Genomic DNA, 72089 nt, shown 5'->3' on the forward strand with positions numbered 1-72089 from the left:
ACATAGAGACTGAGGAGATGGAGAGGGAGAAAGCGAGAGCCATGGCAACCTTAATAAGTGACCAAACTCCGCCAAGTGTGCGCACAACTCGATCAAAAAATCCTCCTTAGGTGCACGGCCAAAGATTAATAAATGAAGAAAGAAAAGCCAGCACTCATAATGCCCTTTTGTCTTTTAATTAAATGGGCAGCTATAGAGCACAAACGACGGACGCGTTTCAGCAGTAAGCCATCATCAACAACGCTGATGATAACTAAGTGACAAAAGCATTTCAGAGCATATTAACGCCTTCGTATGATGATGAGCTAATCTATTTGCATGCGAAAGCGTCGGAGCCGCTGCAGCACAGGGTCACTATCTCTGTTCAGCCAGTCACCATTTCCACATTGCAGGCATTCCACACATCTCTCCTTCTCCATCAAGCCGCTTCCTCTCCTCTTTCAAGCCTCTGTTGTGAGCCGGACTTCTCCGCTCTGTATCAGAACAGTATCAGTCTTCATTAGGGCTTTGCTAAAGACACTAGACTTCATTGATCGCTCCAGTGATTTGTTATCTAAGGCATCGGGGCCGGCCGCGGCGGTGGTCATTCTGAGGTGGCATTGATGGGGTCCAGGGAGCCATGGCGCCCTCCGCCCCCCAACCCTCCTCCCCTTTTCAGCAGCTGAATGATCTCTTAATGACTTTGTTTAGGAAATTACCTACCTAAACGCCCATAATTAAATTGATCTGGGGCCGTGGAAATGGACAAATTAACAAGTGTGTGTAAATCCTCCTAGAGTGGAAGGTGCATGGCAGTGAATGCAGAAGTGTTTTTTTAATGGCAAACTAAAGATAGTTGGAGTGGATGGGGTGTTACAGTGAATACTGCATAATCTATTCAGGGATTGAAGTTTTACTTGCCCACTATCTCATAGCTGGCATTTTTCTGCAATTGTCATCACTTGTCATTGGTATAAAGTTGGCACCCGAACAGCGCTGTTGGGATCGTGCCCAAAATCAAGTTCCATCCCTGAATGCGTTTGTCACAAGACTGGAAACAATAAGCCCCCAGTGGAAGCACTGATATATTAATTTGCTTCTGACAGTCTGGTTCATTATTTTTTTAAATCCATGGAGTCCATACTGTATGCCAACTTCAATACGACTTCAATGATGTCCACAGACATTTCAAACACAAAGTACTATAGCACCCAGGGGTTGGATATTTTGGATTAAAATGTCCTCCAAATGACAAAAGGTACATGTGACTTACAATATGCCTTGTTCAACAATAATACTACTGTGCAGCTTGTGCCATACAGCAAGGCTTGTTCTCTGAATGGACTCGACCGCAGCCATTTGTCATAATTATAGAGATACTTTGGCTTGGAACCACTCATTCACGCACCCATACTCCCACACACACACACACACACACACACACACATTCTGCCCCTATACTTGTGTATCTACTTATTCTGCTGTCCCATGAAATCCTATAGCCCTGGGTGTCTAATTATGCTAATAGAATGCGTACGGCCTGACATTTATTCATACATTATTAATAGCAGAAACAATAGAATCTCTGATTGGATATACTGACTTCCTGACTTCTCATCTTCTCTCTCTTTCTACTCCCCCCTCCCTCTCTCTCACTTATTTTCTCTCATCTCTCGTTCCATCTCCTCTCTCCTCCATGACCTCCTTTCTTCTCTCGGTGACTCTTTCCCCTTCACCTCCCGTAATTGTACTTGTGGGCAAGCAATTGTCGAGCAATTAGCGTGCCGCCCACTTTTATTCTGACGTCAGTGAAGGGAATTCGAGAAATGTCCCATAAAGATCATGTTTCTTGATAAGGTTGTGTCGAGGGCTCCATTAAAGAGATGGGCTTCACAATGGCTGTTTGTATCCTTCAGAGAGAGAGAGAGAGGGAGGGGGGGGGAGAGAGAGAGAGAGAGAGAGAGAGAGAGAGAGAGAGAGAGAGAGAGAGAGAGAGAGAGAGAGAGAGAGAATAAAGACAAAGGAAGTTGTTAGTATATTATATAATACTGCATACTCTTTAACTCTTTAACATACTCATTAACTGATATCTTTTATTGCATTTTTTAAATGCATTGCATTCTATTTTATATTTACATTAAATTATTCTCTGTTGTTTTACTTCTATATTGTTATTATTGCCATTATTATAATTGTTTTCATTATAATTGTTAATATCATCATCACCTTGGCAATATACTGTATACTGAATTGCTGTTTAATGCCAGAAAAGCTAATTGAATTGAATTGAATTGAATTGAATTGAGAGAGATAGAGAAAGAGTCTAAGAAAGAGAGATGAAGAGAGCGAGAGAGAGATGACAAAGAAGTGCATAGTGGATACCGTAAATGTAGCAAAGTGTCTGTATTTGCATTGTGTCATGCAGTGCATCTGTAACCACAGTGAAATGGTAAGGGGGTTTTGCATAAAGAAATCCAACCTTGAGAACTATTCAAATATGAGAAGTTACAATTGCACATGGCTGAACGAACTGCCAAAGCGATTTATTTGTGTTTGCAGTGGTGAGAGATTGAAGACTTCTCCACTTGATTTTCAAAGCAAATTACTTAGTAGCGCATTCAGCGTTAACCCAGCAACGAAACGACAAAAGGAAGTTATGGTGTTTTGTAAAATTATGTTTATGAAATATCTCGAAAAATACAATTCCATGCCTGGTTAGTATGGAGAGGGAAGAATGGCTAGATAATCACAGACGAGACAGAGATCCAGATAATAACAACCTGGATGAAAGTGCTTGTTGGCTGCACATGGAAATCCACCTGACACACACAGTAGCAAACTCACAGTCGCAGTCCCAGCATCTAGAGGTCTGCCATGCCTTCTGAGGGTTTGTGACTAAACTCAACGGCAATTCTCAACGCTTTCCTATCTGTCAAAGTAGAGTGCTGCTGTTATTTCCTAGATGGATTGAGTGGGGTAACTTCATTTGGGTATCATTTGTATTTCCGCACGCATCACATCCAAGTGCTGCATGTGCCGCAATACAGCCGGGTGAAAAATACCTACAGTTTAGCCCCGCTGTCAGAGAGGTGATTTGCGTTGACGGCAAGCATTTAATTTAAGTGAACCGCCACTCTTCTCTCTCTCTCTCTCTCTCTCTCTCTCTCTCTCTCTCTCTCTCTCTGTGCTGGGTGTCTGGAGTGTTATTGAACCTCTTTCTGTCTCCCTCTCTCCCCCGCCTGCTGTATGTTCACCACATTTCTATTCATCTATAGGCCGTATCTTACCCCCTATCTCTTGCCACGCCCCTCATGCCTCGCCGCTTCATACTGTCCTTATTGTTCCTCCTGCCCTCCTTCCCTCCAGGTTCAGATGTGTCATAGGTGGTGTGATGTCTGATGTGGGTTGTACTCACAGTGATGCGGCTGCCTGCGAAGCTGACTGGACACTTCTCCTTCAGCGGATGACTTAATCCCTCTCTCGCTCTCTGTAGCTATTTATCTCCCCTCTCATCGGGGCGAAGGGAGAGAGATGTTGTGGGAATTACAAAGAGAGCGCTTCAGCCTAGAAAGACAGCCGGCCAGTCAGCCAGTCAGACAGTCAGTCAGTGATTGAGTGAGTGAGTGCTTCTCTGTCTGTGTTTGTGTGTGTGTGTGTGTGTGTCTGCATTGCTTAATCTCGCAACCACTCACTCCCCTTTCTCCTTGTGTCTCTCTCTTTTTTTATTATTTCCACAGAGTCTGCGTTTTGTTGCTATGGCGACCGTGGCCCCTCCCTCCTTCTTCCTGCTGTGTTGGCTGCTTCGAACGGCCAGCTCGGCGTTCCCAGAGGAACCAGGGCCTCTCAACTTTATCCCCACTGAAGGTACTGGCTTTCTCCCCTCCTACGCACCTCTGTCCCAGGATGTGATGTGTGAGGTGTGGGGTGTGGGGTCAGGCCCTGACACTGAGGGTGTTGAATTGGGGGAGCGGGGGGGGGGGGGGGGGGGGGGGGGGGGTTAGGGTCACAGTGTGGCCTGTGGGGTCAGACAGGCTCTCACACGAAGGGTGTTGACTGGTGTCCAGGTCAGGAGGTGTGGGGTCACAGTCAGGAATGAAGCCTGGGTGTAGGTCAGGACTCTCACACTCACTATTTTCCCACACACAGACACACACACACACACACACGGACACACACACACCCTCAAGAGACACAGCCCTTTACACACTCAGACTTTGAGTCTCCACATCGGCTTGGCAGTCTCCACCGTAGACCAGACCTTGATTGATTACAGCTCAATAATATTGATTGATGGTTTCCCAGCCGAGTCCAGACCCTTCTCGGCGTATCAATACCAAACAGTAGAGTGTAGCGGATGACAGGCTACTGAGAACAGCAGAGTAAAGGCTGCATTAGACTCCGCAGGGCTGCATGGGGTTTACGGCAGGTATAGGTTGCCATACGACGCGCAGGCTCATCTGGACGGACAGATAGGAGGAAGAGAAGAAGCAGGTGGGCAGAGAGGATGAGAGAAGGATGGAAGATAAGGATGGAGGGCAAGAAGAGGGAGGAGAAGGAATCACAGGGGGAGCGCTGGGTCCCAGGACGCAGGGTAGGAAGGGGACCAGAAATAGACAAAATGTAGAAATGAATGAGATGAGAAAAGCAGAGATGAATAGAGTGGAGGGAGGCGCTTTATATAGAGAAGTAGTGATGACAGAGCAGAGAGGGGATGACAGGATATAAGATGAAAATAGTTCTCTCTATCATTTACCTCAGTCAAGGTCAAAGACAGATAGCCATCCTGGTATCCCATAGTAACCCAGCTGAAATATACAATGTGTACCTTTTCTCTCTGCAGCCCTCTTTTCTCTGTCTCTCTCTCCCTCTCTCTCTCTCTCTCTCCCTCTCGCTGTGTGTCTGTCCCTCTGGATGACTGCTGGGCTGCATGACAAAAACTTGATGAAACTGCCTCTCCCCCTTTTTCTTTTTGATTTCTCTCCATTTGCCTTCCTCACTGTACAAAATTCCTTGTTCTCTTGAACATTTTGTTTTCCTCTTTAGAGGCTTTTCATATTTCACCTGACAAAATCTCTGTCTGTCTGTCTCTCAAATTCAAATTAGCGTTATTGGCATGAAAGACTTTAGTATCAGTTGCCAAAGCAAGTATTGCCAACAGAAAGTACCATATAAAAGAACAACTGTCAATCAGTCAACAAACATCAATTGAGAAACAACAACATCATGTAGGATAGTTCAGGCATATTTTATTTTCAGAAGCTCATTTGTTCGTGTATGCTACATAGTAGCAGCTAGTGTTGCACGCTCACTTTTTTCCAGGTATGTTTTTTTGTATTTACACGGACTGTAGTTTAAAATTAGGTAGCAGGTTTCAAACTTACACATAGGAATTTGGGGGAACAACTTCCTCTGTTATTGTTGTTATTTGTGCATTTTGGAAAGAAGTGTAACTGTCTCCATTTCTCCTTGGGAGCAGAGTGAGCATGGCCGGTCCTCCATGGCAGACAGGTCGACCCGTGATTGCCTGTTTCTACTGCCAAGCTGTGTTCACCAAATCAATATTTTGTCAAGGATCTCCTCAGTTTTGGACCAGCCACTGTGTATGTCTGTCTCTCTCTCACTCTCACTCTCTCTCTCTCTCTCTCTCTCTCTCTCACTGACAGTGGTGAGACGGTACCCGGTGTTTCTGGGCCGACCCCATCGAACATGGCTGAGACAAGAGCCTCTACACATCCAGAGGATCCTCCAAGTCAATCGGACACTCTACATTGGAGCCAGGTACAACACACACAGACACACACACACATACACACATTGCCCATTTACCCAGGTGCAAGCTCTTGAACGCACATCCAGCAAGATAAAAGATGTTGACATCTCTCTATGGTAAAACTCACACATGTACACACACACACGCACAGTGACACACACATAACCACACACCTGAACCATTTCCGGCCTCAATATCTGTTTGGATTTGTCTGTTATCTATTTTCGGTTTTGTCTGCTATCACTATATTTGTTGCCAGGCAACATTAGCCACCTGCCTCGGACATTATTTTAGGAGGCAGAGTGTCTGAGCCTCCAGTGAATTCATTGATGCAACATATTCATCACACAGTATGGCTGCAGGTAGAGATATTCGGCTATGCAAGAGTTCAGCAAACATTATTGTGCAAAATGGTTGTGAAACAGAGACCCCAGTTCCATTTATAATTCCTGGCATCACAAAATGAATTTGACTTAGGTATTTTTCAAAACAAAATGTGAGGTTTCTTTTCATTCTGTATCTGTAACTGAGGCTGTGTAGAGCATACCGGACCCACACAGGCATGGCCTAGTGCTCGTCTGTCTGCTGGTGAATGTGCTGATGCTAGACAGACAGTAGTGGGGTGGTCAGCAGGGCCAGACGAGCAGGGCTTGCTCAGCTTCACCAGGTTTATGCTGTTAAGCTCCATTTGTCGTCCCCAGGAGCCATTCGGGAGCCAACCTCAAACACACAGAGCTAACACGAAACATTCATCTCAAGATTTACTGTCCGTGCTGTCCAGAAATCAACTTAGCATGAAACATGCTAAAAAAGAGACACAGCCAGACTCCACATATGGCGCTGGTTATTTGCCGCAGTGGCAGTCTCATTGATGATTGAAGTGGTTTTCCAATAAGAGGAAATAGTGCTCCAGGAAATGACCCGGTCCCTGGCCCCTGGCTGGTCTAACCTCACCACTGAGACCTGGTAGTAAATATATCAAACCATGTTGCATGGTTCCAGCCATTCTGTCTGCACTGAGTGGGTCTAAACACACACGCAAGCACACACACACACACACACACACACAAAAGCCTGATAATAAAACTGCCCATAGACGACTACAGCTACTGCAGTCTGTAGGTCTGTGGTAAAATATAACCAGAACCATGAAACAGTTTGACAGAGGTGCATTTCAATTTACAGCCACACAGAGTTTTACTGAATAGGAAAGGTAAACTGATAGGAATGTCTCAGCCAACCGGACAATAATGAAAAGCTAAACTGACAGCCAGAGTGGCAAGAGAGGAGGAGGGGGGGGTGATGGTAGTATGAGTGAGTGAGTGAGAGAGAGAGAGAGAGAGAGAGAGAGAGAGAGACGGGGGAGAGACAGCTCCCAGAGTGTATTTATATATTCGTATGTAAGTGGCTAATAGTGGTGTTTGTGGCTTCCTGACAGAAAATGATCTGAGTGGAGGGAAACAGATCCACCTGCACATGCATATGAGAGTGAGAGAGAGACAGACAGGCAGAAAGACAGTGTCACAAAAATGTATAAAGTCTGTAAGAACCTGTGTGGCGGCAGGTAAGACTGCCAAAAGCTCCTACAGAGTGCCTGGCCTGATAAGACACCTCACTCATCCCCAAATCCTGTCACCATTAGCATAGCTGCTCCTCAGACTGCAAGCGCTGCTAAATCCCCGCCCCGAGCACCTGCTGAGAACAGCTCCCTCTCTCTGTCCTCTTTCCGTCCTCGCTAAAGGAAAGTAAACTATGTATTTGGCTGGCGGCAGGTGGAGTAAGCGCCTTGCTGCGTTAAGCCCCGTTCCAGCGCTGTCAAGATGAGCAGCTGTGGATATGGTGGTCTTCGTCCCTCAGTCAGATCCAAAGGGCTAATCCACGCAAATATAAACCAATTGGAGAGTGTTTACCTATAGACGAGACGGCCCAAGGAACGCGGCCAGCTCTTGATTAATTGTTCCAATTGTGATAAAGCATAAGAGGATTTTGCCATCTGTGTGTGTGTGCGCGTTTGTGTGTGTTGGTGTTGATGTGTTCCATTAGCTGGAAAGGGAAAGTGCGCTGACTAGCTGCCAGGTTGGCTGTTGCTCGGCTCATCCAGCCACAGACGCCGACCTCAGAGGCCACCGGGGGTCATGCAGGGGTCACAGCGGGGTCAAATGCCTCATGGCAGACGGACAGACAGACGCTCAGTCGTGGCAAACAATTACAGGGAGGTCTGGGGACATTACAGCTGCCTGGCTGTTCAGCTGCAGAGGGGCTGGGAGCGAGAGTTTAGCATGCAGACAGTAGATATAAGTGGATAGGGAGACGCACGGACACACACATAGAGGAATACACTCAAACTCGTGCACAAACTTAGAGACACCCTAACGTGACCTCATAAAATTTTGCGAAATGAGCGCAAAGTCTGAAACGCAGATTACGTGATGTGGACACAGATTATGTGAAGATTACGTTCCTCCGCCACAAATTGGATTCTGTGACAACAAAATGAATTGGACTGTATTTTCACCTAAATGTTGGCTAACAGTTAAGTTTAGGCAACTAAAACAACTTGGTTAAGGTTAGGGAATGGCTTTGGTCATGGTTAAATAAGAAAAACTTTTGCTTGACTCATTATAGAAATCGTCTTTGTACAAGCTGGGGATTGAACCCCGGTCGCTGACATTGAAGGCAAATGCCACCCATCCACCACCCTTACTTTCCACCGCACTACTTCAATGTGTTTCAATGTGTACTTCAATGTGAGACTACTTCCATTTTCACACTTCGTGCTTATTTCGCGAAATGCCAGGAGATCAGGATGGACACACACACAGTCACACATGCTCCCCCTCAGTCAGCAGAAGTGTCAGGGTCACTATAGGTGGTCAGCTCAAATCTTTCCATTTCAGTTTCATCCATTGGAGCAGCCTCCCCTGCGCAGTCTGCAGGCTCAGAGAGGCTCAGCGTCGCTCAGTAGCCACAATGAGGCGGCTCCCAAGAAGAGTAGGAAAACTCAACAGCTAACTGAAGAGAAATATAGTAAAACTCGGAGGCTTTAGAGGTCTTGACCTTGAGTTTGCTGTTGTTTGGGAGGCCAAAAGGAGAAAGTTCATGAGCTGGTCAAGTGAGAAGTGTAGGAAATGTTTCTCTTGAGTCTGTGTTGGGTTTGTGTTAGCCAGGTCAAAGGGGTCTTAGGTGTTTACGAAATAACAGTTTCAAAACACACACACACACACGCAGAGAGACAGAGAGAGAGAGAGAGCGGGAGAGGGGAGGACTCATGTTAGCTGAATTTGTTTGCTCTTTGCTCGGACAGGGCTTTGTAAGTTCAGACGGGAGTTATGAGCCAGTGAGTCAGGGCGATTCATGGTGCAGCATGCTGTGTGCACATCCTGCAACATAAACAATAATAAAATCTTTATAGCAGAGCACACTCAGTTCATATGTCAGTCCTCACTCTGTTTCCTACTGCCACAATGTGAGGAAATCTCACCTTACACTCGACACACACCCTGAATCCTATCCCATCTACCACATTCAGTACACATACACACACAATCCATAAACGCACACACTCACACACATATATTAACACACAGGCCACAGGCTTTGCATCATTCAAACAACCTGGAGCAGGCAAGAGAATAGATAGAGAGAGGAAGAGAGGCAGCAGTGTAAATAATTCCCCCTCCTCAGCAGCAGCAGAGGCAATAGCGCTGGCTGCCAGCCACTCTGACTAGGAGGCCTGTTGCTATATTCATTCTGTTAATGCTGAGACAAGGCTGAAGCCTGGATGAGATTACACCTCAATCTCTGGCCCACTCCACTGTTTGGAGAATGCTTGAACTCTGACCTGTTAAGTAGAGACACAGTGAGCAAGTGTATGGTGATTTCACACTTCTTTGCCACTTAGCCACTGTCCTGTTTTGTGAGGTTAACTAAGAGGGGGAATCTTTTAACACAGCGAAGGGAAGTGGGAGTGAATTTTTCATGATAGGAGTGAGCTAGTAATCTGCTGGTGTTTGGCCTACGTGTGCTCTCATCAAACGCACACACACACACACTCTCACACACCCACACACACGTTCAAGTGCATGGATGCACGCATGTGAGCAAGCACATGCACATGCATGCGTACACAGAATAATCCTTCCGTCTGTGAGCGAAAGAGGCAAAGGCAAAATGTGAGAGAGAACATGCAGCGCAGATGGGAAGCAAAGCTGGATCTGGGAGATGGGATCGATAGTGCTGCAATAACACAGCTATGGCAGATTTACAGATTAGACCATTCAGAGCCTGCCGTGTGAATAGCGTCCTTTGCTTAGCTGGAGCCCATGCTGCAGATCCACCCTAGCAGATACCAAGGCCTTGATCAATATGCGAACGTCAGCTGTTAGCTGCCTCCTTAAGGCTGCCTAGCCCAACTCTCATTTAGTAGGCAGTTTCACAGCCACTCCAAGGTTACAGCAGAATTACTAACAGATTAACAGTGGGAGAGAGTAGCAGTGTATGCTGTTTGGAATATCATGAATACATGCATGGTGTTACTGCCATGTGTAGGCAGTATGTGGGGGATTGCAAACGCCAGTGTAACAACTTGATTAAATCAGCCATTAATTCAATTTCAGCCTTTTAAATAAGACTGATAAGAGGAATTCAGGCCTTGCAGCAAATTCAATGCAGCAAGTCAAGTCTAATGAGAGGAGGCAAAAGGCAAGGGGAAATATGAGACATCATTATGCAGTCCGCTTCTATTTCTCATCCACATTGGGAGGAATGCAAGACATTATAGAGCTGCTCCCTAATCTCTTTGGCTCTGATCAACTCAAAGGAACAAATAGCTATACATTACATAGCCGGGTGTAGCAAGATTATGCACAAGGGTACAGAATTATTTAGCAGTAAAACCACACAGATTCAATATATAGTGGAAATATTCATACTCAGGGATTGTATTAAGTGTGTGGCCAGGGATTCATCCAAAGGAAATCTGCATTGACTCATATAGTCCTGAACTAGCAGTAATATGTATGCTGTACTTTTTGCTATAGAAGAGTGCAGAGTCTTGCCTTACCTTTTGCCTTAGATAGTGCTGTGTTGGCTGACTGCCACTGTCTCTCTCTCTCTCTCTCTCTCTCTCTCTCTCTGCCTCTCTCTCTCTCTCTCTCTGCCTCTCTCTCTCTCTCTCTCTCTCTCTGTGCCAGGGATGACCTGTTCCGTGTGGAGTTGGACAACGTGGCAGGAGACGAGATGTTCTACAGTAAGGTGAGGACCTTCTGGACAGACAGGCATACTGTTTACACCTTCTGGGTGAACATACTTGCCATTAGACAATGGAAAATGCCATTCCCTACCAGAGTACAATGAACTATCTAGCTAACCAGCTGTTCCTGTGTGTGTGTGTGTGTGTGTGTGTGTGTGTCTTTGATGTATAGAAAAGAACATGGGAGTCTAACAAGAACGACATAAGGATCTGCAGGATGAAGGGCAAGCATGAGGTGAGACAACACTGTCTGTCTGCCTGTCTGTCTGTTTCTCCCTCTTTTTGTCCCCCATGATGAAATCACGGGAGGGACTATGGATCGCCTCCAGTCCATCTGTCCATCATGTATAGATTGGATGCATACTGATACGATTTTGACAAAACTTTGGGGAATGATGTGTGTCATTTCCCTGTTCCAACATTGTCAAAATGACAGTGATTGGCCCAAGGGAGGGCGCTACAACACTTGTTTACTTGTTGGATTTTGCCGAAACATGAGGGAATGATGCATCTCGCCACTGTGTTCTGACATTTTCCAAATTACACGGATCAGCCCAAAGTGTGGAGGGGCTGGGGGGTGGGGGTGGGGGTGGAGGGGCTGGGGGGGTGGGGGGTGGGGGGGTCATTACGTCACTTGTTGGCTCATCCATGTGTCATACTCAAAATCATGCACCACTGATCCGTTTTTTAGCAAAATTTGGGGAGATGATGCATCTTACGGCTGCATTCCAGCATGCAAAATTGCACTGATTGGCCCAAGGCAGAACGACAATTACAGCTCAAAACAAGGTGACACATTTGTTACTGATTGGCCCAGGCGGGGACTTCATTCGCATGGGGCAACATGTTTACTGTTGCCTTGTTTTCTCTTTCTTTTTTCACACATAGTAAAATTCTCTTTCTGTGTGTCTCACTCTCTCTCTCTCTCTCACACACACACACACACACACACACAAACAAACACACTCACATACATACACACACACACACACACACACACACACACACACACACACCGTGTTTCTCTAAATCATGGCACATGCTCCACCTTGCTACCTGGAGCATTGTGCCAGCTGTTTGACTGGCATGCCCAGTGGCACAGCCTTAAGGAGGGGGCTACGACTGGGTATCATCTCACTATTCCTGCTCATTCAACCCATCACACACACACACAAACACACCAAAACACACAAACACACACGCATTGATCAGAAGAATAGAGCAGTCCCTCCCACCTGTACACAACATGCTCCACTATCAGGGCTTTATGATGCAGTGTGTGCCCTCACAAAATGGAGGTGGGCATTGGGAAACCAAGGTGAACCAAAGTGAGGCTGAGATGGGGTGAAACGTCCCTGTGGCCACCGGCCCACGCCTGAATACCTCTTATATCTCCCACACACACACCACACACACACACACACACACACACACATTCCTAGCTCCTTTTTGCCACACATAAACAGCCTGTATTTGGTGTCTGTGTGCCCGTCTGTCTGTGTGTGTGTGTGTGTGTGTGTGTGTGTGGCGGTGGTGGTTGGGGGGTGGGGGTGTTGGAGAGTGGGGGGGTGTGGTGGGGGATAGGTGGGGGGTGTAACATGAGCTGTGTCCCCTCCAGGCAGAGAAAAAAAATGACTTATTTAACACACTGAGAGAACACCTGACATTAAATCTGTGTGAGACGCTGCCAGACAAAAACACAATGGAGAATAGAGAGGGACAGAGACAACGAGCCTGGCTGAGAGAGGGGGAGGAGAGAGAGAGAGAAGGAGAGATGAGAGGAGGGGGGAGAGAAAGAGAGTAGGAACGGAGAGCTGGAGTTGCAAGAGATAGACGAGAAATGGAAAGGGAAGAGCAAGAGAGAGAGAGAGATAGGAGAATGAGGGTGAGAGGAAGTAAATGCAAAGGAGAGTAGGAGAGGAGGAGAGGAGGAGAGGAGGAGAGGAGAGGAGAAGGGGTGTGTGTGGGTCCCACTTGGCTGGCCCTGAGGAGAGCTGTGGGGCTGACTGAGATATGAAAGGTCTTCCTGCCCCTAATGACTGTGCTGCCTGGTAATGCTGTGAGTCACACGGCAATGTGAGGGAGATAAGAGCGCTGCCAGGTCCTCTCAGTCAGCTCTCCGGGCTCAGACGCATGTGAATGGATGTGTTCGTGTGCACACGCATGTGCACGCACACACACACACACACATACACACATGCTAGGGTTCGACCGATATGGGTTTTTGAAAGCCAATACGTATATTTTCAAGTCGCAGATAGATGACATTTTGTGCTGATATACAATATCTTTAAATGTGACTATTTTCATCCCGAGGTGGAAAAGCCTCTGAAACAGCATTTAGACCACCATGTGCCACTAAAACCCATAAAAATTTAGATTCTTTTAGTTGGGTTAGCAGTCCAACCCCACCTATTCAATAGCAGGGGAAACTCTGGGATACATTACTGATTTTAAATGAAGAATTATAATGATATTAGAATTGAACTATTAAATGGATGAATAAAATAAAATGTCATTTCAGGTTTGGACTGTTTTTTCATGTAGCTTTGACATCATTATATTGGAGGTAGGCAACACTGGCTGGACGATATCCGATATTTAACGAAAGGCAAACAGATATAGCATTCTAACACTAACACACACACACACACACACACACACACACACACACATACACATACAACATGAGCGGGTTCTTTAATTGCAGTACATGTAGGCGGGATCACAGACCCTCATGTACATACATACACATGCATATTACTCTCTCTCTCCCCTCTCTATGTCGCTCTCTCTCTCTCTCTCTCTCTCTCTCTCTCTCACACATACATGCACGCAATTGAAACGTCTCTCCTTTATGCATCTGCCAGGCATGCTGTCATTTTCTGCGTCCCTCTCTCACCCACGCTCCCTCCCCCAGTGACGACCTCTCCTCCTCTCCTCCACTTCACCTCCTGAAAATGTCCTGTTCTGCTTGGGGGATGGTTGTGTCAGATGTGATACATTCGCCACCTAGTAATTGGTTTTGTAATTAAATGTTTCTGCTCGGTTGATCAGAAAGGGCATAGTATTCTCCCTAATTAGGCTAGAAATTCAATATCCTAATTCTTTAGCCTTTTTTCCCCCCCTCCTCCTGTGTTGACCAAACGAATGCTGATGAATGCGCGGCACCCTCGGCCTCGCCGTCACGCATGCTGCATATACTTGCCATCTCCTGTCTCTTTCTCTCTCTCCCCCCTCTTTGTTTGTCATCTTTGTCCTTCGCTTTTCCCTTCTCTTTATTTCGCCTGTATCCCCCCTTTTCATCCCCCCCCCACCCCCCCTCTTTCTCTCTCTCCTCCCAATGAGAGAGAGAGAGCTCAGGCTGATGCGTCGGCTCGGTGCCAACACATCAGGGCGTGTATATATGCAAAACAGAGGAAATTCCATATAGAGTGTTTTTAAAGAGCAGTAGTGCATCGTTGTAAGCAGCACTTAGCCAGATTGTTTGATCAATATTGTGTTGATCCCGCTCTCGGAGGACGTCTGGGTTTTCGGCCGTCCAGCCCAGATAAGGCCAGACCCGTCAACAGATTTGGTTTCACAGCCTTTTGACTCCTGAATGTTAATCAATCTGCAAATACCACACTTGGAGTCGCTCTCATTCCCTACAGCGGTGGCCCCTTTTTTATCTTAGTCTGGCTATTGTGCTTAACTGTATTTAGTTTCACTGCCCTTTGATGGTAGACATTGTGTGTAATGTTTATCTATAAATCTGTACTATTTTCACATGGTGCTGCACCTTGTGGTCTTGCTGGGTGTTTTTCTCAGTTTCTCACCAGGGTGTCCAAACCTGGCAGAAGGTTCATTCACGCCGCCTCTGTTGTATTTTTACCTTTTACGGCCGCCCATTGCTATTCCCAAAAGGCAAATGTACTTACAGGCCGGCATATCACATATCCTCATTCATTTGTGTAGTACAGTTTTATCGATTGATTCCAGAAAGAGATTTTAGTTTGTCAATATCAGAATTTCCCACTGTTTTCTGGGCAGGTTGGCCAGATGGAGCTCTTCCTGGGGTAACTCAGGTTAAGTGTTGTGGTCAAGGACAGAGCGGTTTGTGTGTGTGTGTGTGTGTGTGTGTGTGTGTATGCGTGTGTGTGTGTGTGTGTGTGTGTGTGTGTGTGTGTGTGTGTGTGTGTTCCACCAGGGAGCAGAGCTTAACTGACCCCACGATCTGTAGGTCATCCTGCAGGTTGGCTCTGCTACTGAGGCTGCCACATGGTTGACTGGCCTGGATCAACCCTCCCTCTCTCTCTCTCTCTCTCTCTCTATCTCTCTCTCTCCCTCTCTCTCTCTCTCTCTCTCTCTCTACCTCTCTCTCTCTCTCTCTCTCTCCCTCTGGTCTCTGATGTTTGTTGTGGCCTGTGGTGTGTTCAGTCAGAATTACCATCAAACAGAGGAGAAGGGTTGCAGAGGGACGTGGATTAGTTTTAACATGCTGAGTAAGACCGCAGCACTCAGAACGGCACATTGCTGCTAATTTTGCACCGCTGTTAATTCATCCTCCGCCTACATACACACATGCACACGCACAATCAAACACACACACACACACACACACACACACACACACACTTCCCTCCTGTCCTAGAGAGTCACTCTGTTTAAAGTCAAATTGTGTGTCAGGGATTTGTGTGGAAATGACAGGCCTGCTGTTAATGGTGAGAGTCAAATCAAGATCACCCAAAGAGAAGGCCCGCCAACCTTTTTGTGTGTGTGTGTGTATGTGGTGTGGGTGTACATGTGTTACAGTGTGTGCATGTATGTTCATGTGTGTATTGTGTGTGTGTGTGTGTGTGTGTGTGTGTGTGTGTCAGTGTGTGGGAGAGTCCTGGCTCCGTGGCGGCTCTTGGCAGAGTTACGCTCTCTTCTCCCTGGTCGCTAACATCATGGGACCAGCCAGGCATGTAATGGAAACTTTGGAGATTTAGAGGAGCAGCTTGCTAAATATGACCCCCCTGATGTACTGCCTTAGATGGCTCCCAGTGTACGAACATAACTAAAGCAGGTCAAGATGATAATTTACGATATTTTATGGGACCATCAAGAATCCTGTGGTTGTTCCAAAAGCAAGGAAAATGAGCAGAAGATTTTATAGCGCCCAAACCTGTTTTGTTTTGTGGTCAGACAAAAGAATGGAATGCGGACTGATTCGTGGGTAGAGGTAAAACCACATTAGTCAGGTTTTGGGATGAAGCCTCATCATTAAAACAAACACTGAGTCAGTCCAAACTAAATGGTTGTTTATCTTCTTAGACTAAAGGTTGAGTTCCGGGGGAATAGATGGAAAGCAGATGCAAAAGGTGGAGTCTCCTCAGACCTAATGGTGTCTGACTGCTACGGGTTGTTGTGAGCAGATGTGTTGTAGCAACAGAGAGCTCGTTGTTGAGCCTCTCACCATGTGTGTGTGTGTGTGTGTGCGTGTGCACTCGCTCGCATCTACCAGTGTATGAGTGCGTTTGTGCATTTGTGTGCGCATGAATGTATGCATGTGTGTGTTTGAGTGCGTAAGGAAATGTTTGTGTTCATGCTGGGAATCAGCGAAGGAAGGAATGCACTTGCTCAGGTCAACATCTGCAGAGTGCAGGGAGGCCGGCAGACATCTGCCTCAGAGCAAGAGGCTGATGGAGGACCTGCTGTCTGCCTGCTCTGCACCACATATAAGTGCAGATTCACATATGCACACATGCCTACACACACACACACACACACACACCTGCCTGCACGCTATCTCTCCCTATCTTTCTCTTTCAGCTACACTCCCTTTTCTCTCTCTATCTCTCTGTTCTTCTTCATGTCTCTCACCCTCCATTCACAAATACAAACATATTTGCATTGGGACGGGTGGGACTGTGTAATTCATCTGTGCTGCAGATTAATTATTTAGAATCCAGGCTGCACTGCCACTGTCAGTAAGAGGAGCAGGACGAGGAAGAGAAGGAGGAGGAGGAGGAGGAGGAGGGGCGGGGGGGGGGGGGGGGGGGGCTGCAGTCGTCTGGGTCTTGGGGAAGGCTTGCCAGCCAGCACAGGTGGCGTTTTGTCTGGAGTATGCCCAGGGAGCGAGGGAGCAGAGAGAAGGGAGGAGGAGAGGATGGTGGGAGGAGGGAGAGGGGAGAAGAAGGAGGCATCAGGAACATACAGCATTTGGATTTATATATATAATTGTATAATTCAACGATTCGCTGCTTGATCCTTTTTAATTGGTTTGTGGTTTTTATGTGGAAACCGCAGCAAAACGTAATCCAACTGACTGAATACAGACAGACCCATACCTGGAGGTGCCAAATTGCTTCCTGGAAGAGTTGAATATGGGTTAAATAAATACATGTATGCAGCAGGGGGTGGATTACGACAATGTCTGTAATCTGGAAAGACATCAAAACTCAATTGTGGATTTATTATGGAACAGCGTGCGGGCCCAGAAATTGCACCAACCACTGTTTTTTTTATCCTGTAGTCATGCAATGTTTCATTTTATGCATAAGAGCACTGCCGAATGCCCACATTTGTGCAACGGTTTGGCTCTTCTAAGTATTTACTACCCTCTCGGAGATGCTGGCAGTGGGGCTGGGCTGTTATTAAGAGTGCTTCATCTGGTTTTGTGCTTGCAGCGCTGACCGAGCGAGCGAGCGGCCGACAGACTGCATTCCCACTGACAAACAGCATGCAAATGATTCTCACACATGAACATGCATCTGTGCTGTGATACCCAACGATGCACAGTGCACACACACACACACACACACACACACACGTATATACACAAATATGCACGCACACAGATAAATGCTCACATGCTGTATATAGGGTGACTGACACACACACGGGGCACACAGCGAGCGCTGCGTAGCGACTGTTCATATGTCACTCCTCGCTCTGTCACATACTGCTGCGGTGTTTGGAATTCTCACCTCACGCTTTACACACTCCCTGCACTCAATACACACATACTGTATACTGTACACACACACACACACACAAAACCCCTTTCCTTTTTTTTGCTGGTGAAAACTGAGAAGCCTGTAGGGAGCGGAGTTGGAAGGTGGAGGGGTGCAGGGGTGATAGGGTGGAGCATCTGGTATAACACTCACCCCTCTCTCATATCCCCCTATTCCCTCTGATCTCCTACACACACACACACACACACACACTCATTCCACATCCCCACCATCACCACCACCACCACTCGCACCCTCCTTCTCTTTCCGATGACATCAGTGCAGGCAGTGGTCTTGAAGTGGACCCCCTCTGGTGTGTGTGTGTGTGTGTGTGTGTGTGTGTCTGAGCTGGTGCCATCCTGGCTGGGACACTAGTGGTCTGGGGAGGGGGCCTTTGGCTACGTTCCATCAGGGATCTACTGTACACGACCGCTCACTCCACACACACACACAGGTGGCTTTTAGTGAGACGACCACTTGCCATACAAAGGCAAACAGCAGCTACTTTTTGTCTTTTAAAGTCAAAGGTCATGACTAGAGCTTAGAGTTAATATCCATGGAAAAAAGTCAATTTCACAGGATCGCTCACACAGGATTGCATGCTATTTTTGTTGATGTTTTGGTCATAAGACCTTTCTTAAAGCGTATCATTATATATACAAATATACTTACGAATTGCCCATAGGTGCAAAATTGTGTGATCATTCACAGCAGTGCATGTGTCAGTGGTTACATGTAATTATTAATAATTACATTCCACTTCCGTAGCAACAACCCTTTTGCCGTGGCAGGAGTTAAACTTTAAAGTCATTTCTCTCAGTTTCTCTACACATTCACTGCTGTTTGGGTGGTAGTAGCTATCAAGTTGTGTTTTTTGCGTGACTTCTCATTGGAGTGTGTGCAGGAAAGAATGAAATGGTGACTTGGGTTTATTTTGTCATTAAGCAGGCTTGATCTAGTCTGACGGCTCAATGTGGAGAAATTAGCCCTTTAATCTGCTGTTTGTTTTAAAATCCCGAGGCTGGTTTGGATTACCATCTGTCAATCAATACTAGCTCCACACAGCCATGGAAAGAGTTTGAGGGTGAAGGCTTAGTGCGGGTGTGTGCATGCGTGTGTTTATGTGTGTGTGTGTGTGCGTGTGTGGGTAAAGGGTAGGCACTTAAAGTTGGCTATGTTCAGTGACTCAGTATCAATATGATTGACAGCGTTAATGGTATGATAATTCTACACATCAGGCGACTGAAAAGCTTCGTTTCACCTAGCAGTTTGGATAATCGGTCTCCGAAAAGTAAATCCATATTTTTTTTTGCTTTCACTGGATCATTTTGCCTTCCTTCTGTTCAGCGTTATCCCTCCTGTCTGATTAAGGTCTCTCTCTCTCTCTCTCTCTCTCTCTCTCTCTCTCCCACTCTCTCTCTCTCCTACTAGGATGAGTGCCGTAACTTCATGAAGGTGCTGCTCAGCAGACAAGGAGGCCTATTCGTCTGTGGGACGAATGCCTTCAATCCACTATGTGCCAACTATACTGTGAGTGGAGACCAAACACACACACACACACACACACTACACATACACATTACGACTGTACCTCTGCCAAACCTGTCAGTGGTCCAGCCATGCATTAAGACTAATGATTAGTTTGACGTCATTGATAAATGGAGTATCTCTTTTCCCGGAACGGAGGCCTCACTCTCACAACACAATTAGGAAGCTTGATCATGCCAAAATTTACAACTTGATTGGAATTGTTTGTGCAGCACCCGAGGCAGTGAATTTCCTCCCAGAAGTTATTTAACCTTGTTGTCTTGCAGTTCCAGAGCGTTGTTTTCCTCAGATACACCAGTTGTTATTGCTCGGTGGTTAAACTTTGTGGTCTATTGAGCTTGTTATCATCGGGAAGCAGCGACGGCTCATCAGGAAGAACAGGAGAGGGGAAGAGGGGAAGAGGAGAGTATTCAGAGAGCGAGGGTGAAGACGTTAGTTGTTTGCGTGGTTTGATTTTCTTGCTTCTGGTTAGGAAACCAAAACAATTCTCCAGCTAGAGAAGAAAGGCGGCAGGCAGGAGGAGACACACAGATTCAGCCTACAAGTGTTGACTGACCTGATTCAACCAATTAGCCACAGCACATTATGAATAGTTATCGCACTCTGTCCAAAATAGATTTTTCTTCAAAACTTCAGTTTTGCATCCATCCAGCAGGAACTCACCTGAATCTTCCAGCACAGCACCTGCTCCAGTTCCCAACCAATCCCTGTCTCGCTCAATTACAGTAACGATTTCAAACCTGCGGAAGAAAGACTACACATAAATATTAATCCGGCTCGGCTGATTTCACATCATTCCACAGGAATTTTTAATGAGGGATGAAGGCAGTTGAGTGGGAGAGAGAGAAAAAAATCCTTTTGCTATCAAAGGGTTTTTGAGATAAGTGTTATTTTCAGTCTCTCACATTTCAAACATAGCGCAGCAGTGGAAGACTGAGGCGTACCTGGCCCATTATCTGTCAGCCACTAATGACATTCTACAACAGTGTATAACACACCTGTCTCTGCCTGATAGGCTGGCTTCATCTCTGGGGACTAGTTAGCGATGCTAGCTACTGTTTTATTTATAGCTGTGTTTTAATGAAATGACACCAATAAATTATTTCATTTTCAACTGCAGATGAGACTGTGCTGTTAAAATAGTTTGCCTGTGGCTGCCTTTTAAGTGAATGTGTTTTAAACTTTGTGTGTGTGTGTGTGTGTGTTTATGTTTATGTTTATGTTTATGTGTGTGTGTGTGTGTGTGTGTGTGTGTCTGTGTGTGTCTGTGTGTGTGTATGTGTGTGTGAAAAAGAGATAGTTTACAATATGTGTGTATGTTTGTGTGTGAGAGATGGAGACATGCGTGAAGTAGCGGTGTGACTGCTTGTGTGGGCGTATGGACCTGTGTGTGTGTGTGTGTGTGTGTGTGTGTGTGTGTATGTGTGTGTTTTATTTATGCCTGAGTATGTGACTCTCTTGTTGTTGCTGTGCCTAATTGCCACCAGTGAATCATTATTTTGCACTTATGGTAACACTCTCTAATTGCCATCCTCTAGTGGCTTGTTTTCATGATGCTGCTGTAGATGCATTCATATTGTTTGGGGTTCATTGATTGATGTGTGCATGTGTGTGTGTGTATGTGTGTATGTGTGTGTGGTGTAATAGGGAGACACCCTGGAGATGGTAGGAGAGACAGTCAGTGGGATGGCGAGGTGCCCTTACGACCCCAAACACGCCAACGTAGCTCTGTTTGCAGGTAAGACACACCTTTCTTTGGATCTTTCATTCCTCACATGAGACACGATCCACATGGATCACACAACACTATGAAATTCACAATGTGTTATCACAAATTTAGTTTTGTGATTCTAGTGATTGTAGCAATGAATATTTGCCAGGAATCATCATCAAAAGAGATTTCTGACCCTGGAATACGTTGCATATACTCGACAATAGAGCTACTATGATTCTAGAGAAAATGTCATTTTCATTCATTTGGTTTGTTTATTTCATCGGATTGAAACACTTCACTATAATCAAATCAGCAGTGGCTATGTGGCTGAAACTGTAGGGAGCCATTACTATAGCCATCATCCCATTATCCAATATTAGCTAAAAGTAGAAATGTTGTTTCTTCTGTGGGAGTAGTGCACAGCTGCAATTATGTGCTGCAATTACATCGTCGCCTGGTCAGTAGTGTCAGGTTTATGATGCAGCACCGGCATAATACAGCATCATTCACTCAGGCTTTATTGGTTCCAGTTATGCTGTTGCTCTGGCTGGCTCTCCAACTCACTAGTCTGCGTGTGCGTGTGTGTGTGTGTGTGTGTGTGTGTGTGTGTGTGTTCCTGTCAGAGGGGAATCTGTTTACAGCTACAGTGACAGACTTCCTGGCCATTGATGCAGTGATCTACCGTAGCCTTGGGGACAGCCCCGCCCTGCGCACCGTCAAACACGACTCCAAGTGGTTCAGAGGTACCTACAGACGTGTGCGTGTGTGTGTGTGTGTGCTCGTGTGTGCCTATTTATGTGTGTGTGTTTGTGTTTTATTCAAGTGTATGTACGTGCGTTTATGTGCTCTCGTTAGTATCATCTCTGCTGCTGCTGCTGTTGTTGTTGTTGTTGTTGTCAAGAGTCTGATGGGTTGAGTTTATGTCCACATCACTTAGCAGCAGAATCAATATGTGTGTGTCAGGAGCCGAGGCCTGAGTCAGCAGCCTGACAACTCCCTGTTCAGGTCACTGGAGACGGAGCAGTCAAGCTCACCGCTCCCTGCCTCTGCCTGGACCGTCCGCATCACAGTCACACTGCAATTACACCCAAAGATGACAAAGAGGCTGTAAAAAAGCACAATAAAACACACAATATCACACGCAGGTTGCAGCCGGTCCCAGGTGTAATAGTGCAACAACCACATAGTGGGACAAGTGAGTCCCCGAATACTTAAGGGAGTTGTAATGCGCTTATTGTTCAGTATGAAATCCCCTTTTTACCGTGTAATGAAATTAAGCGTGGCTTTTACTTCTTTTTCACTGTCTTCCACTGTCTTGGATGTGACTGATGTGTTTGCAGCCGCTGTGTGATATTGACTCTCTCTCTCTCACGGTCCATCTATATTTCATTCACCTTCTCTCTATATACTGTATATATCCATCCATTTCTCTGTCTCTCTCTTCCTCTCCCTCTCTTTCTCTCCCTCTCTCTCTCTGTCCCTCTCTCTCTCACCATATAGAGCCGTATTTTGTCAGCGCTGTGGAGTGGGGGCCTCACATCTACTTCTTCTTCAGAGAGATGGCCATGGAGTTCAACTACCTGGAGAAGGTACAGAAGTCGTGCCGACCGGGTCTCAGCCGTACCCAATTGGGTTTCTCATGTTTCTCAAGCATAAATGACATTTAAGAAAAATAGCCTCCTTCCTTAGCAAATTCCCTAACCTTCACTATTCACACAGATGAATTACAGGTAAAGGTCCATTCATATGAGAGTCTATAAAAAGGCCTATAGAGGAATATGAGAAGAGCTTTAAAATGCAGCGCTATGTAAGGAGATGCTGGTCTAAATGTTTTTTTCTGCTGTTATTATTTGAATGTCAATATCACCTGTTTTCCCCACAGCTCCACTGACCTTTCCTCCTTGTATTTGTTTGTCTGCATATCTAATCCAACAAATCACGGTCTGAGCAAACAACTCGTGTCTGAATTAACCCGAGAAAGCCCTTTTTTTTGTACCTTCTGTGTATATTTTCTGCCCTAACCAGAACTGGGATACATCCTCATGAAATAAAAAATAAAAAAAGTCAGCATCAAGAAACCTTTTTTCTCTAATAAATTAGCAATTCACATTTGGGGAGATGTGCTTGCACAAGGCTTTTGGCTTGGCATGTTTACAGAGAGCAGAGTAAGTGGATACTTAAACAGCATCACCGTTCTGTGGATGAGGGTGTTCAAAGAAGCAATTTTGAGATGCACTGACATTTTCATGAATAATTGATATTAAATTTACCATTATAAAACAATGATCTGTCAAAACAGGGTTTACGCATTGCAAATAGCATGCAAATGACTCTTTAGAGATCGCCCTGGAGTCTAAAAGAGCTTTTCAACCTGCCTTTTTGGAGATGAAACGCAAAGCTCTGGAAATGTTTCCTAACTCCCCAGCTTAGTACCTGAACTATATGTGAGCTGTGTTTCAAGGAGGGTTTGTGCATGTGTCTGTGTGTGTGTGTGTGTGTGTGGGGGGGGGGGGGGGGGGGGGGGGGGGGCAGGTGTGCACATGTGTCCGTCTGTACATTGCAGATATATTTCACACAACCATTTGTATGCCTGCAGTACATCGGCTTCTCTGTGCGTGACTCCCTGCAGGTGGTGGTGTCCCGTGTGGCGCGGGTGTGTAAGCGGGACCTGGGCGGGTCTCAGCGGGTCCTGGAGAAGCAGTGGACGTCTTTCCTGAAGGCCCGTCTGAACTGCTCCGTCCCCGGCGACTCCCACTTCTACTTTAACCTCCTCCACTCCACCAGCCCCATCATCAGGATGCACGGCAGAGACATCATCCTGGGAGTGTTCTCCACACCGGCCAACAGGTAGAGCTTAGACACACACACACACACAAATACACTGCCAAAACACACTAATATGTGCTTTCAATCTCTCTCTCTCTCTCACACAGACACATACCTGCACACACACATGTACACACACTCACACACACATACACACACACACACACAGGCACTGTAGATCAATATGCAATCTGTTTGCCTTCAAATAAGGTTTTATTTAGTGGGGTTTGTGTGTGTGTGTGTGTATGTCCTTATGTGTGTTTGTGTGTGTAAGAGAGAGAGAGAGCGAAAGTGCATTTTTGAATACGTGTGTGTGTGTGTGGTGTGTGTGTGTGTGTTTGTGTGTGTGTGTGTGTGCACATTCGTGAGTGTGAGGGCTGAAGTGATGGGATTTCAATTCATGTCCTCTCCTAACAGAGAAAAGGGGCTTCGTCATACTGTGATTGTTGATAAAGAAATACGCAGACGTAGAAACGCATCAAGACACAGTTCCCATGGTGAAGGAGATGGGCCGACGGTGTGCGGCTGGACTCACACAGCTCACCTTGAAAATGTACTGGACCACCATCGTTTGCTCTTGCCTCCCTGAAGTCTGAAAGAGCAAGGCTTCCTACAGGCCGAGCAAAGCCCCAGAGAGAGAGAAATGGGCCATGTGGGGCTGCACAGGTCAAGATCATAGGATACACAGTAATTTAAGACACATGGAAGGCTTTCAGTGAGGACAAAGGGGTGATTTGTTGAAAGACAATGTTAAATTGAAAAAAGGTGAGGAGAGGGGAGAAGAAGAGGGGAGAAGAAGAAGGAAGGGAAGCAAAGGGGAGAGGAGAGGAAGGGGAGAGGAGAGGAGATTGATGCTGCCTGGTAAATGGAGGATTAGGGGAGAGTGAGAGTGTTTGCAGAGCCAGAGACAGCACAAACAGTAAAGCAGAGAAATTGAACAACAAAGGGAGGAAGTGGATGCAGCAGAAATATTTATGTGTGCTGCATATATACTTGCGATCCTTTTGGTGCAACAACTCTGAGAGTGTGTCCACGCTGGAGAGATGTACATCTTTAAGACATTTCAAGACATTCAATCTAGTATTGAATCTTAAAACCCTTTTTTTCTTAAAACAAGTGAAAACAAATCTGCCAGTGGGGTGAATTAATTTCCCTTATTTCCAATGCAAATCAACTTGTTTCAACAATTGTCTTGATTCAAGTGTCCCTTTCTTGATAAAATGGAGTGATTGCCTTATTCTGCCTTGTTTGAAGATATTAGACGAAGATATTAGATATTAGACACTTATTTCTAGAAAATATTACTTAGAAAATTCCTGAAACAAATGAAACAACATTGGAAGCGTGAGGTTACCTCACACCATTGACAGGTTCTTTTTCACCAGTTTTAAGAAAAGTAAGATTTTAAGACTGAATAGGAGACTAAATGGCTGTTTGTGGGCATATCCTTCATTTCAGCTGTACAGAAGGAAACAGCTAGGATCAGGTTTTGCTATGTTGCATACAGAGACGTCTAACAGGCTCAAATTCAGTATACTTATTCTGTGATGGCCCACTTACCTGACACTACCTGAATGGTCCTGATACCACTTACTGTATCTGGTAGTCCAAACATATCAAAACAAACACACATTTTTGCAAACACCAACTATTTGACTCTGAACTGGAATCAACACAGTCTTGAAATTTAGGTTTTGAATTTGAGATATACAGTACTAGCTGCAGGACTGTCTCTCTAACCAATGGACTACTCTACTCTACTCCTCCCAGTAACATCCTGCACTCAGAGTAAAGAAGGAGGCAAAGGGAAAGAGAGAGAGAGAGAATGAGTGAGTAAATGTGAAAGCAGAGGAGACAGAAGGGAGAATAAAGGGGGAGCTGGTGAACAGGAGCAGGGAGAGCTGTAAGGAGAAGAGGAAGAGGGGGAGGGACGAGAAAACTCAAGGACAAGGAAGTCAATAATGGACAACACGTTCATCCCTCTCTCTCTCTCTCTGAGATCTAAAACTGTTTCATCAGCTGCATCTTATCTGCGTGTGTTTGGAAGAGCTACGCTGCGAGAGCGGCCAGTGCCTGCAGAGAGAGACGGATGCTTCGCTCTCTCACACACACACACACACACACACACACACACACACACACACACACACACACACACTTACAATGGTTCCCAGATAACAGTATTACCAGCATGCCATAGAGGAGAACCAGCTGAACACACAAACCCCTGCCTGGGTAAACTGCTACTGGGCACTATTTTAAATGACTGCAGACCAAGAAAGAGAGAGAGGAAGGGCTGGATGGATAGATAGAGAGATGGGGGATGGAGGAGGAGGATAAAAAACGAGAGAGAGACAGAGTGAGAGAGAGAGAGAGAAGGAGAGAGGTGAGCTGCAAACCTCCCAGTGGCCCTGTGTGGCCCACTGCGCCACACTGGCTAAATGCTCGCCAGACAAATTGCTTTGGCTGGCAGCATGCAGTGAAAACAGCGTGAGGCAGGATCTGGGAATGGAGGAATAGCTATTCTGTCCTGCCATTTCACCCTGTGCAACACGTGTTACTGTAGTATGGGAATAATGGGATGGAGTCAGGGTTTTACAGGTTTTCCCAGAACCTCCCCTGGACACTCTCTAGTTACTCATCTCCTCCTGTGCCCACAAACCCCAGGGAGGATTTTTACAGCCACATACCGGCTCCTCACCTATTACGGAGTTGCAAGCCGCATCTGCAGGATCCCTCTGTCTCTGCTGATGTGACTTGACGATGTGAGGGACGAGAGGGAAAGAGAGAGGTAGAGTGGCTCCCAGAGAGCTGGCAACCTCCAGAATATAAAATCCAACCCCCCACCCCCACCCACCCCCACCCCCACCCCCCACCCCGGCTGCCAGTTCCTGTGTGTGTGCACCTCTGCTGCTCCGGGCCCTTCCTCTCCGACGGGGATGAAAGAGGAGCATGGATTTCCTACTGAGCGCCTCCTGCACTCCAACTCCTGATGCTCAAGAGGTCAAGGACGCCTAGGGAGTAAGTGAGGAGAGAAAGGAGAATGAGAATGTGAAAGCAATAGAGAGACGAGAGATGGGGGGGGGGGGAACAAGCTAGAAAAATAAGTATTTGTGCTTTATTTAGCAGCAGGACTAAGTGGGTATATGCCGAAAGAAAAGCAGCAAGACGTCAATTGGAAGGCTTATGCTAGGATCTTCACTGTGCTGCACTGGACTGGTGATGCAAAATAGCCAATTCAATTATTTCTTCGCTAAGCTGTTGGAAGCTGAAAATGACTACAGCTGCTGGGGAAGAGTGAAGTGGGCTCATTAGGCTTAATGGGGCTGTGCAGGAATGCAAGGAAAACATCCCATGCAAAGCAAAGCAAATCAAGTGCATCCTGAGCGTGGAAGGCCATGTTTGGTTTGGGCTGTAAAGAAGCCCATGTGACGGGGTGGGACAGCGGGACGTCCCTCTGGGAAAACACCGCAGAGGAGAGGGAAATCGGGAGGACAAGGAGCAGGAGGAGGACAGGTTTACGGTGCCAGGAGAAATGTGACACAAGGGGGGGGGGGGAGACACACAGATGCGCGAGCTCGTCCCCCTGGGCCTACATGAAGACTGCGTAGCTGGGTGGCTAGGTAGAGGTGGAGAAGAGAAAGGGGTGTGGAAAAGAACAACGTATGCAGCTGACAGGAGAGCCATGTCACCAGGGAAATACAAGTCACAGAGGTGCTCGCTAGTCCGCACGGGGACCTGATGTGGAAAGGTCAAGAAGAGTATGAAAATGTAGGTAGAATGTCCGAATATGAAGGGGGAAGAGGAAAGCGGTTTGTGGTAGAATAAAGGAGAGAAATAGAATGGCAGAAAAATATCAAAAATGAAGGTAGAGGGCAGAAATCGAGGCGGATGTGAGAGGTGGGCCGAGAGATTAGCCGTATGTGGAGGTGAAAGAAAGAGAGAAGGATTAAAGGATTGACATTGAAACTTCTCCTTAACTCCACCTCCTCCTCCTCCCCCTCCTCCTCTTCTTCTTCCTTTTCCATCCCTCCGAGGCATCGCGTGTCCACGGGGGTTGTGTTATACCAAGCTGTCAGTGAGCTTGTTAAACAGTGAGGAAGTGGTCTGGACTCCACAGCAGCCCTCTCTCCGCTCCGACCGACACCCTACCCATCCAGCCCCGGACAGCCTGTCACTCAGCCCGGGTCGGGGGGGGGGGAGAAAGAGGAAAGAGTGAAGGACGGACAAATGCAGACGAGAAAGGGCCGGGGCAAAAGAAAGAGGTTACGAGCGTAGAGGGAAAGTGAGAAAATGATTGAAAATTAAATTTGCGTAAAAAAAAGAACAGAAAAAAAGCCGGGAGAGACTGTTAGAGGGCGAAAAAGAACAGAATTAAAAGAATTATGGGAGGAAAAACAGCCTGAGGCCTCTCTGCTTGCTTCTGTTCGACACGGAGCCCTACACAGCGAAGAGCGGTGACCTGCAGAGAGAGAGAGAGAGGGAGAGAGAGAGAGAGAGAGAGAGAGAGAGAGAGAGACAGGTGGGGGTGCAGGAGAAGGCAGAGACAGAGAAAGGAAGCCAAGCTGGCATCGGTGCCTCACTGGCAGACGTGTCACACACAACATCTGGTGCCTGCGGTCCTGAGAGAGGCGCCGTGTCGTCCGCAGATACGCCTGCAGCTCCGCCACGCTGGCCGGGGGTCGAGTCACATCCCTGCCTATGAATGATAAGTGCGGAGGGAGACGGAGCGACCCGATCAAACGGCACATCGGGAGAGCGAGACTCCCCGCCGCAAAAACCGACATCCAGCCTCCAGGCGCTGCCTTCCCAAACAAAACCCTTCCTGTGACTATCAAAGGAGCGTTCGATAGACAACACTGCACAGCCCGATGCGGAATAGGAGGGGGGGTGGGCAGCTGCTCAGGCCCTCGAACCAGGGGTGGGACATGATTTCGTTTTGAGACAGAGAGAGAGAGAGGGAGAGGGAGAGAGACCGGGATAGGTGTGGGCGTCTGGTAGCAGCAGGCTGCAGGTGACTCAGTCTCTCAGGTTTTCTGTGTGTGTGTGTGTGTGTGTGTGTGTGTGTGTGGTGTTAAAGTGTAAAGCCTTAGTCACCAACACACACATACTCACACCACGTACACCATTAGTCACTGATGATGAGGACATGTTCAGAGCGGAGGACAAGTCTCGGAGCAGGAGACAAGAGCTGTTTTCTTTTTGTTTGTTTTTTTTTTTTTTTTTTACTCATTCCTCATCTCGTCCTGACACTACTCTCTTTCTTTCCCCCTGTCTCTGTAGTACGACTTTTCATTAGCTGCAATACACCAAGGCTCAGTGGAAAAAAGAGTCTGTCTGACTGTGGATGTGTCTGTGTTTGTACAGGATGTGTGTGTGTGTGTTTGTTGTGGCTGTGTGTGTTGAGGTGTGTCTCTCTGTGTGTGTGTGTGTGGGTGTGTGTGTGTGGGCTATGGTTTCTTCATCAAGCAGATGTTTGACTCTGTGTTGGTGGGTTCATGTGTAGTTAAACAGCCTCGGAGGTGCAGTCGGCTTTTTACTGGAACGTGTTGCTGGGTTCATTTCCTTTACGAGAATCTTCCCTCCTTTGTGAGAGTTGAGAATCTTCAGTGACTCATTTCCTATTTCGTTTTATATTCCAAGAATTCCAGCCAAGATCTTTTCATGGGTCTAATCTGGCTATTGCATCCGCCGCATATCTCTGCTTCCCCCCGCTAAGTTGACAGTGTCTATCTTATCCTGTCTTCCTCTCCTTCTCAGCAACAATTCCCTTTGTGTTCGAGCATTGAATGTCAAAGTATGAACAGTCTAAATCCAATTTGTCATCTTTGCCGTGTGCCTGCCTCTTTCTCAGGCTCACAATTCACTGTCTATATTTCAAATTCTTTCGTTCTTTTCCTTTTTTCATCTCCCACGGTCTATTTTTTCAGTCTAGGTATTAGCTACCTTTTCCTTTCTTTTTCCTTCACTTATTCTTTCTGTACCTCTGTCTTCAGAGAGCAAGGCCTGCTTGACACAGGACTGACAGTCATTTCAAATCAATTCAGTATGTTTTATTGACTGACAGTTCCTTTGTCTCCATCTACCTCTGTCTCATCTTTGTCTCTCCTCTCCTCTCCTCTCTCTCTCTCTCTCTCTCTCTCTCTGTAGTATCCCAGGTTCGGCAGTGTGTGCCTTTGACATGGAGCAGCTGGCTGGGGTGTTTGATGGGAGGTTCAAGGAGCAGAAATCACCAGAGTCTATTTGGACGCCAGTTCCTGATGAAGTCATCCCGAAGCCAAGGTGCAGATGGCTGTAATCACTTTATTCACCTCTATAAAGCCTGGTTATTATGTGGTTGTGATCCGAGAATTATGAGAATATATTATAAACAGGCTGTATTCAAATTATAGTGGGGCCTCAGCCATGCTACTCAGCTTTCTGCCCTACAAAGGCAAACATCAACTAACATTTTTTTGTTTTACAGGTCAGAGCTCATGGTGAGGGTTTAGATTTCATATTTACAATTATATCCATACATGCTGATAAATAATATGCAGACCACCTCAACAACAATACAAGTCATTTTTTATCAGTTTTAGTTAAGAGGTAAAAAAGGGAGACTGGCTAAGCAAAGATAATGGATAATTACTCATTTAAAGGCACATCTGGATCTCACGGCACTATCTGTAGCTTACTAAGGCCCTAAACATTCTGCTGTTTTACCTAAATCAAATAAGCGTCCCGCAGAAAAACGATATTGGTCTGAATGTGAGAAACTCTCATTGACTCTCAGCCAAAAAAAGAAGCAGTCTAGCAGTATTTTCAGCGAAGACGGGAATAGTCGGAAGTGCCAACTATTGCTCTGCCTGTTTACTGTCTGCTAAACATGCGCTGAACCGTGTTGTCCCCCTAATTCCCTTCCCCAGGCCCGGCGGCTGTGCTGTTCAAGGTTCCAGGTTTAATTCCTCCAACTCCTTCCCAGATGAGATGCTCAACTTTGTCAAGACTCATCCTCTGATGGACGAAGCCGTCCCGTCACTCGGACAGAGGCCCTGGATAGTCAGAACCATGGTCAGGTGAGGCCGCAACTTTATATTATAGTTATGGGTTTTATAATAGTTTTTTGTTTTTAGGTCATTTTCAATTTCTATTTAAATTTTAGGTTATTTTTAGATCCCTCCAGTGTGGGTTTGGTGGTTTTAGCTTTTATTCAACAGCTATAGTGTAATACAAACAATAAATCATAAATTATTTTAAAAATGTATTTACAAGATTTTTTCAATTAGCATTCAGCAAAATCAGCCAAAACTTCTTTGCCCAGTGTTCATTCTCTTTAATACCCTACATATAAACAAAAAGATTAGAACTAAATGCATTTCACCTGTTTTTTTTATTTTATTTTAGTTTTACAAGGCGAGAAGATAGTTCAGTTTTAGTTTTTTCATAAATATTTCTTTGAGTTTATGACAGTGTTTTTAACACCTAGCGTTCTGCTGGGGGCTTTAGACTCCTTCTGTTGAAGATGGTGTCTGGTTGGGTGTGAAAGCCTGTAGTATAGTAGCAGACAAGCAGCTGTGGCACATCGAGTCCCACATGCATGCACACCGCTCTCTCTCTCTCTCTCTCTCTCTCTCTTTCTCTCTCTCTCTCTCTCTCTCTCCCTCCCTCTCTCTTATCTACCGTATGGAGTCCCACTGGCGACCAGCCACCAGGGGATTACAGGGACTCGATGTATGTGGAATATTAAACACCCAGCAGAACATGGCTTCTATTCTACACTACTGACGCCTACACACTGGAGTGTGTGCAGTTCAGCAACACTTTTCTATTGTTCCAAGACAAGCCCATTTACTTGACTGATATTATTAATGACTGAACGTCTGGCGTAATTAGTTTATTATGCAAATTTGATGAACAGTTTTCGCACTGTGGAATTCATTTAATTTTGCACAGACTCAAGAGAGAATGCCATATTATGCATTTGAACTCACAAGAGTCCATATTTTACCTTTAAACCAATCACCAGTAATGCACTTAAATCATATACGCGCCTCCAGGAACTGGTTGAATATGCTTTTAGTCGTCATGGAAGCTGGGTCCCAACTGAACCGTACAACTCTGTGGCGTTGTTATTAATACAGCGCTGCATCTCCCCTACTGCGTAGGTACCAGCTGAATAAGATGGTGGTGGATACGGAGGCGGGGCCCTATAGAAACCGCACCGTCCTGTTCCTCGGCTCGAGCAGAGGCACCATCCTGAAGTTCCTCATCATGCCCAACCAGGACAACACCGTCACCAACACCAACGTCTTCCTGGAGGAGCTGGAGGGATTCAACCCTGATAAGTAAGAAGTTAAACTAAACAGCAAAGGGGTTAACAGAAATGAGTAACACATTTTGTACATTTTGAGGTATATACAGTGAAGGGACTTGCAATGGTGAGAGTGCTTGACAAGGAATAAATCACAGAAAGAACATGTATAACAGCAGAAGCTACCAGGAAAGGGTTAAGTGACATCTGGGGTTGATGGATACACAGCTAGGGGAGCTGGTGGTGTGATACGCCTAGATGAGGAGTCGCAGAAAAAAAAAAAAAAAAACATGACATATCTTGAATTATGCAGAGAACCTCACCTATTCTTTGGGGAGGTTGAGATACATGTAATTGCTGCAGGAGCTGGAACAGTGTAACCTCATACCGAGAATACAAATAGGGCAAACAGAAAAGAAAAGGATTAGAGGCTAATATTCATTATCAGGAAATCTAAACATCTTCTAATGAGGTTAAAGCCATATAAAGGAGTAACGGGAAAGAATCAGAAATTAATGAAATGATGATAAAATCACGCTATCATTAATCTTGAACAAAAATTCCATGCTATCAGGGAAATTGACCTCTTATCTTCGCTCTGAAGCTGAATCTGATCTTAAAAAAAGATTGAAATGGATAGGACTTCGAGTCCTTTTCAAATTAGGCAGGACATTGCATGATGCAGGCAGCTTTGAGACTACCTCGGATGTCCAACACCACGTAAGGACACTGGGTACCACGGCCTTTTAAAGTCTTCACTTTTGCTGTTGTTGTTTGTTGTGATTCAGTATGCGACATGGTGGATGGCTGCAGGGGGAAGAACGGGACTGTTCCACAGATGTAGCGAGCTTTGGTCGGTGATTATCTTTCACGAAGGCTAATTAGAAGCATTTAAAAAGAACGAGTTTCTAAACACTGGCTTACTATAGTGCTAATTGTGCCCCCTGATCTGATATTCAACATGCAGACAACAAGGGGAAACAAAGGATTATGTCTTGAACCATTTGTGTGGAAACACCCCGTCTCCCTACGGAAGAGTCTCATCTACCTACCATCAACCTACGGTGTTTCACTTTTGATTTACTAACGAATGCAACTTCCCCTGTCTGCGTTCCCGTCCCCCTCCAAACTCTGCTCACTGAATTGTGTCCCATCTTATTTATTCTGTTTCGCGAGTGACAAAATGAGGAATAGTGATGGCAGGAGAGGGAAGTCAGATGGGAGGACTAAGTGATGAATGTGCTGGTGTGAACTGGAGCCAGTGTGTTAGGGATAATTTGGTGCGTGTGGTGAGCCCAGTAGGGGGTCAGCGACTGTCCCGCTGTCTCAGCAGGCACCGAGCTAATCAGGAGAAAGAGCACATAGAAACCAGATCAGTTTTTTTTTTTTTTTCCTTTTGTGTTCCAGGCCAGACCCCCCACCTCACACACACACACACACACACACACACACAGAGATGTCTTCTGCCCTGTAATGAACCTCTGGGTATGTAGACAGAAGCAGGGCCGCTAACACAGACGTCCTATAACAGAGGACAGCACAGATAAGAGATCACTGCAGCCAAATTGGTTTGTGATTGGCTGGCTTCCATAATGAACCAGGAAATGACCCGAGAGAAACGCAACATTAATGGGACCGGTGCCTTCTCCTATTTTCTCCAGCTGTCTGCCCCTTATTACCTTTTTGATCTAGGCTCTCTCTCTCTCTCTTATTTTCTTTTCATCAGTTTCTCATTCATCTCATCTCTCATCCTTTCTTTCATTCATTCATTCATTCTCTCTTTCTTTCTTTCTTTCTGTCTGCATTTTTGCATTTGCTCCATTTTTCTTTTTCTTGTTTATTCGCTTTACTCTCTTTTTCTCCGTCTCTCTCCCTGCTTTCCCTGTCTGTTGTGAAGAATGAGCCATAGCTTGGCCTTAGCAAAATGATAGATTCTCCTTAATGACCGTGGGCCCACCGCAATGTTATTACCGTAAGCCATCCAGATACAACTGATGCACAAGTGCACATGTGCATAAAAAGGTATAAATCCGCTGCCACAAGGCAGGTATGTGCTCGCTAACGTAGCTCTAAGTGCCAATTAGAACCGATTCAGTTCCTGGCTGCTGTTTCTGATGGCCGTCCGACCCGTCAGACCTCTGCACAGTGCAGATTTAGCTTGACACTGCAACAACCGGCTACATCGATGGCCTCTTATCACTTTTATTTTTATAATGCTTTTTATTTATAGAGCTGTTTACGTCTGGTGGTGTTTCACTTTGAGGCGTGAGGAATTTTGCTGCTGTAGTGAGGTCAGAGGCTTAATGTGCCTTGGTCTTGGTCTAGTAATTGAAATTGCCTAATGCGTTTTTTTGTTGTGTGTGTGCGTGTGTGTGTGTGTGTGTGTGTGTGTGTGCGTGTTTGTGCATGTGTGTGTGTGTGTGTGCTCCAGGTGCGCTGAAGACTCTCCCCAGGCCAGGCAGCTGTTGTCTCTGACTCTGGACAGGTTGAGCCACACTCTGCTCCTGTCCTTCCCCTCCTGTGTGGTCAGAGTCCCGGTGGCACGGTGCCAGCTCTACTCACGATGCATGAAGTAAGTCTACGCCGTGTTATGTTCTGGAACATAATGGGGCAGCAGGGTGGCATTCTTCAACCGCAGGACCTGGATTCATGGCCCTGTGTTGGCAATCATCCATCCTGCTGGAGGATCCTTGAGCAAAACACTGAATCCTTCCAGTACCAGCTCTAGGAGTGCTACTCTGAAGCTGACCTCTGACCTCTGACCTCCCTGTGGAGGTGGGCAAGCAAAAAATAAATAAAAAGAGAATTTCACTACATGGATCAATAATGTATCACAACAACTCAACAACCACTGTGGAGATGCCTTGAGCAAGGCTTATAGCAAATGATAATAAAATGTCCCTCTAAATAGGATGAAAATATAATAAAACCTGTTAATGTTGTAATAATAAATGTCAGTAAATGTAATAATATCACATTATTACATTAACCAGCAATTGTTAAACGTAAATGTAAACAATTATAAGCAGGTAATAACTCAGTATTGTGTATTAACTAAATGCTACTATTACATCATCAGTTAAAAGTATGTTACACCCTAATAATCGCCGGTTAATGTAATAATGTGATATTACATTTATCGGCAATTTGTTACATTAACAGGTTTAATACATTTTCAACCTATTTTGAGGGACATTATATTACATTTTCTGTTAGTTATTAATTTATCAGTTGCTCCAAGACTCTTGAGCCCAAACCGCTCCAGTGAAGCTGCTTACTTGTTAAGCTTACAGGTGTGAATGTGTGTAGCTGTATGAATGTAAAGCAGGGCAGTGCTGGAAAATTTCTCTATATATTTATAACATTAGGATATATGCACCTACACACACACACACACACACACACGCACAGAAATACAGACTCACATGCCCTTACTGGCACTTTACTGAGTCTTGATGCCTCTGGCTGTTGCCTGTTAGGGCCCACTGACACACTGACACACACCACCACACACACTACCACATCAGGCATGCAATGTGTGCATTGAACCAGGTGAATCACAGAGGCGTGTAATCCAGAACACATTAAGAAAGGCCCACATGCTGTCTGGGGTGTGTTTAGTGTGTGTGTGTAATGTGTTTAGATGTGAGTACGGGTTAATGTACTGTATGCCTGTGTTTTCGGGAGATTTTAGTCACGCTTCAGCAGCTTCGTGTCTGTTGTTTTTTTTAGTTCTTTGAAGAGTGATACTGAGTTTTGTTGTTTGTTTGTTCTGTCTGGTTACAGTTTATTGTGTTTAATGTAGCCTACTTTTTGGATGTATTATCATAAGTTACTGTGTGTGCTTGGCGTTTGAAAGCTGCTGCCAGTAGAATTTGAAACTTGCTCAATCAGTGTTAGATGTAGCTTTGCAACTACGGTGGCCAATCTATGTGTAACAAAATAATATTTTTATATGAATATTTTAGTTTATAGATTGAGCTAGTTTTTGCATATCAGGTTTGGAATTTATTCAATTTGCCCAATGCTAATGATACAGCGCTCGCTCACCTTGTATTCAGTAATGCTCGCTCGCCCAGTGTTTTCTGTCACAATGTGTGTTTGTGAGATATTTTTGCTGGCGAATATTTTAGCTACAACTAGATCGAGCTAGCAAAGCAGCTTTGCCTTACAGATGTGGAGTTTGGGTAGCTAACTAAACATTTTGGCTAACAGGCTAATATGATACTGAAAGACAGCTAACCTACCGGAGCGTGGATATTGGGACAATTGGGTTAATGAATGCTTGTCCTAATTATTGCAGGACTGTAGTAACTTCAACTGCAGCAACAGTTGATGCTGCTCACCTAGCTAGGCGCTGTGGGACTGGACAGCATCTGTACTTGTCTGTGTATGTGTTTGCCTATAATATAATAGAATACTTTAATGCTACAAACGAGTGAGGCGGTCCTCTCCCTGTTTTGGTTGAGGCTTCTCTTTTGTGCTGTGAGTCCTGCACATTTCACGCCAAATCATCCCCCGGGACACACAAAGTAAACACATAGAACACAACAAAGAATAAACCAATTTTCACTGCAACGGTCTCATTTTTTTTTACTATGCTATCAAAATTAATTTGAGAATGATATATTGAGGTTAATATCCTACACGCAGGAGCTATAAGTGAGTTTCTGTGTGTGCTTTCCTGCAGGAACTGCATAGCGTCCAGGGACCCGTACTGCGGCTGGACCAGAGGCAGCACCTGCTCCTTCCTCAGACCTGGGACCAGGTAAGACTCCCATCTGTCTGGACAGACGTCACTCTGACTCACACACTGTCTCGCTCTGCTTCATATACCTGCCCCGTGTCAGCCGACAGCTGCTGCTCTGACTGTTCGTCATACCGACTGTCTGCTTTATTTTTCTGTCTCGGTCTTTATATCTGTCTGTACTTTACTTTTTTACCACATCTCCGTCTGTAGCCTCTCTTTGAACAGAGTGTTTTTTTGTTTTTTTGTCATTCCTCTCAAGGTTATCTTCCTGAAAGCACACCTAGAGGACCACCCGTAGAGACATCCAATATATTATTTATCTGGTCTGGAAGTTCTTAGTTCTAAGTGTGACTATTTGAGCCTCGGAGTAACATCTGTGTCCTCTAAGTAGCCTGTCACACCGTCTGCTCTTTGTACAGTTATTGATTCAGGATGTCTGCTGTTGGTGTTAAACAATGCTACATTCTTTCACTTAGCTTGCTATCAAGTGGTGGCCATATAACACTGTCTGTGTGTGTGTGTGTGTGTGTGTGTGTGTGTGTGTGTCTTTGTATGTGTGTGATTTTGCCTATGTCTGTGTATGGGGATGTTTGTGTGCGTGCTTCTCCAGTCGTATAGCACTGTCTGTGTGTGTGCGTGTGTGTGTGTGTGTGTGTGTGTCTCCCTGTGTCTGCGTGTGTTTGTCTCTGTGTATGTGCGCTTGTGCTTCAAAAAAGTTGTGTGCGTGTGTATGCATTCATCTGTGTCTATGTCTGGTTCTATGTCTGTGTCTGGCTGTGTGGGTGTGTGTGTGTGTGTGTGTGTGTGCGTGTGTGTCACCTCTCTCTGCCTGCTACTAAAGCCTGGCTGGCTGTCTTGGCAGCTCACCTCTAGTTGTGGGTTGCCTTCCTCCTCTCCGCCCGCATCCAGTGAAATCAAATCTCTCTTTAGTCAGGCTGCTTATTGCATTAGGCGTTCAAAACACAGGTATAGTGCCAGCAGAACAGACAACGAGGGCCTTAAAGACCACCTCAGGCTGCCTGCTTATACTATTAAAGGCCTCTGTGTTGGTCTTGATTTGATTTACCAAGGGCGGTCAACTCGGCAATCGATTTTGCATTGAGTTGTTGTGGATTTCCGCTTTGTGGAATAATGCAACCTCTCTTTGCAAACTGACGCTAGAGGAGATCATGTAGGATCTCAGCAGTTGCCATTATATAACATTAGATTGTAATCTGGACGATATTGGAGGAAGAGAAATAATGCATTTTTCTTATTACAGTAGTTGTTCTGTTTGTTCATATTGCTTTATAGGAAGCAAAAGGTGGATGTTTTGTTTTATTACTGTAGCTATGTGTGTGCCAGTTTATCCCATGTTCATTTTGTTCACAGTTATTATCCCACTGCTAAACAAGGTGAGGTGGGCTAGAGGGAATGAATCCTTCATCTCATTTAGCTTCTCCCTGTCGAGAATACGGTGACAAAACACTACCATTATATAGTAAACAACTACTCTCTAGATTGCCATCCTGCCGACAGTGTGTACAGTACTCAACACGTACAAACTCACACACACAGACACAGAGACGAACACATACACACCCCAACGTACACACAGCAGCGCTAATGTATACAAACTAAATAGCTCACAGTCTGTGAGAGGCAGCCAACTGAACACAAAACATAATTCTTTATTAAGATGACAAGCGCTGTAGATTCACAGCACTGCCCAGCTCATTTCTCACAGCGTTTCCTACAAATTAAAAGCCTGAATGCTGGCTGGGTTGCAGTCTGGGCCTTTAGCTAATTGCAGAATACTGTACTCACTTGTCCTCATGAGGCTGTTTCAGCAGCCATGGGACATTCCTTCGCACTGAAAAAAGGGCTCTTTGTGGGCTAAACAGTGCTTCTGCTTGAAGAACTACTTATCAATAGTTGTTCCATGTGGACCCAAAGAGTTCTTCACTGGGTTGGACTGTGATTTTCCTTAACTCAAGACATCGAGAGACAGCACCTCTGCGATTAGCGTTATCCGCCCATATAAACCAGGAAATTCAAAGATCATTATCTGATCGTCAGTAAAAAGATGTTGGCCAGCATGCACCAAAACATGCTCTCTTCCCACAACCAGGCTTGTAATTTTAAAGAAATCTCTTTAAAGAACCAAATCTCCATATCTCCAAGATCTCCAAGTCTTAGTGAAGTTTCAAGTCTTTGGTCACAAGGCTGAGTTAAATCTCAGACAGTCCGTTTAAACCACAACATGGAAAATTTACAACCAGCTGATTCTTATTTGGCTAGTCGTGTGTCAGGCATTGGCTAAATAAAATAGTAAAGTCTCTGTAGCAGACTCCATGCTGCTGTTGGTTTTATCAGAACCGTGCATCAGTGACATTTAGATATGTCAGTCATGCACAACCGAAATAGAAAAAAACAAACATTTTATACAATGCAACAATGACTGCAGTTATTTTACAGATGCTCAATGTTCACGAGTCACTAGTCTAGAGTCCAAGTCAAGTCTGAAGTCAAATTTGAGTGTGAGTCACAAACTTGAGTCCCCGCTAGGCAGTCAATATCTAATTCAATCGTTCAAACCTTCAGGTGTAAATCTAGACGCACTGTGCAATGAGCGCCAAGGCAGCATGTAACTCAACAACTGTGCCACTGTGATTAGCTTTCTCTGCCCACGTTGACTAATGTATGCATTTGCTACATACTTGGTCAATGTGCACACTGACCGCTCAGTGTGTATATCGAATATTTTCCCACGTCTGATATCCAACATCCAAACCAGAATGAAGAACCCTGTGTGGTTCTTACAAAGGTTCCTTCATACAGCTGATTTAGAAAATGTCATTCTTTGTAGCACCACTTTATAGCTCTGTAAAACAAACTCTTTGGTCAGAGGGTTATGCTATTGCACAACCCAAAAAAATTACTTTCTGATATTGTGCAGAACCCTTTTTGTTAAGAGAGCATGTTCAAATTAAATCACTTCTCCAAGGCCTTTTGAGGTTGAAAAGTATTTTTTTCTTGTAACATTCATGCTTTCATAGTAAATGTACATGTTCACTTATGTAGCATGCACATGTGCGCACACTCGCACACTTAATCAAACACACACACACACACACACACACACACACATACTCATAGTCTGTCGATAGTAACTTGGTGCTGTTTCCCCTGATACGAGCCATGTCTAAGAGCAGTTGTGTTTTCCTTGGTCTCGTGAGCACCTGGTCTCTCTGTGCTATTCTCATTTCCTCTCTGGTTCCTCAGTCTGTCATATGTTATTGTCAGGCCGTCCTTTGAGTTTTCCATGGTCTCCTGTTCCCCAAATGGGAAATGAGTTTTAAAGCACAGGGATAAAGCTGCAGCATTACTTTCAGAGATGAAGATATCATTCCTCTAGAAATGGTATTGTGGGAAGTTTTGTTTTGTTGACCATGTTGCTTTCACTAACGTTACAAATTCTCTCTGGTCCAAATACTTTTTCATAAAGGTCTAATAACAATGTAGTCATGAGGGTAATTACAAGTTGATTGAAAATAATTATTAAACAAGTACAATTCTCTCATGGTAAAACCTTTGTTTTTATGTCCTGCCACCATGGTACACGGTATGCAGGACATTATGGCGTAAATTATGATGTCTGTCTGTCTGTCTGTCTGTGTGGAGACACATTTTTGTGAACACAATAACTATATAACTAATAACAAAACATAATAGAAACTTCATATTCGCACCACAGGTTCCCCCTATACAGCAGACAATCTGATTAGATTTTGGAGCCCCTTGCTGCATAAATTTGCATATCAGTGAGGACTGATTTCCTTGAAACTACTATAACTCCTTAATGCTTTAAGATACAAAGATCATATTGATACCGCCCATGTGTTATGCGAAGAAGTATGCTGACATATAATTAATTGCATTAATTACCAATATGTGGTAATTCATGCAATAATTAGCGTAATTAATTGCCTCATTAGCATAACTGCTTATGTTTAATATTTCATGGTGATTATGGCTGGACATTAGGCATCTCAAGTGCCTCTTGTTTTCGTCTGCACTTTCCTTGAATCCTTACATTTATATAACATGTCTACCTATGTAGCTGGTGCAGGAGCATGTGCGATATAACCTCTCGTGTAACTTGCTGTCGTCCGCTGTAACATTGCGATAGTTTTCCTTTATCAGAGTGGATCTGTGCTGTGGTGTCAGTGGCCAAGCTGCTGCATGCTGCCTCTGTGTCTTCTGATTAATGACTGTGTCTCCTCTCCTCTGCAGACTGCCGTTCGAGCAAGATGTTGAACAGGGAAACGTGGCCCACTTGGGTGACTGTGACGGTAAGAGGAGTGATTCTCAGTGTGTGTGTGTGTGTGTGTGTGTGTGTCTGTGCCAATTCTGTAAGTGTTATAGCTCATAGCTCTCCTGTCCTACTCGGGTCCTTACATAACGTCTTCCTCTCCAGGGTAAACAACGTGATACAGTAAAACAGAGAAAGGGCCTGGTAGTTTCAACTCACCTCAACAGTGTATATGGGAGAAATCCGCAAATAAACAGAGAAACAAGTCCCAATCCATCTCAGTACTCTGTAGAATCTCTCTTCTCCCAAGAGCAACCGCTATCATGCAACATAAGGATGGCCTGCTAGTCTCATTTTGTCTCAGAACTGGCAAGAAAATCCCCATGTATGTTTTAGTTAACTTTGTTCTTCTTGCTGTTTACTCTGTCCTTTGGTGATGTTTAGAAGCTCTTAGTCGTATGCTATCTTTGCTTTGGTCTGGTAGATTTTTGTTGCGTACTGTATACATCTGACTAATTATATTCAACTCCAGCTGAATTTCCCTTGATGTTTTTTTTCCTTTTTCTTCTTGTCATCATGAAAATAGCAGTGGCACACAGCAAAGTGAAATCTCCAGTCTAGATACACAGCAGTGCCGGCTACTCCCATGGTTCCCCCTCGCTTTGATCTGAGCACTAATTCCGATGAGGCATTCGTGCAAATTAATCCTATGCCTCTGCGAGTTCCCCGAGTTCATGTGCCACGCTCCCTGAGAAAAGAACAGATAAATATTGCATAACGGGAACCGCGAACAGCTCTAATCCTGTTTCAGATGGAGCTCTGTTTGATGCTGCTCTCTCACTTTGGGTCCTCTGACCACCGAGCCCCGGGGGGAACGGCCCCTGTAACCGACTTCGCTGACGGTCGTTCCATACATGGTGAAGTTAAGCTGGTTGTTTGGCCTCATCAAGGTGCTCTCGGCCCTCGATCCCATATCTATCTAGTGCTTTGTAGAAGTTACGGAGAACCTGTTTGATGCTGATTGAACCTTACTGTTGGTCCAGCGTGAACTCTGAAATGCAGATTTACATGCTGTGAACACAAATTATGTGAAAATTACATTCCTCAATTGGATTCTGTAACAGCAGCACAAATTGGACATGGTATTTTCAGCTAAAGGTTGGCTAACGGTTAAGTTCAGGCAAGTAAAACAACTTTGGTTAATGTTAGGGAACGGCTTTGGTCGTAGTTACATAAGAAAAATTTCCGCTAAAAATTAAAACTTCACAAATTGAACTCTGGTCGCCTGCCACCCCAAACACAACACCTTACTACACTCTCTACTGCACTACTTCAGTGTGAGACTACTTTTTTTCGTGCTGGGAACACAGAATTTTAACACTTTACGTGTCACCAACACGTAATTTGGTGTTAACAAGTCATGTTAATTTCATGTATTTGTGTGAGATCAGGTTGTCCTGGTCAGTGAGCGTCTGCAACAGCTAAAATCCCACTCTCAATGAGTCTGTTTTGTAGGATAGATATTGCCGTGCATCTATCCTGCATCCATCCTGCACTTGTGGCCACTGCAAATTATTATTCATAGAATGTCGTGAAGTAAACCTGAACAGACATATTATAATACAAAACTCTCTCAAATGACTAGACGACTCCTTGCACCTTCCAGTTGCTGAAATATCTGTGGAGTAATTGCATTCCAAATAATTTATCTTCCACAAGGGAACTACATACGCTGTTGTGCAGGAAGCTTGTAATTAAAATTGTAACTTCTACGATCGTCACTGTACTTCTGCGCTACACCAGTGGGTGAGAGATGAAGATAAGATACGATGATGCTCATTGCTAATTAAATACTTTACGGCCCCAGTCTTGGATCCTCTTCTGTGCTGAACTTGTTATAGTGCAAGGTCCAAGCAAAAATATGATCGCTCCGATTTTTACTCATCGAATATCTCCGTTACAAAGGGATGAAAGCGGTGGCTCTCCAGCAGAGCGGGTGGTGTCCCGGTGGCTGCTCCTCTTGAACCGGTGTCAGATAGGGATGTATTGTCCTGCCTTTGAGGATGTGGCATGGGGCTCACTGAATTTCTGAGCTCTGAGGCATGTTTGATCCCTCACCTGATCCTGTCATGAAATATGCCGGGGCTCAGTTCTGTTGACCGAGGTGAGCTCTGTTGTCACTAGATGAACGACACGGCGGCGTTGTCACGGCAGGAAAGTGAGCCGGCATCTATCTGTCGGCTGCCAGAATCACTTACACAACACTTTGTCTCAGATACGGTGATGAACTTAGTGCCGCAGCCTCTCTTTTCATCATATCTCTTTTTCATTTGACACTTTCTTTGTCTCTGATATGGATGCTATTTCAGTTTTTCCTGTACCTAGTTTCCGCTGAGCCCATCATTCTCTGTCTTCCTATAAGACAGAGATTCTTTCGGCCAAATGCAAACTCAATAGGCAGTCAGAGGAAGACAGAGAGGCTTGTTATGACAATCTGTCACTGACACCGTTAGACTTTGAAAACTTGTGAGGAATGATCTTTATTCCGACATCACTCTCTCACACATTTGCCTTGACTTAATTTCTTTCTGGCGCCTGCGCACCTGCTCTATATTTGTCTCATTGTCTGTCGGCTTTTTTCTCTGTGCTTCTCTTTATGTGCCTTCTTCTCCTGCACACACACAGGACATGTTCTCTACACCTGTATACACACACACACACACACACACACACACACACACACAAATTCCACAGGGATTTGGATTGGTGGAATAGACAGAAGGTTTTTGGTTGTTGAATTTTTCATATCTCTATATTGGACCCATTCCACCTGCCTGTATCTTGACCCAGCAGATGGGAGGTAAGATACGGTCTGGCCTATCCATCTCTCTTCAGGGAAATTCAGCAATCTCATTTTCAGTCTGTCTCTCCTTACTTCTTTCCTTGAGTAAGAATCTTTCTCCGCAGTGGCATCGGACTGCCTCCGTGTCAAATTAGCGTCTGCTGGATTTTCCCTCTCTGGCCCTGTCGCATTCAAAATTCATTATGATAATCACAAAAAACCTAGCTTTCTCATCTCTATTTAACATATTAGGCATAAGGTTTCCAGTGAGGCAAATGGCCAGGTTAAAGTTAAGGTTGGGTCGGTTGCAATCAGCTTTTTAGGTGAAAATAATGACCAGTTTTGGCTTTGCAGCTTGTCTAGAGAGGAACAGCCGGTGTACTGGGCCACAGTCTTAGCTCCAGTGCCTCGTCTCTCCTGCATGCCTCATCTCTCTCCAGTCCCACTCTGCACAGCCTTCACAGCAGCTTTGTCGTCAGGCCTCGAAGGGAGATGGATGGACGGCCTCACTTAGAGCCCAGCTAACTACCTCCCCTTTTCTCCTTAGCCAGAGAGAAGCAGTTGCTGGAAGGAGAATCGATTTTCATCTCCCCTCTGGCTGATGGCGGTCGAATAGATATCAATGGTGAATCTGTAAAGGGGAAAGGAATGGGTTGAGAAGAGTAGAGGAGAGGACGGGAGGAGAGGTTGGGTAAATCAGATCAAGGAGTACAGAGCAGAGCAAAAAAGAATGAGTGAGACAGAGCCAAGAGAATGAGGGTGAGGGGGATTGAGAGATCATAGGAAGACGGGGAAACTTTGAGCATTGGGGAAGGGTGAAAGAGTTCAGGAGATCAGAAGTGAGGAGACGTGAGGGTGAATAAGGGACGGAGCGAAGTGATTGGAAGAGAGGACGGAAAAAGTGAGGTCAGAGGAGGTGAGAAAGAGAGGCGGGGGGGGGACTAATCACACCCGAAACTGAGAAGAAGAGGAGGTTGAAGGTGGATGAAAGCTTTGAGAATAGGGGAGGTGAGGGAGAGGTGGTGCTGTTGTCACGGGTGCCAGGCCGGGTCGGTGTGACAAATGGACTGAGAGAGCCACCGGCGGCTCCTCTGCCACAGAGCCGTCGCCGGCCTCCTCAGCCGGGCTGCTGGCCAGGCTGTAACTCTGCCTGTGTGATGTGAACCGCCTGCCTCTGACCCTCCCAGTACACATACCACACGGCCTCATCACTTTGTCACACTAAGGATTCCCTCTGTCTTTCCTAGTTCACACTATCTACTGTATATCTTTACTTTGTATCTTTTATTTTTTCTTCATTCTTAAGTGAGGATACCTTTCTATTAGGACTGCAACTAACGATTATTTTCATTATCGAGTAATGTAGCGATGATTTTTTTTTTTTGATAAATCGATTAACCATTTATTCTATAAAATGTAAAAAATAATGCCAAATGCCATCACAAGTTACCAAAGCCCAAAGTGATGTCTTAACATTGCTTAGTTTGATCAGCCCAAAAAAAACCTGAAGTAAAAGCAAGCAAATCTTCCAAGCATTTGTGAAGCTGTAACCAGCAAATGTTTGCTATTCTTACTTGATAAATGATGAAAACGATTAATCGATTATCAAAATTATAGCCGATTCATTTTCTGTCAATCGACTAATCCATTATTGTTTCAGCACTAATTTCTATACCACCATTGAAACACTGTAATCAGACAACTGCAAATGCAGGTAATAAGTAATAAGACGACAGTGTAAGATCAATATAATTTTGGGCAAATATTTGGGCCAGTAGAGTCTAGCCAAGGGTAATATGTATGGATGGCTCACTCTGTATCATCATACTATAAAGCAAGGAATCTCTGTATGTGTGTCCTTCGCATATCTCGAGAACCGTTCGTCCGATCTACTTCACATTTGGCGGGTGTATTGCTGGGGACCCAAGGACGTGCAGTGTCGGATTGGACACGCAACACGTTCAATATTAATAAACTTCGAATAAACAAGTGAACAGCGCTCTGTGCAGCAGCAGGGCTCAAAGCAAGCAACTGGAAGCGCAGTGTCGAGTGTGATGTTTGTTTGGATGAGCGGTTCTCTGAGATCTTCACAGAGATCACCCCACACACACACACACACACACACACAAATCAAATATCAGTATGTAGAGACGTGCCGCTCCTCTAAACCCACTCTGATCAAAGCAGATTTAGGAAGCACATCTTTTAATTGAGGTGATCTGTAGTGGGAAGGCCACTAAGATGAAAGAGATGAGGTCAGAGAAACATCTGGGTTCATGCATAGGTGTGTGTGTGTGTGGGTGTGTGCATGTGTGTGTGTAGAGGTGTGTGTGTGGGTGTGTGTGCATTTATCAGCAATCAGATACAACGACCCTGACTGGCTCTCGCAACCACAAAACGGGGTATACACTGCACCTGGAGGCCTGGTGTTGGTGTGTGTGTGTGTGTGCATTGCGTGTGAGAGAGAGAGAATGCATGTGTGTGCATGCATACATGTATGTTTGCTGGCTCTAACGTGTGTATGTGTTCCATTAAATGAGGCTGTACGTCAGGGTGTGTGAGGATTTCCGTGCCCTCTAAATTACTACTGGGCTCTTCACGGAGTGCAGCTCAATCACCGTGACAATCTACAGCTGCATTTATTCTGGATTCAGGCTAATGATGTTTGAGTAGAGCGCACTCCGCTCGCAGGAAACTCTTAACTGACTCTGAACTTCTGTTTTGTGTTTGTGTGTGTGTGTGTGTGTGTGTGTGTGTGTGTGTGTGATTGTCTCTGTCTGCGTGTGCAAGTATATCAGTAGCGGATCGTGGGGTCATACACAGGGCCTTCAATGCCATGTATGACCCCCTCCAACCAACCAAACACACACACACACACACACACACACACACACTTCGTATATAGATTTGAGTGTCCTCGTATGTGCATTTGAGTGTGTGCTTGAGTCGTTGTGTGTGTGTGTGTGTGTGTGTGCGTTCATCTTAATGTGTGTGCGTATGTGTGTATGTCAGGTAATATAAACCATTTCTGTAAACAGCATAATGAGTGGGATTTGGTTCAGGCGTCAACAGTCGGTATAAGGTGTCAGATCCACTTACGGCGGGTTATTGCGACGTGGCGATTGGCTGGGTTCGGTTTTTCCAGGTCGTGACCCCAGCTGACAGGCAGATCAGTTACAGCGTAAATGTGGGCTAAACGGGCTGTCAAATCCCCGACCTCTCCCTTTTTATTTGCCATGAGGGTCTCTTAACTCATAAAAATGAGGTAACACAGCTCATGGAAAGAGGTTGGCAACTAAACATTTTGCTGGGGCCGCTGCAGCAGCCTCAGAAACGGAGAGCGCCTGAATTTTCTTGGTGGCAAAAAAAAGCTAAAGATACCCTCAGTTTGTTTTGTTGTTTCGCAGGCGTTTGGGGAAACAAGTTGAATTGTGTTTGCACAGACAGCTCATCAGCTAAAGTCAACTCTGTTAAACCAGCCATCAAATAGGACTGTGGGGGGTGGTGGGGGGTGTGGGTGGGAGGGTGGGAGTGGGGGGTGCTGCCGCTGCAGGAGAGACAGTCCCGCCTCAGCACGTTCCCTTGTTGTTCCAACTCAACACTTTCTCAAACGCGCGTTTCCTCTCTGGCGATGTCTGTTGATAAAAGCAGAGTAGGCTTTCTGATGAGAGTGTGCATCCGACAAAAACCATACATGCACCAAACACGGACACACACACACACACACACACACAGATATGCACACACATACACATTCGCCACCCGTTTTGCTGTGAACTCACTCAGCCGTAATGACATAGCTGGTATCGCCACAGTGTAGCTACAGATGGAAGCAATTATGGCGTTGTGAAAATATTTCCTGAAGAAAGGCAGTGTTTTGACTGGTGGAACAGCGGGTTGCAATCACTCGGTAATTGAGGTCCACTGAAACATCAATGAGGCGAAGGCAGATTGGAGATTCCATGTTGTGGCGTCATGTTAAAGCGGGGATGACGATCACCGCAGAGCAGGGACCGGCTCTCTCTCTCTCCCTCTGTCTGTCTTTCTGGTGGTCGCAGTGTTGCAGGGAGCTTTGTGCAGGAAGGAAAATTTGTTGGCAAATTTACGACTGTGGTCCGGTCTAATTCCGTTCTAATTGCTGCGGCTTGGAGAGGGGCCTGTGTTGAGGCTTAGGAGGAGGAACCTATAAAGCCGACACAGTTCTTTGTATTTACATAGCAGTTAGTTAAAACAGAGCATTTTAAGTCCGCTGATGATAAATGCGTTGCCCTGTAGCTTGAACCCCAGCAGACAACGAGAAAGAGAAAGAGAGGGGGGAAGCATTCAACGCAGTAGTTCATTTCGGTCTGATGTGGTCTCCTCTTTCAGACCGAGACTGAGAGAGGGCTCTGTAACCTTGACGCCAGAGTCGTCCTCCCTCCTCCCCTCTCTCCCTCCGCTGTCACTCCTCCAAGTCAGACGCCAAGGACAGAGCGAGAGGAGAGGGAGAGGGAGTGAGAGAGAGAGAGAGAGAGAGAAAGTAGAGAAGCGGAGATAGAGGGAAGGCGGTGTGGTGTGTATAGCTGTGCATCCCTAGACGCCAGACTGCGTTCTAACTCACACATCTCCCCTCTCCCGAGGAGCTTCTGAGTGGCTGGAAGAACAGAGCTGATCCCCTCTGTGAATACTGAGGCTTGGCTGATGAAATATGAGGACCTGTGTGCGTTATGACAAGTGAAGTGTGTGTATGTGTGTGGGTGGGTAGAGGGGTGGGTACGTGTGTGTGTGCGTGGGCGTAGGAGAAGGAGGAGGGGTTTGAATATACTGTACGGTGTGTGTGCAGTTTTTTCAGCGTAGAGATAGGGAATTTGCAATGAGTTCTAAGACGATAAGAATAGCAGCATCAGCCTCCTGAACACTCGGCGAGGTGCTAGGACTCCTGAAGGGCTTCTGCTCTTTCATCCGACTTCTGCCAGCGCTCCTCTGACTTCTCCCTCCACTCCTCGCATCTCCTTCCCCACAGCAGCAGCATCTGAGAGAGCCTCGCAAAACACCGGGTGTCTGCTGACCCCCTCATGGGTATGTTTGTCTGTGTGTGTGTGTGTGTGTGTGTGTGTGTGCACGCTGCGTACCACCTGTGGTAAAGGCCAAGTTAAAAGAGGGTGTTGCTGAAATGGTGCCAAGTGATGGACCAGCAGAACAAACAGTTATGTGAGGGGATCTATTGCCTGTAGACACACAGTTACTCACACACACTGTACACACGCACACACTCACACACACACACACACACTCACACACACACACACACACACACTGCCATCACCACCATCTGAACCCCCTGGCACAGCTTATTGTCTATAGAATTCAACAAATGTCAAACACCAGCTTTTGTCTAATATGGATGCGCTTATGCACACTCATACATACATACACACACACACACACACACACACAGCTGCAGCTGATGAAGAATAAGTGCCTCGGGCAGCTCTGTGACCAGTGCTGAACGATAGTCCTCCAGCAAACTGCTGGTAGGACCTGGGGAGCGCTGTAATGCCTCATCTGAAAGTCCTGCAGTGTGACATCCAAAGCGCTGTCACTGCTCTCTCTGCTGAGACCACTGGGGATTGTATCTGTGTCTATCATTCAGACAGTAATCGACTATGGCGAGTTCCTCTAACTCCCCGCATCAAGCAACACCTTTCCCCCGCTCTGCGACACATCAATAACCTCGCGTGCTTCTTTCGCACGCGCTCCCTCTCTGTCTCTCTCACCCACACCGTCTCCATCTCATTCTCTCTCGCTCCGTCTATCTATCTCTGTGTGTCTCGCTTTCCCTCCTTCTCTTTCTCTCTCACTTCTCTCTATTTCTCTTCCTGTCTTCCCCCACTCTCTCTATCTCTCTCCCTCTTACTCTCTCTCTCTCTCTCTCTCTCTCTCTCAGCCTCTTCCCCTCTCTTTCACCCCCAGGTCTGTCACAACACCGCTGTATTGATCACCTTAAAGCCCCTTTAGTCCGGGTCAGCAGACAGACTGTGAATCTGAGCGTTCACTCTGCTCAGGACCGGCCTGATGGTCTGATGGCCTGATGGCGTGTTCACCTGAGAGGCCTTGGCCTGCGTCACAGCGGAGACATTTTATTAAAGACCTCCCGTAAATCAGCGGAACAGGCGGGCGGGTGAAGGAACGGGGCGAGAGCATATTCAATCAGCCAACCAGATGGTGTAGAGCCCCAACACAAGGCCTGATGGTTTAATCATTCTGCTAAACCTTCAGAAATTTGTATCGGGAACAGGTCCAACACTTCAGCACTGGGGGTGTTAACATAAAAAACAAATTGGCCTGTGTTTTCAGCTGGTGGCCGTATAGCATAGCGCAGTGCGTGCGTATAGCTCTGATATATGGATCTACCATGTGAGAAAGATTAAGTTGGAATTGCCTGGTACATGATTGGGGAATGAGAGATATGAACCCCCTGGGCAGATCGTTAGACTAATGCTATGCGAACTTGCTCCCCAGTTTACTGCCTGTCACATGTTTGTGAATATTTATTATTAGTTTCCACGGTGTGCTTTTCCTTTGCTCCTAAAATGAGAATATCAATTACCGTCCAACTCTACAGCCAACACCGTAACCCCCAAGCCATATAGGTTATGGGGGGAAAGAATAAAAACGACATCCTACCGAGAAACACACACACACACATACACACGTACACACATGCACTTTCACTCACACACACACACACGTTGCTCTGGAAAACAATTTATTTCACCACAGCGTCCGCCACAGCCCACTTGCTTTGTTTGGATTGGATGCAGCTGAAACTGCTAACAGACTCGCCCTTGTTAAGCTGCATTTTGTTAAAGGTTGACCAGATTGGGAAAACAAGGTCTCCTGATATAATTGAATCCATAAACCCCAACGAGGAACATTCCTGACAGCAACATGTGTGCACAGACTGTGAAAAAACATTTATGGAGAACAAAAAAACTCTTAAGTTTTGATTAGACGACACAGGGAGGCAGTCAGCGTCCTCTGATGAATTTAACACGCAGCATCCCTCAAAGCAACTCCAGACTTACCTCCTTTACCCCAAGCAGAGAGAGATCTTTCTCTATAAGCAGGAAAAGGGAGAGAAAAACCAAGAGACAGCTAGACACACAGGAGAGTCAGATGAAGAAAGAGGGAGAGAGGAGAGAGAGGAGAGGAAGTAAAAGAGAGAAACAGAGGAATGTATAGGCGGCAAAAGACTCCTGCAGGTATGTAATTATGCAGTCATCATCACAAACCTTGACTCTGAGCCAGCCAGCTCTGCCCTCCCTAATAGGCCCGGCTGAAGACCTGAATCTATTAACAGCAGGTTTTTCGGCAGAGATTTTATGGAATTTTAATTGCAAACACATGGCCGGCGTACATAAATGTTTTAACATATTGATCAGTTGGGTGAAAGACAGGCACGTCCGACCGGCCCTCAGGAGTTGTTGTTGCTGGGTTTTATTTATTTATATGTTTATTTTTTCCAGGAGTCACGCAGAACTCTCCAGCAGTTTTCCCGAGCCGCGCTCTGAAAACACTGTCAGACAGGGACCGTAAATGGTTTTACAATCATCCCGAGAGTAAACACTGTTTATGAGCTAGCAAGGTTTAGTCCGAGCGAGGAACTCTACGGTGTGCCTGCTTCTCTCTTTACAGCACTTTAATTCTTTCTGACTTTCCCCTCCATCCTTGACCACACATTAGTGTCAGCTTCACAGCTCACAACAGGAGGTGTTTGGTGTGTGTGTGGTGTGTGTGTGTGAGAGAGAGAGAGAGAGAGCGAGAGAGAGAGTTGGGGTTGGAAGACAGGATAGAGTTGGGGAAACAGAGAGAGAGCATATATGCTGAAATAAAAGTAATGGGGATGGTAAGAAAGGAGTAAGAAAGAGGGAAGGAGGAGGATGTGGTAAAAACAAGAGACCAAATACTGCCTGCAGTCTTTCAACAGAGGAAAAGGAGAGAGGAGGATAATGAGCAAAATCACTGAGCCATGGGTGTAGGCAGTGCATGCAGTCACTTATTAACACACACACACGCACACGCACACACACTCAAACATATAGACACACGCATACACACACTAGGGCACACATGCGTTGACACGTGCATCCCTGCCGTTAATGCGCGCATAAACACATTAACATGCAGAGAAACGGTGGATTCTGGAGATGAAAGCCCCTCAGATCACTGGCGGTACACTGACACAGTCGTAGCCTATCAGGCTCAGAAGTGTGCGCTCGTGGCATCGACAGGTCCACTGGGATGCTGTGAAGCCTCTTTGTTCTGTTTTGATGTGCTGCGTTTTTAATACATGTATTCCGACTCTCAAACCGAATAGAAGTTCCACTGCCCAGCTTTTGATTAAGAAGTTCATCGAACTGCAGGCGGGCCCGAACAGTTCCCAAAATTAATTAGTTAACATCCGAAATAGCTAACGTCTCCTGACAGTAATCAAAAACAGTGTTGCGTATAAGGAAAAACAGGCTCCTTGGTGCCATTTTGTGGCTTTGGCGAGGGATACGTGTGTCTTGTTTCTGTTAGTGTCTGCATGCTTTCAGTCACCACAGTACGGTAGCTCAACCTCACTGACACTGGGTTTAAAAATCAATAACTTCCTTCCCCGACCCCTCCAACCCCCAATCCAACTCTAACTCCCTCTCTCGCTCACACACACAAATATGTTCAGATTGCCATCGCCGAAAGGCCTGCCAATCTGTGAGCATGGGCCTGTGATCTAATGCAGTTGTTCTCAAACTTTTTGGCTCATGACCCCTTAAAACGAAGCGATGCCTGCTCACGAACCCTCTGCACAGGCTGCATAATGCAGAGTGATGAACAATTCACCCAAAAAATGATTTTCCCTTTTCAGGTCATTTCATTTGATTATCAGAGGAGGCAGAGAGGCTGGAAACTATTCAATATTTCACAAGAAAAAGGGAAAGATTTGAGAAAAAGTCCGAAAAAGTACACATGATGATACATTTTTAGTAGAAAATTGTTTTTTTCCTATCCCACAAATCATCTCATGACCCCCCAAAATTATCTGGTGACTCCTTGGGGGGGACCCGACCCCCAATTTGGCAACCACTGCTCTAATGAAGGGGAATGTTCAACTACTGGAATCTGTGGAATGGAGGGAGGGAGAGGAAAAATGAGGAAAGGAAGACATGAGGAAAGAGTGAAGGAGAGCCACAAAGATGACTTTCATTTAGCTCGGACGAACATGACCCCAGTTTATATACAGCGTGTATCGGAGGTTCATATTAAATTTTATCATGCAGGAACTCTCCCCTCTCACACGTTGACCTTGATTTTAGAGTGTATGAGTGAAAGTTATTTACTTCTTCTTTGAATTTTTGAGTTGTTATTACTCCTATCATGCCGCCACCCCCTGCTGATCAAAGAACTGGTGGCTAAGAGAGAGAGAGAGAGAGAGAGACAGAGAGAGAGAGAGAGAGAGAGAGGGATTAACAGCTAACAAAGGGATTGAAGGAGGGAGGATGTGAGGTATGAAGGAACAGACAACGGCAGGTTAGAGACAAAGGAAGACTAATGCTAAAAGAAAATTGGAAGTATATGTGTGTACCGTTTGACTTCCAATATGACAGTTTACTGGTTCATACACATAAATGCACAAAGACCCATTCCATCTCCTGTATTAACTCTCCTCCTCTTCAAACTCCTCTCCTCTTCTCTCCTCTCCTCTATAATCCCCACTTATGTTGTCCTCTCCTTTCATCTTCTCACCTCTTTTCTCTCCTGTTTTCCTCTCCCACGCTTCCGTCTTGTATCGTCTCCTCTCTTCTCCTCCCCTTTCCTCTCCTCTTCTCTCCTCTATAATCCTGTGTTATCCTATCCTCTCCTCCCCACTCCTCTCCTCTGTTGTCCTGTCCTCTGCTCACCTCGTTTCTCTTCCGTTTTTCCTCTCCTCTCCTCTCCTCCACTCCTCCTCTCCTCCTCTCCTCCTCTCCTCCTCTCCTCTCATTGTTCCACTGTAATTGGAGCTGCAAGCCCCAAGACAAGCTCAGTGTGTGTCAGGCTGACAGGCAGGCCCGTTGGCTTCTATTAAGCTTTAATAAGTGAGCGGGATGGGAAGAAGAGAGTATGAAGTAGTTGAAGGGAGGAGAGAGCGCGCATGCTGCTGCTTCTACTGTCACCCCTCAGTAGGATGCAGAGAAACTTGTCCACCGTCACACACACACACACACACACACACAGACACACACACATACACATCTCCCCAGTCTCCATCCATCCACCCCCTTCATTTTCATCTGCTTTTTCACTCTACAGCTAATGGCTAAAGCTTCTCTTCACATCCGGAGAGACAGAGAGAGAGAGAGAGAGAGAGCGAGAGAGAGAGAGAGAGAGAGAGAGAGAGAGAGGGATAATGAACATATCTGTGTGTCCATATGAGAGAGAGAGAGAGAGAGAGAGAGAGAGGGATAATGAACATATCTGTGTGTCCATATGAGAGAGAGAGAGAGCAAGAGAGAGAGTAGAAAAGAGGAAACATACTGAGTGTGACAGGGCAAAGTGTGCTTCAGTCATTATCGGGAAAAGGCCAGTCATTCTCCATGCAGCAGTTTGCCACCTAAATACATGCGCACACACACACGCAAGCACACACAAACACACATGCACACACAAACACATATACACACACACACATACACACCCTTGTCAAGACGTCTTCTCCTGCATGAAGACGACAGGACTATTATCGCAGCGTGCAGAATTTAATCCGAAGTGCCACACTGCAGCCCCGGACCACAGTTGGGGTAAATGTTAGAGGAATATCTGCAGCCTCTGTCTCCGAGCTTGGGCATGAACAGTTCCAGATGTGATACGAGAGAGGAGATTTGCGGCTTTGCCATTACGTTGTTCCGTTGTTCTGAATATTCTGCGGTTCCAGTGCTACATTTTTGTTTACAAAGTCATCAAGGCTGCGGTTGTAGAAATATCAAGCCATGAATCAATTCATTACCTGATTTCTCAAACTCCTCTATGGCGGTGGACACTCTAAGTGAACATGGCAGTGCCTGTAACCTCCAAATGCCTTTCTTGGTGCAGCATCTGCTGCCCCCAGGAACACCCTTGCTGAGGAGAAGAATGGTAATGTAATTGAAACTGGCAGTCATTCCAAACTGAATATTGGCCTGAAACATGAAAATAAATACTGCATGAATCAGGGCTATGTTTAGGCTGGCGTAACAAAGATGCCAACAATGTGTTCAGATCTGCCCAAGGAGAAAAGAACTCCCAGTGAACAAATGCCAAAGTCAATATAAACATAGGAGAACATGGGTGCTTAAATGAACACACAAGGGCTAAAGGGACGTCTGTGCTGGTTAGCCTATGTAACCATGAGCTGGCTGTGTGACAGCCTGAAGGAAGGAAGTGAGGAAAGATATTTTGTGAGCCTGGAATTATAAGCTTCCATCTGCGCTCAGAGTAATTTCGAGATATTGAGCAATAAAGTGTTCACGTCCCATAGGGTAAAACTAATATAACCTTCTAAATAAACCTTAATACCCAGTTAAATAAACACTTCGAAATACATAACTTCACCCACATGCAAAGACTTACTTGTGGAGCAATGTTATATGAACAATTCATTTTTGACCAAACTATATGATGGAAACTTATTATTTCAAGATCAAGATTTAGAACTAGAGCAACGAAAAAAGGGAGTAAAGGAGGGAATGAGGGAAGAAGGGCTGTGGCAGCAAGCAAAGAAAGAAAATGAAAAACAAATAAGAGTTATGTTTGGCAATACCACCCAACATAATACTGCTGATAAATTGCAATCTGTGGTTATTCAGGAGGACCTGACAGTGAATTGAACTGTACTGTGCGTGTCACATAATTAACAGGCTGTAACTAAGCCTTGTGTCCACATGTATCACTGAGCCTATTGGATTGGTGATAAAGTACTAATTACTGCTGAAAAGGGCATTGATTGACCAACAAGGCCAGCTGATTAATGCGAGGCCTCGGTCAATGGAGACTGTTGACGACCTGTTGGACTCACACTGATAGAGTTGGGGATCTATTGTCCAAGCTTTAAGGAGCGATTACATGTGTCTGGAGGTAGACGAGTGGTTCAGTTATACTCATTTTTGACCTTCATTTTTCTTCATGCCAATCGATTCTGACTAAAATCTCGCCAATTGATTCACTATTGAGCTATGCTTTATAATTTATAGATTTTGTCTCCAAAAGCAAAAAAATACAGACAGGGTGAGTAGACAACCCACTTCCCTCTCTAAGAAAATAAATATATTGCAGTATCTATTGCAGAAGCCATACCTGAACTATAGACGAGGAGCTAATCTCTGCCTGGTCTCTAGGTGGCAAAGTAACATACTAGCACATTACTAAATGTTAAATGTATGTAGGTTGATATGTAGTCTACTGTTTATTGTTTTTTTCTTTCACTATCCCTTCGCACAGTATGTGAGGTCCTGTTGTCCCCACATTATGTGTGTACTTGTTATTTGGTCATTTTGAGAGTAATATACACTACCAGTCAAAAGTTTGGACACACCACATTTTTCTTTATTTTTTACTATTTTCCACATTTTAGAATAATAGTAAAGACATCAAAGCTATGAAATAACACAAATGGAATTATGCAGTGACCAAACAACAAGTGTCAAACAAATCAAAACTATCTTATATTTTAGATTCTTTAAATGAGCCGCCCTTTGCCTTGATGGAAAGGCAAAGGCTTTGGAAAGAAATTCATACATAGGCATCAACTTCACTGTTTATATTTGTCTAAGAAACAAATTTCAAGCATTTAAGCATAAGCCTTTAGATCAAAAATACAATGTACATTCAATCAGGTGTGTCCAAACTTTTGACTGGTAGTGTAATTCTGATTTTAATATGTGCACGTACATGTTAAACAAGTACAACCCCGGCTCCGCACTACAGTACAACAGTCTGTCACAAGGTTTTAGATGCCATTCCCCAGCCTCATGTCAATGAGTAATAGTTTATTATGCCAAGCCACAGCCACATTAATTAACCACCAGGCTATTCCATACTACTTGCGCCACAATCGGCTCCATTTGTCCCCATTAAAAATAAATTTGTCAGACAATAAAAGTATGTTTGTTTAAAAGCCGCCGCTGTTCCCTGTATGTTCATTCTTCCTCCCATTCTTTGTCACACTCCTCCTCTGTTCTGTGGGTTAGTGAGTAAGTGGCTCCCAATGTCTATTAATGACATCCATTTATTTTCTGTGTGAAAGGATTTATTCCTCTGTCCTCACGGAGACAGTCCTCCCTCTGCTGCTGTTGGTGTTGTAATTTAAGAAACATTTACTATGTTTGTCTAAGGCCCCAATTGTTCGAGTTTGCTTTCGGCAACTTCTCTCTCCCACTCTCTCTGTCGCTCTCTCTCTCTCTCTCTCTCTCTCTCTCTCTCTCTCTATTTCACTCTTCCTTTCATCTACTTTTTTCCAATCTGCTCCCCTGGCATAATTTCATTGTATTTGTTGGTGTTGGTCCCCGGAGCTCGCACAGCAAAGAACAACTTTTCTCCTGGCATTTTCCTAATTGATCCATGGCAGCCTGTGCTGTGGTCTTGCTGTATTCCTATCTTCAATAATTCATAAACTCTTTTCTCCCGGGGAGTTCATCTCATGTTCTTATACAAAAAAAGACAAAAATTCATGGTCTTTTCTCCTGATACAGTACCCCTTTTTCTATAAACACGGCACTTTAAGTTCACCCTTGCAAAGACTTTAGACTTTAGAATATAAATGCAGTAAGGAGAAAAATGCCAGCATAATTATTGGAGCAAATAGGAATACATGTAAGTTTTGAATAAATATACAGTATCGGAGCTGTAAATCATTACTCACCATTAATGCCAGGCTTGGCATCTTCTGCCGTAACGCTAATGTTGTGAAACACGTCAGGGTTGAGAGCAATTCTCAATCAGGAAGACAGTTATTACAGCTATTAAAATCACCATCCACTTTAGGTAATGAATGCAATTAGCCATTACACCAATGGCAGAGCTACCTTGGCTGGAGAGCATTCCGCCCTTCCCACCCACAGAGGGGAGAGAGAAAATAGGCCATTTTGTCTTCGTGTTTGTAAACTCCCACATGTTTAATACAGGAAGTATACTAATGCTTTTTAGCTGCTTCCGCAAGTTGACTGATGGCCCTCTTTTTCTGTGTGATTGTCGTCGTCCCCCCCCCTCTCTCTCTCTCTCTCCCTCTCTCTCTCTGTAGGTCTGCTGCTCCCAGAGAGTTTCATGGAGGAGCCTGATGGCCTGGTGTCAGTCAACCTGCTGGTGGTGTCTGCGGTATCAGCCTTCGCCACGGGGGCCATCCTCTCTGGCCTCGCCGTCTGCTGGATCATGAGTCACAGACACCGCCGCTCTCGAGGCTCCGGGGCCAGTGGCGCCCGCCGCAAGGGAGAAAAAGAGCAGAGCATGCTGGGTCAGGGCCGCAGCGGATCGGTAATGAGCGTGACGAGAACCAGCGGCGGTGAGAGGCGCCGTTCGCAGGCTGACAACCCCTTCGTGACCCCCAACGGCTGGCCTAAAGGAGAGATGGACCCAGGCTTGCTGCCCACCCCGGAGCAGACCCCGCTGCAGCAGAAACGGGCCATGCGTCTGCCAGACACCGACTGGGACCAGAGCCAGACCTTCCTCACCGCCGTGGGGACTCCCTGCCCCAACAACTCTGTTATCTACCTGAGCTCCAAGTTCCTGCATGGTGGAGGAGGGGGCGGAGGGATGGTGCGGTTAGAGGACCCAGGGGAGGTGGTGCTGCCCCCCCACACGGAGCGCCAGCGCTACCTGGTCCTCGCCACCCAGAGAGGGGATCACGGAGGCAGCCGCCCCGCCGGCACCCTGAGGAACTCAGCAGGAGAATACATCTACCCGGCCACGCCGCAGGACTCCCCCGACCGACGGAGGGTGGTTTCGGCCCCCACTCCCCACATGGACTATGGGGAGCCTCGTTGGAGCCACGAGGGGCTCAACTACAACAGCAACAACGGAGCGCCCTACCCCTCCCAGCGCCAGGGCCTCATCAGGCCCGACATGCACGGGCCCCGAGGGCTGGGAGAACTGGCTGACTTCAGCCACCTTCTAGGGAAGAACGTGGGAGAGCGCACCCCCAGTGGCCAGTGAAGTGTAGTGTGCCATGACACCAAGCTCTCTCTGAAAACCCATTCCCTCCAACAGTAAACTGGAATAAATCAACCCCTCAGACTCACTGTCCCTTTCCAACCTCACCCTGTCTGTCCTCTCTCACTGTCATTCAATGTTCTGACATCATTCAGCTGACTGAAGAGGCTGACTCCTGAAGCCAGCCATTTAGAGAGAGAGAGAGAGAGAGAGAGAAAAAAAGAGAAATAAAGAGAGAGTTGAAAAAGAGGAGAAAGCTCTCCTCATGGCTCCTTTCCTCTGCTCTTAATCTGAGGCGCACCCCTCTGCACTGTAAGTGGTACGATGCACAGAGCTTGACCTTTACACCGCAGGACAAACAATAAGGAACAGAGAGGGGTGCAAAGGAAGGGACATATTTTTTGAGAAAAGGACAGTGTGGAGAATCAACTTATTGACAATTTAGCTTGGAGCGCCAAATGTGAAAGGTCTCCCTCCACTATTTCGTTCTCAACATAAACCTTCTTTGGGTGTGAAATTTTGTTTCTGCTTTTGCTTTTTTGTGCCAGCGGCATCCAGCAGACAACAATGTGCTTTACCTTGGATTTCAGATGAAATAATATTAGACTAATACTGTTCTAGCTGTGCCAGAGGGCAATGACTCTCACTGAATCATGCAGAGTGTATGGGTGTGCGTGTGCAAGTGTGTGCGTATGTATGTATGTGTATGGCCACAGCAACCCCAACCAGTGTCCTGTCTAACTGTGAATAACCACACAATGACGTTTCTGTAAGGAAGAAGTCCATTTTGATGTCAACATTTTTTTTCTTTCCCTTTGTATAAACAATCACAGAGAGACGAATGCATTTTGTAATGTGTCTCTTTGAAGCGCTGTGTTTACCAATCAGAGGTTTGGATGGGTGACCAGTGGCTAGTGAAGGGGTGAGACTCCCACTCCCACTCTAGTTTGTGTGACTCCCAATACCTCAGACGCAGCACTGGACACGCCATGACAAAGTGAAAGAGAGCAATAATAAGCAAGAATATAGAGAGGAATGAAGATAAAGACTGAATGAGGGTGACACTTTTTACCTTAATTTACACCCCGGTTATATTTTTAATATCACTGTTTCCTCAACCAAGCCAACAGGAACTAAGAGAAGTCAGAGAGAGCAGCGCCCAGGGAAAAGGAACAATATCTCCCTCCATCCCTCCCTCCCTCGCTCCCTCTCTCAGTATGCCGGGGTCTGTTTGACCTGACCTGGGGCCTCCCCCTAGCTCGCCAGTCCATTTGAAGGAGGGAATGTGAGCTGTGGTTGTCTGGCTGTCTGACTGGGCAGTGAGGCCCGGCCGCTGGGGAGCTCCATTCAGCCTCTTCTGCCCGACACTGAGCCTCTTTGTGCCCCGGAGCAGGAGGAGACTGCGGCAACAAATAGCCGTTAAGAGTCAGGGACCCAGCCCAGCACCCACAGCGTCCCGGCACCGCAGCCTCGCAGAATATCAATGAGGAGGACGGCACCTCCATCCGCTGTACGAGATATACCGACCAAACCCCGGCCATCTCTTATGCCCGGCCCGCTTCACTCACACTGGTGATTTACTGGTGTGCCAAGACAAGGAGGAGCCGAGGGCTGGAGCTGGGACTCAGGCCAGGGTTTGGGGGACTGGTAACCTTCACAATGGTCATCCCTAGTGGCTCTATCCCTGTCTGTCTCACAACAAAAGCAAGCACTGGCTAAACAAAACAGACGGGCATGGGTGGACTTGGGTGTGGAATTACTCTTTCACTCCCTGTCTGTTCTTTTGGTGTTTTTTTTTTGTTTTTTTTGTCTGCTCTTATCCCTTCTTGATTCAAATGTAGATCCAGAGATAGTTTTTGTTCATCTGGGTCATAGTGGGGTAGCGGTGGTTTGTGTGTGTGTCTGTCTGTCTGCATGTGTGTATGTGTGTAGGTCTCTTTGTCTTTGTGTCTATGAATACGTTACTCATATTGAGTGCAGAAAACACATTTCATCCATTTTACTCTCTTCGTCATCCTTCCTGTTCTTTTTTCCCCTCTATTCCTTTCTGAGCCATTGGTGTGTAGCAGCAACCCCTCGCTAAACATTCACAAATCGGCATTAATTGTGCTCTAACCCTGGGTGGAAGCATGCATGGCAGTGCATACTGTACAGGATATTTGCAGCATTACACTGCATGTGTGTTGGAAGCAAAGAGGTGCAGCTTTAGGCGCGGGAGCTAGAATCGGCTCGGCTGAAGCGACTTAGTCAGGTTGAAGTTGGCCGGTAGATAATATCAGCACGCACACAAAAATATATTGCACTGTGTATAAATCCGCAGCAACAGCTAGAAGTCTGAGGTGGACTAATCCAAGAGATTTATGAAAGCAAGGAGAGGCGAGGAGGTCGGGCGGGTGAACATGATGTTACTGCATTACCGAGTCACCACATTAGTACAGTGTATTCCTTACACATTCCTACACTTTCCACCAGCCAGACAGTCCTGAAAGAGGTCATTAGTATTGAGAATACAAAGCCATCCACCAGCCATGCCCCTCTGCATCCCCGGCTCCCTCTATCTCTCTCTTTCTCCATCGCTGCCATGGCCTAAGTGCTGCGTGTGTGAATGAGGCCTCTCTGTCTCAGCCAGTGTATCCAGCCAGCCGTGTCCTCACTCTGCATCTCCTCCAGTGTTTCACTAAACATGCTTGATTAGGCAAAGTACATTCCCGGCCCTCTAATGGCCTGATGAGCCCCTGAGAAGATTACTACAGACACATCAGCCCAGAGAGGGAGGCGCATACTCACCAACGCTTACCCCTCCACCAACCACCAGCAAACACACACACACGCATACACACAAATAGGCCCGTTAACCAAATTTTGGATGCAATTGGATTAGGATCAGCAATAGAGCACAGGCCAAGAGCTTAGAATGAGCTCACACTGACTGGTTCTATGAAGGGTACATGATATTATGTTACTAAATGCATAATATGATTACCTCAGTCCAACATTACAGGGCAGCTAAAGAATTCAGGGGTTCCCTTGTGGAGGACGGTCTGTTTTTACAACCGTCATCCTCACTCTCTTCTACATTCTTCCTACCATTTCCATTCCTCATCTTTCACCATCTATACTCTTTCTCCCTTCTTCTTTCAAATCCCCTTTTTTGTCAACAGACTCATACTCCTTTTCTCTCTCTCTCTACACACACACACACACACACACACACACACATATCCCTACCTACAGCAGGCCCACGCTGTGCTTTTCTCCTGCTTATCTGTCACTGTTAAAGGTTAGTTGGTTGATTTAACGAGTCAGTGACAGAAACAGAAATCAAAGTAATCCAACACGAAGCAATCGAAATCCGTCCTCCACTTCACATCAAATCCTTAATGTTTAACAATTTAATTTTTTTTAGACATTTTCAAAACCTCTCATGCAGTAAATTGGTTTCTTTGGCATGCATGGTATTGTGCTGAGAAATGATTTTGTTTGGACTTTTTGATATGGAACTCCCATATTGCCTCTAGTCCTGTCCTGCACACACATACCCTACTCTCCCTCTCTCTCCCCCCCACCCCCCCCCCCCCCCCCCCCATCCCGCCCCTCCCTACACAGGACACACACACACACACACACACACACACCATCTCCACCCACCCCTTGTGACCCAGTCTGTCTGTATTTATATATATCAGGTTGTGTCTGTGTGCTTGCTGAAGAGACCATGCCTTTGTGTGTTGGGGTTGTTTGTGCCGTGTGGCCCAGTGATGTGATGCCCCCCAGCCAGGAACTGCCATCTTGCTACAGTGATCTACTGTATGTTTGCCCTAGAAGGAGTCAGCCCAAAATAGGAGGCCGACTTGTATCTATCCACCATCACACTGGGGAGGAGTAACACGAAACTGCAGACACACTCCCTTCCAAGCCAACATATGAATGGATAAGCACAAAAACAAGGCGAAAAACAAAATCAACGTTTGCATTTTTGTAAAGTTGTAGAGAAACATTCTATTAGTCGATTCGACGCTGATCATTTCTGTCATGTTTGTTTTTTTCTATCGTTTGTTTCTGTGGTAGATATTTGGTTTGGAATTATATGGAATATTATTGTATATGATTTCAATTTCAATTCTCTGGTGTGTGGGATTTGATGACGATTTGATAACGAAGATGAACATGATGACTATCAATCATCATTATTATTATATTGACAATGACAATGAAACAGTACTGTGAGCAGCATCGAAGTATTCTCTCCTATTTTGATGCCTGTGCTGAATGAAAGGAAATGGAGAGGAGGAGGAGGAGGAGGAAGATGAGGAAGAGGAGGAATGAATGAACTCATACAGAAAGAGACACTACTTTTCTCCTGTAGAGTGGAGTCTCCTGCTACTGTGAAGGACCCTGCCGTCCTGTGGCTCTCACCAGAGGCTGGCCCTGTCCCTGGGGCCCCGGGGCCGCTGTCATCAGATGACAACACATGTCCCTACTACGTGTACATAACCTCGATGCTTACATGTAATTTAAGTGCAGTAGCTGCATGACGACACAGCCTCTGTGTGTGTACAGAAGTAGCGACGTGTGAATTTGTACAGTACATGCAAGTGTGTGTGCTTGTGTCCGCGAAAAAATCTGTCCGTCGTCACGCAAAAGCAACACGTGCATGCACCCTCCAACAACTGCACACACACACACACACACACGCACACACACAGCTCTCTCTCAGTGTCTCTTAAAGACATGAATTCACTTAGACATAGCCTATACATTCTGTCAAACACACAGACAGATGCACACACACACACACACACACCACACACACACTTCAGCAGTTGTACACCATTCTCCACATTGTCCTGAGCTCTGCCTGTCACTCCGCATGGAGACTTTGCTCTATGTCAACTTTCTTATTCTAATAAACCACTCAGACATTGACTTCTCAGTTGTGTTCATTGACTAACAGTGTCTCTGACTTTCTTATGGCCCATTTGGTTTCATTCATTTGAAGCCATTTCTTTGATAATGTTAGCTTACACTGGCAGTTAAGCCTGTAGCTCATTGATCATATGCAAGATGACATGACTCCTTTCCACAAAAGATTCAGTTCTCTTAATTATGCCACTCATTTACATAACAACTCTAAGCTGCATAGAGTGAGCAGGTATTGCAGTACCGTCAGTCTTCTTTAGGGAGTGCTGTTGCTCCATAAGCCGTGCTGCATGTTGCAAAGCAAAGCCTGGAGCCAGATCTCTGCATGTTTAATGAAACACCACAAAACACATTTTTGAGGATTGAATGAAGCTAGTCAACAGTGACAAGAATAGATGTTTGTCTTTTCAGTTCATATTGCCCAGTTTAGATAGACGTTTACATCACCATCTCCGTCTTGAACCTCCTCTATTCTACTGTTACTGCAACTCTCCCCCCACCCCACCCTCTCCATCTAGCTCTTCATCTCTCTGGGGAGCCTATCAGGCCATTTCACATCTGTTGAGTGGTAGAGGGCTGTGAGGGCCTGTCAGAGCCTCTCGTTCTCTGATGTTTTATGGGCCTGAAGCCCTCCAGTGCTGCAGTACTAGAGTAGGAGGGATGGAAGAGGAGGAGGAGGAGGAGGCGGTGAATGGCAATCGCGTTCCCACACTGCGCACTATTCCACAGAAATGTACGTGGCATCCTCGTTCAGCCTCTTCTGCAGGTCTATGGTGACTGCGTGTGCCAGCACTATTTACACCTTGTTTACACCCGGCCTATGTGCCATCAGATCTGTGAAAACAGAGTGAAGAAGGGTGTATGGGAGGGAATGGGCCACTGAAACCATGCAATCCCTCCGTCCTTCCTTCCTTCCTTTCCTTCCTTCCTTCCTCCCTTCCTTCCTTCCATCCTTCCCTCTCTCCTCCAACACCGGCATGACAGGTTCCCATAAATCTCTTGATCAATCAGCCAAGTCCCGGATATCTCTCTCTCCTTCTTTCTCTCTCCTTTTCTCTCTGTATTCCTCTCTCATACACACACACACACACACACACACACACACATACACTCATTATGATGAATCTGATTAATGAAGAGGCTGAAACAGTGCCAGAGGGTACTCTCCCTGATTTGACTCACCCTACTCCACAGCTGAGCTCCACGTAATGCCAGCCCACAGCCCTCTCGCCATCTGAATATTTAGATTCTAAATACTTTATCCTCAGCGGTATACTCTAAAAGTTATCCTCTGCATGCATCAGAGGCCCGGCTTGTAAAAACACACCTAATGTGATATAAAAGTCAGGGTGTCATTTGAGCCCAGATACATTTATCAAGCACCAAGGAAAGGGCGCTGGAAAGGTCAGGATGTTTAATTCTCTGTCTGTTAGCTCTCAGCCTTGTATAATATATTGATACAGAGCCGCATACTCTGTACTAAAGTGATGAATATACATACGGACAACTGCATAAACATGTGTACACTTCATACAGATATAGCACCCCACACACACACACATAAACACACTGAAAACCAAGTTGTGGGTGTGGCAGATGTACAGTAAGCCTGACAGAGACACATCCAGTAAAAGACTATCCGATTACATGATCAGTATCTGTTCTGGCATTGATTATTTCTATCTATAACCTGACACACTGCTTGGAGAATATTCCTAACACAGTACAAATCATCCTTCGTAAGGCCTGGTCCAAAAAAAACTGTTTTTTCTATCAGAAAAAAACATACATTAATATGTTTTCCTACTTCCATTTTCTTTCAAATGTAGAGTCAATGGCTGCCCTTATCCAGTGTGCAGAAGAGAAATGTCATTTTTCTCAGATTAGTGGAAACCGGGCAGATTTCCAGGAACACTGAAGAAAATATTGTGGGTGCTTTGTAATAACAAGCTCGGACACAAGAGGGCGTTGTAAACTGCTGAGAAAACTGTAGGCTGGCGAGCTGAAACCGGAGGAAAGTCTCAGGCTGAAACCACTCAAGTAGAAATCCCACAAGAGTCCAGCTGATCATTCCCTTTCTGCCCTTTTGTCTCTTCCAGCTGTTATCTCACAGCTGGCTCACTCACATGACAAATCAAATCAAACCAATCAAACTTATTTATGCATTAAAGTGTATTCACATTTCACATAGAAATCAAATGTTTTTAAAAGCACACAAAGAGCATAGTAACCAATAGCCAATAAACAATAAAAAAGCAGAAACTGGACAAATGTATCAAAGCAATATATACAATATAAATGGAAGTGAGAAGAGCACAAAAGAACATGAAAAGAAGCAGATAATGAAATAAGAGAACTAAAACAAAACAAAAGCTGACAACAAAGATGAGGGGAAAATTAGATTGTGACAGGCTCATGTTGATTGCCGAGTCCATAAAATCAGGTTTGGCAAGTGGAGTGGGGGCAGGGGGCCCCCAAGTGGACATGCAGGGACGAGCAAAAAGCAGAAGGTTAGGAGTCGGAGTAAGTAAGACTGAATAGTGTTTTTATCCTAGAGTTAAAAGTAGTGACTGTTTCTGTGTGGGCTGGAAGACTTCCAAAAAAGAGTTGAGATTTATAGAAGAAAGTCCTGCCATCAGCTGGCTCTTTCATGGTCCTGAGGATGACTAGTATACTTAAGTTCTGGGATCTTATGTTGCAAGTTGGCTGGTAGCATGTCACCTGTGTACAAGGGTGTAAGGCCATGCAGAGGTTTGTATATTAGTAGTAATTCTTTAAGGATATGTTTTGGCGATTTTGGACCTATATATAATTTGTCTCTTACTTATCCCTTAAGTAATTATTATGTGACACTTCATTGTTCCCTATAGTGAATCTCCCCTCCGGCATGCATTGCTGAACTGGGGGCTTGAATCCAGATCTTCCAGCTGAAGGGCGGTCACCCATTACGTCACCCTGCTGCCTCTTGGTGATCAATACTTTGCTTAGCTGGAAGCAAAAATGAGATTATGGGAGTCATATGGTCTTTTGTGGTTAAAAGCTACACATTTAAAAAGTGGTGCCTCTGGCGGTGGAAGTGATTCTAATGGTCCGGTATCTTAACTTCTTATCTTCTTGTGCTGATATACGCCAACTCTGCACTTCTATTCATCTTCCGCCGAACTATGAAGGGCTGAGTAACTAGGACAGTTCAGTTCAGTTCAGTTCACTGCAGTAAAGATGTCCTCATCAGCACTGTGGTTACCCTCAACTGACCGCATTTTTAATTCACTTTATCAGAACTGCCCAGCTGTGTAATAAACAGAAAACCACTGCGTACTTGGGAAAGTGGAAGCTCTGCAGTGTAGCTGTCAGGAGCCATCAAACATCAAAGTTCACACTGCTATGTCTTTTATACCTCATCAAATCCTTGATTTCTCTTTATTTCTAACTCTATTTCCAGTTTATCTTTCATACAGAGTTTGCAACCTGAGTTCGGCTGCTGCATATTATGAGCAATACCCTAAACACTTACATATAAAATGCAAATCTGTGAGCCGCAGAACATGCGTAGGCCTAATTATAGACAGCATGATGTGTAAGTATATGTGTAGGTGTAATTGGGAAATCAGCAGGGTGCGTAAGTGAATGTGTAGGCCTAATTGGTGAGTCAGCAGGGTGTGCAACTGTGGCCTATGCAAACAGTGTAGCCAGGACATAACAAACATCTTAATTAATGAACAAAAACACCATCGATGTCTCGATGAGATTCCATGATTGCAAAGAAATGCTTGGAGTAAAGCTGTTTTATCACCATAAAGCCATCCAACCTGCAGGCATAACCGAGTGAGCCCATTTATCGTCACAGTGCATTTTGGTTTAGTGCAGTGTGCAGTTGCAGTTTGTAAACCTGTTAGATGCCTTTTCACTCATCCTGCCCAGGATCATGTCTCCTCCAAAAACCTTCACCAGGAAATAATAGCCAAAGTGCATCAAAATAGTCGTTTATTGGGGCAATCCGCTCACAGATGTGCTAAAAGTTATGCATCTGGTGATACTGTTTGAGGCAGTATATATACTGGTTTGAGGCAGTATATACTGTATACTGGCCATATATAACTCTAATGAAGCTGGAGCTCCATGAAGAAGAAAATAATGGATGGAAAGGCCACCTACTGGGAGGACTGAAAACAAACTGCAGGGGAACGGAGTGAAGGAGGCGTGAAGTGGGATGAGAAAGATCACTGGCTATAAGAAGCCAGGCCAACTATTGGAGGGGAAACAGGAAAGGAGCGAATGAGTTAAACCTGGTTTTCAACAGGTTTGAGTGGTTCGCCAGCTCCCTGCTTTCACCGGTTCGACAGGCTAATGGGACTCCGCTTCCCACCATCCTCCCACCCCCCGCCCCTCATCCCCCACACCACCTCATCCTTCCTAGGTGCGAGACGGAGCGTTTTAGGTGTTCTGTTCTTTTGTGCCGACAGCCATCAGACTGTACACTACTTACTGTCCAAATGGCCTCAGCTAACTAGGAGGATGCTGAAGCAGAGTGCCTGCACTGTCTATACAAATTATCCCAGACTGCTTTTCACTTTCCTATGCTCAGGACAAATCTACATGACATTTGCTTGCACAGTTCCTGGTCTGTACATATTTCTGCATTCTCTGCATACGAGTCCATACATATCTTTGTACATATTTCTTTATATATGCTACCTCCACCTATAAATAGGCTCTGATAATGAGAATGAGAATGAGAACAGACAGCAACGCACCTGAGACTTGCACATTGTCTCTTTTTCTGCACATATGGTGTTGATAAGGTGAGTCGTTTTTTAACAATGAATGTCTGCATGGCTGGACACTTTCTCTGCATATGTATAGCCCTCTATAGACCCGAATGTGAATACATTTTGCATATCATGTATATAAACTGTAAATTCACATATTTGGTTTAATATTCCCATTATCTTTCATTTGTATATATCGCATATATCTTGATATTTTTTATAATTTCCCATTTATTTCATACTGAAGATATTATTTTTTTTAATATGTTTTCCTATTGTACATATTTTCATTCATTTTTCCTTGTCCTAGCATGTTCGACTGCAGTTGTTTTGCTCACCTTCATACTGCTATAACTCATTTTTTTCATACTTTTCATTAATGCATTTACGCTTAACATGCTCTTTGTCAGTTGTGTTATGTTTAATACTTCCCATTTGCTATATTCATATTTATATTCTATGTTTTTATTTGCTGTATCCTATCATTATTTTGCTGCTGCAGCAACCCAGTTTCCAACACAGATCTTTAAAGTTTCATTTTATCTTATGAAGAGGGCGACATGAATAGGAAAAGCAGCAGAACATCAGAAAAACATTGTAGGTCTGCATGAAATGACCCAAACATAAGCTCCGTTTCTCCAGTAGCAGAAGGCATATTATGGTCTCTTCTGGCATGTCAGCTCGGTCAGAAGAAGATATATGAATCCCAGCACCTCTATTGACTGGTGGATAGGACATCCTCGAAATGGATGAATACACTTATGCTCTGGTTTGTTGCCCTCCTTCAGTGTAGCATGTACAGTCACAATGGCCGGCCATAACAAACTCACAGGTTTCTGCTACTTCTTTCATCTCATCACCTTGGACTGAAGAGGGAAGCTGGATTTCTTGTGGTAGAACATGATAAACACTCTGAGGTTCAATCGCAGGTCCAGAACGAGCGCTGGAACATACAGTACCTTATGGAACAGCTTGACTTCTTCTTCTGTGTCTTATTTGTAGCTATAGTGGTTCATTGAGGTTAGAATGGTTCACCATACCGTATTTTCCATTGTTGTACACTTCACACAGAGACCCCTTGTTGATAATATTTAAAATGTATTCATAATAAAGTTCCTCACTTTAAATATCATCTTCTTTCTAAATGATGCAGTTAGAGATTTTCCGCAGCTTCTCGGTTTCCAACTGTGTGATACTGTTTGCAGGAGTTTGATCACTTTTTCAAACAGTTTCACCCAGACAACAGAATGGAAACAGCAGCTTTTGATGGAACAGAAAGTTTTGCATATCAAAGTGTCTGCAGCAGTAACACGATACCAGAGTCCCATTTGACAGGCAATATAGTGTAAAACCATCACTTTAACAATGGAGAGGGCCTTTTAATAAGCAGTGAAATCGCCCAATTATCTTACAGCCTGATATTACCTCATTAGTACACAGCGGCGTTTCAGGGAGAAAAAAGCATCATAAATAAAAAAGGGTATCATTTTTTTGTAAATTAGGGGAAAACATCAGAAAGTATGTCCATTATGCCAAAGAAATCTCATTATTTTTTCATAGGGAACAAAACATTAGGCATATTCATGGTGTAATTGCCCTAGTACTGTTTTCTCATATTGGTTTTGCAGGTGGTAATGAGATATGCGACAAGTTACATGTCCAAGCTCATATAGGGACATTAACACGGATAACAAAACTGTTGTAGCCTTTTTGTTTTCAATATATAATTTCCGCTTCTCTGTGTGTATGTACATTAAATCACATAGGCTAACTATGCTTGGGAAGTTTATAAATTGGCTTCAGTTCCATTGAGTTTTTATACACATATAATGTCATTGAGATTAAATAAGAGATTGGCTCGGGCTTTCATCATGACTCTGCCATATAATTAAAATGTCATTTACTATTATCTATTATTCACTCCAGGCTTCTACAAAAAAAAACTGCTTTAATTTGTAAATTCAAGTTGTTGTTTTTTCTCGGTTATATGCTCTGCACCCATGACGAGGCTGCACAACACAGAGAGGGGGGGTCAACTCGTAGAGGTCAGAGGTCATGGGGGCAGCAGAGCAGAATACTTTTCCATCAGAGAGGGCTTCCATCCATTACGGCTCTCTCTACACCCTCTTCACCGCCACCTCCATTTCGCCTCGTTCTCTCTCCCAATTTTCGAAGTAAATTGCCCTCATTTTTTCTTCCCTTCCTCACACAAAGGTGTTTACCTGTTTTATGTGAGGCTGAGATTACCAGCAGCTTCTGCCATTGTCCGGCTGAGGGGGTTGGTGTGGCAACCAGGCGTCTCCATGGACCTGGTTCAGAGGTCGGTATATTGCAGAAGTGTGTCGCTGAGATGGGGAAATAAATGGATGAATTGTGAAATGACTTTGAGTGACCCCCCCACCTGACTGTCCTACCTCTGCTGTTTCCTGAATGAAGCTCCTCTTCAGTTTAAAACATATTCACTTGACTAGTCAAGGTCCCTGAAACCTACTTTTCCTATAAGCAAGAAAAAAAATACAACCACGCTTGTCCCCAAAACCCACAAAGAAAACGGAAAACATTTCAGCAAAGTTACATATACTGGGTCTATTATTGCCAATCTTGAAAAATGTGTTTCACAAAACTACATAATAAGCGGACATAATAATAGATCCCCTTCCATACTCCAGCTGCCTAGGCTTATGGATGAGTTTCTGTTGTGGCTGTAAATTTGTGTCAGTGTGTCAGCGCTGCTCTTGGTGATTAGCTGTAAGTGCTGTTGTGTTGTAACGCAATGAGGGTTGGAGTAATTGAAAATGGAGCCTTCATAGACCATCCAAGGTGATGCGCCGCACCTTATCTTGTGCCTTGTGTTACCACTGAGATTTCAACTGAGACTCCCAGCAGTGATACGCAGCGCTCATTAAGAATCTTGGACCAGGTCAGCTCGACTGCACCGGTCACCTGGAAGTCAAAATACACTTTCTAGATGAC

General features: G+C 45.2%; 1 protein-coding gene across 1 annotated transcript; it reads left to right on the top strand.

Moving 5' to 3' along the window:
• The first annotated feature begins 3725 nt into the window (after positions 1-3725).
• On the top strand, positions 3726-59430 carry sema6bb (sema domain, transmembrane domain (TM), and cytoplasmic domain, (semaphorin) 6Bb). The gene is made up of 16 exons (XM_071921947.2): positions 3726-3843; positions 5643-5757; positions 10942-11002; positions 11173-11235; positions 19412-19510; positions 21176-21266; positions 21866-21985; positions 22743-22831; positions 23872-24089; positions 30219-30350; positions 30977-31126; positions 32216-32395; positions 34793-34933; positions 37052-37129; positions 41387-41445; positions 58523-59430. Exons 1-16 carry the CDS (start codon positions 3735-3737, stop codon positions 59428-59430), a joined length of 2613 nt encoding a protein of 870 aa, XP_071778048.1. The 5' UTR covers positions 3726-3734.
• Positions 59431-72089: the final 12659 nt, after the last annotated feature.

Source organism: Centroberyx gerrardi, chromosome 9, assembly GCF_048128805.1.
Source record: "Centroberyx gerrardi isolate f3 chromosome 9, fCenGer3.hap1.cur.20231027, whole genome shotgun sequence".
NCBI classification, from domain to species: domain Eukaryota; kingdom Metazoa; phylum Chordata; class Actinopteri; order Beryciformes; family Berycidae; genus Centroberyx; species Centroberyx gerrardi.

Coding starts and splice junctions, on each gene's coding strand:
- sema6bb (XM_071921947.2), top strand. CDS start 3,735: ATGGCGACCGTGGCCCCTCCCTCCTTCTTCCTGCTGTGTTGGCTGCTT. Junction 3,844..5,642: donor CAACTTTATCCCCACTGAAG/GTACTGGCTTTC, acceptor TCTCACTGACAG/TGGTGAGACGGTACCCGGTG. Junction 41,446..58,522: donor CCACTTGGGTGACTGTGACG/GTAAGAGGAGTG, acceptor CTCTCTCTGTAG/GTCTGCTGCTCCCAGAGAGT.